This window comes from Gossypium hirsutum, chromosome A10, assembly GCF_007990345.1.
Source record: "Gossypium hirsutum isolate 1008001.06 chromosome A10, Gossypium_hirsutum_v2.1, whole genome shotgun sequence".
Lineage (NCBI taxonomy): Eukaryota > Viridiplantae > Streptophyta > Magnoliopsida > Malvales > Malvaceae > Gossypium > Gossypium hirsutum.
The window spans coordinates 72469502-72541590 of NC_053433.1; the positions used below are offsets into that span (position 1 = coordinate 72469502).

Consider the following 72089-nt stretch of genomic DNA (forward strand, 5'->3'; position numbering starts at 1 on the left):
CAAATCTAAGGATAATTCATCCAAAAATATGCTAAGCATGAGGTAAAAATATGTATAAATTATGGTTTATCAAATACCCCCACACTTAGGCGTTTGCTTGTCCTCAAGCAAGATCCTCAACTCACAATCAAAATAAGTTCTTCTCAAATTATAATCCCTATCAATAATATCTAAAAATAAACCATAAGTAATCATACATTGAGAATTCAACTAGAAGAACATCAAAGTTTCAAACATTCCAAGTTAAGCATTTTATCACGAAAACATAGGTGTCTCCCCTCATCTAAGTGATTACTTTTGATTCAAAATATCACAAAGTTTTAACATCCTCACTAAAGATCCACTCAAATCACTTGAGGTGTTTAAGGAAAATAAATGAAGCACTCATTAGTCAATATGAAAAGTTATTACCATAGGCTTGCATGAAAATCAAATCTCCACCACTATATATTGAGATGATACATCAATCAAAAGGTCTTTAGAGGGTTGTAACGTGGCTTTGGTTAGGGGGTGTGGTCGTAAGCTGAAAGAAAAGATTAGAATCGAGATTGAATTGAAAAATTACCTAACTAGAAAAATAACTAATTATCAATCGAATACAAGTGAGCTTTTTCTTAGAATATGGAATTGAACACTTAAGCTCAAAAATAACTAATTATTACTAATATATATATATGTATGTATTCTATTTTTTTTGAACAAGAATTAACACATAACATAGACTAACTATCAAAGATAAAACATAGCTAAGCAATTTATTCAAATCAAATCTCGACAAAAATAGGGATCAAATTGAGAGGATTTCAACAAAAATGGATTATAGGTTAATATTAAGGGTAAATCAATAAATGGCTTGTTAGGATCAAAGGGGGTTCACTAATGGTTAATTGTGAAGGTAGGCTTTTATGGAGTGAGTGGGTTAAACCTAAGTGCCTTTATCATCTCGACATATTAAATCAAAGGTGTGGTCTTGGCATGTATAATCAGGCAAGTTATAGAATAACAAATCAATATTGACGTACCCAAAGCAATAATAAAAGTGAGCATGAAAGAAATAATAGATGTTCTTAAAGGTTCAAGATCTCACAAAAATTATGGCTTTTTGATGTTAAACCTGTGAATTTCAACTCAAGATAATACCTGAACTTGGGGAAACAACCTAAAAATTTTTAAAACTCAAAAATCAACTTATCATGCTTGATTCTCTAATTCCTTAAAGTTTAAACCATCAATGCATGAATGCCTAAGTTTTTATTCAAGAAATATCAATAAAGATCATAAATTAATCAAAATTCATTCTAATACTGATATGAGAAGATCACATGAGAATAAGACAAAATTTAGGGATTTTTCTGATAAAGATATAAACAACCCCCTCACACTTAAGATGTACATTGTCCTTAATGTACAAAGTTAGATTTACGACGATATAGATATAAGATCATAAGATAGGGAGAGAAGTGAAACTTTTTGAATGATGAATGAACTCCTTGAATTGGAGTTATGGAGAATAATCGGCCAAAGCAATGATAAGATTGGAGGAGGAGACTCCGGTGGTGGTGGAGGTTGGGTTCCACAACCACAGTGTCTAGCGAAGAGGTTATCATGGTGGTCGGGCATGACATGGCAATCGTGGAGAACCTTTTTCCAGTAGATTTTCAAGTTCCTAAGTGATGGTGAGCTTTGGAGCTCTTAATAACTGTGATAAAATCAAGAACTCTTTAGGAAATATAAAGAGGCATAATTACTCGTAATGAAATAGCCGAAACTATAAATTGTTCAATAAAAAATATAAAGCCTAAAAATGAAATAGTATTGAAGGAAAATAAAATAAAAAGTACTTTAAGAAGATAAATAAAGATAAAAGTGAAAATAAAAATAATAAATAAAAAGTTTTTAAACATCGTCATTGTCGGATGGTTCGCGAGGTGGTGGTGGGGATGATATGTGAAGGTGCTGACAAATTTGATGAAGAGTAGCACCAATATAATCAAAGTGCTGAAAACACTGCTGCTCAAATCGAGTAAGGCGCTCAGAGATGTCAGAGTATGAAGTCGCTGCATGAACTAGACAATGGATGGGTGGTAGCTGAGACGGTGGGTCCTCGTTTCGTGGAGGGACATCATCAAGAATGTTCTCTGGTCCTCCTACTCAGCTGACTGGACGAGGCGGTACTGAGGAGGGTCAGTTCCACGTCGTCGCTCGATCATCCTCATATGAAGCATGCTCGAGATGCCCTGTGGGGACATTTGGCTGATGAGGGTGAGGGAAGATGATTGTGCTGCTGTGTTGAGGAGCCCGAAGTACCGTGTCAGTCTAGTTACATAGGGGCCAATGGAGATGACTCATCTTCTATGCCGCTTCGTCTGATGGCGAATGGCGAGGGTAATGAAATAGGCAAGGTCGAAAGACGTGCCCGTTCACCATGTTCTACAAGAAATAGGCGTCGTGAGTGTTGACGACGGTGCTTTCTCGCCGTCCTGTCAAAGTGTGGGCCAAGATGGCGTGTAGCTACCGCAGGGATGGAGCGAGGGCTGATGCCTTAGAGCGGCTAGGATCATAGGTGGCCGAGTCAAGGACTAAAGCACTCCAACACTTCGAAGGAGAATAATGGATATGGAGATGGACGGTGTCAAGTTCGTTGTCATCCATAAACTCCTCCGTGTACAGTCCCAGTACGATTCCAAACTCAGGTACGCTCAACTAGAAAACCAAACCACCAAGGCGGAACTGGACCATTCCTGGATCATCAAACTCTATCATAACGGTTTGGAAGTGAAAGGTCGAATAGGGTTCCAGTGTGAGCTCGAGGCACATCGGCTCGATGATCCCAAAGAAGAGCTCCCATGGATTAGTCAATAGAAGGGCTCGGACCGCGTTAGCCAGTTAGATTTGTTCAAGTGTAGCCCAGTCAATGCAGCGGCCCGCACCTAAGGGTCGGGCCCGAAGTATCTGAAAGAGTTCTTCCTAGGGTCCTAAGGGGAACTGAATAAAGGGTGCTTGATCTCCGCGGTAGGACCCGAGGATGACACTACTCTTTTCTTCTTCTTTGAAGGGGGGACAGCGGTTTTCTTACCACGATTTGACATGATATCTGCAATGGCAAGACGAAATAAACAATAATAAAAAAATAAAATTACTCCCTAAGGATAGCATGGAAAAATATGCAATACATGTTAGAACTAAATAGAGATACTTTATAGGAGTCATGTACTAAAAACAATTATGCTGAAAGATAACCTGATCAGATATTTTAAGTCATTACTACAAATAGGAATACGAGAATAATGCCTAGTGAATGAATGTATATGGGAATGATAATATGGGAAATAGATTGAAGTCCATGGCAACACAAGAATGAATGTACCATAATCCATCAACTAGAATAGTAAGAAACAAAGAGCATAAGCATGGCTATTATTATAACTATGAAGATTAACAGTCAAGAAAAATCAAACTAGTAAACGAAATTAAGAGGAAAGAATGAACAAACGTAATAGCTTGGTAGAGGAAGGGGCTTGGGTCGTCAATGATGATGTTGTGGTCGGCACACAGGCGTGGTAAGGAGGACGTGGACAGGAGTTGCAACAGCTAGGGTTAGGGATTTTGGGGAAAGGGAAAATGAATAGTGAGGGATTTATATAGATTTTGGGGCACACAGCTGTGGGGCACGCCTGTGTACCCTTATTTCAGCCCGTGTTTATCATGATTTTCAAATTTGGGTGCATCTGCAATTCGCCCCACGCCCGTGTCCTTTGGACGTGTTAGTGCACACGGTCGTGTCACACGACCATGTCCCACGACCGTGTCCTACTTCGTTCGCTTCTCCCATGCTAGTGTATATAGGCGCACGCCCATGTTGTTTTATCAGTCTTGAGCACGGATGTTGGGCACGGGCGTGTCGCACGCCCATATTGTTTTCTCAGTTTCAACCACGGCTTCTAGACACGGGCGTGTCGCACGCTCGTGTTGTTTTAACAGATTCACCCACGGCCAAGTCGCACGGTCGTGGCAGCTTATCGTATCCCGTGTTAGTGAAAAATTTTACCCTATTTTCACATGGCCGTGTCTCCACCCGTGGTGTGAGCACAGCCTAAGGCACACCCGTGTACCTGGTCGTATGGATTAGAAAACCTGTGTTTCAAAGACTCAGTTAGTGATTAGATGTTAAAAACTAAAATTTTAAAGAAATCAATACTGTTAGTGCTCGGGTTGCCTCCCGATAAGCTCTTATTTAGAGTCTAAGCTCGACTTACCTCTCTTTTGCGTGATCACGGTGGTGCAAGAAGTTTACACTCCTCATTTTTCTATCAATTTCATCAAAATAAGGTTTTAAACGAGTACTATTTACCTTGAAAGTGCTAAATTTGGGATGAATTACCTCGACTGTACCGTATAGAAAAATGCTGAGTACCGTAAGAGGGATTGCTCTGTTAGGTTCAGAAGTGGCAATACGAGAGTCTGTTGCATCTAGTAGTACTTTGTCTCCAACCTTAAGTTTATTTAGTGAAATATTGAGCTCGTCATGGCTTGGTTTTGGTTTATCGTGTGTCCTTGGTTTATGTGTTCGCCATTCATCTAGTTCTTCGATTTGTAGCCTTCGTTCTTCATAGATGGGTTCTTTGTTGTTACTTAAACAAGGCTCATGAGCGCTTTTCGAACGTGTTTCCTGTAAAGAAGGTTGCACCACATGGTCAGTATTAGTAGTACAATTTGTATAATCACCCTCGATATTTGATGTGTTAGTTGAATTACGAGCTTGAAGGGTGATTGCTTCCTCACCCACACGAAGTGTGAGTTCACCTGTACCAACATCAATTATAGTTCTAGCAGTTGCTAAAAAAGGCCTTTCTAAAATTAAAGGCACATTACTATCCTCTTCTATTTCTAGAACAATGAAATCAACTGGGAATATGAATTTGTCAATTTTAACGAGTACATCTTCAATAATACATCTAGGAAATCTGATAGTTTTATCGGCTAACTAAATGCTCATCCTAGTTTGTTTGGGTTTCCTAAGATCTAGTTGTTTAAACATTTTATAAGGCATGACATTGATACTAGCCCCTAAATCAACCAAAGTATTATTAACATCTAAGCTACCAATTAAACAAGGAATCGTAAAACTCCCTTGATCTTTCAATTTGTTGCCCAGCTTATTCTGTAGTATGGCTGAGCAAACTGCATTTAACTCCACATGCGATGCCTCATCCAATTTCCGCTTATTTGTTAAAAGATTCTTTAAGAATTTGACTGCGTTTGGAATTTGCGAAAGAGCTTCAATAAATGGTAATTTAATATGTAATTTCTTTAAAAGTTTAAGGAATTTACCAAATTGTTCGTCTGTTCCGTCTTTCTTCGTCGCATTGGGGTATGGCACACGAGGTTTGTACTCTTTACTTATCAATTTTTGTTTACTGTGGTCCACCTCACCTTTACTTTTACTTCCCACAATTCCTTGCCTCGGTTCTGGTTCAGGTTCGACTAACCCTTCCTCATCTTGAATGGTGATTGCATTGATCTGTTCCCTTGGGTTAGATTCAGTGTTACTCCGTAAGCTACCTTGTGGTCATTCAGAAATCAATTTGGCGAGCTGTCCTTTCTGAGTTTCGAGCCCTTGGATCGACGCTTATTGATTCTTAAGTGTTGTTTCGGTATTCTAAAAGTAAGTTTCTGACACTGAGATGAACTTCGTTAGCATCTCCTCAAGGTTCGGCTTCTTTTCCTGTTGGTAAAGTGGTTGTTGAAAACCCGGAGGATGTTGTGGCCTTTGATTCCCTTGACCACTACACGAAAAGTTGGGATGGTTCCTCCAACCTGTATTATATGTGTTACTATATGGGTTATTTTGAGATCTAGAATTATTACTCATATATTGAACTTGTTCCTCCTTGGTGCTAAGGTTGAAGGGTTGATATTCTATATATGCTCCTCCTCCATTTGAATCGTACCTCATCACTGGATGTAACTGAGTAGAACCATACAAACCGTCAATCTTTTTATTTAAGAGTTCTACCTGGTTAGATAGCATAGTAACCGCATCGAGGTTGAAAACACCAGCTGCTTTCGTCGGCTTTGTTCTCATGACTTGCCACTAATAGTTATTCAGTGACATCTCTTCAATAAATTTGTAAGCCACTTCAGGTGTTTTGTTATTGATAGTCCCACCAATAGCTGCGTCAATTATCTGTCTAGTCGAAAGATTTAGGCCATTGTGAAATGTTTGAACTTGCAACCATAAGGGCAGCCCATGGGAGGGCATCTTCTCAAGAGGTCCTTGTATCTCTCCCATGCATCATAGAGTGTCTCTAGATCCATCCGCATAAAAGAAGAGATATCATTCCTCAATTTATCCATTTTAGCCGACGGAAAATATTTAAATAAAATTTTTTTGGTCATTTGTTCCCAATAGTGATTGACCTCGTGGTAACGAGATCAACCACTGTTTTGCTTTGTTCCTCAACGAAAAGGGAAACAACCGAAGGAGAATGGCATCATCAGAAACGCCATTGATTTTAAAAGTGTCGCAAAACTCTAGGAAATTCGCCAAATGAGCGTTTGGGTCCTCATCCTGCAAACCATCAAACTGAACAAATTGTTGGATCATTTGTATTGTGTTAGGTTTCAGTTCAAAATTATTTGCAGCAACAACAAGCCCAACTATACTTGACTCAGTTCCTGTTAAAGTAGGTTTAGCATAATCATACTTAGTGCGTGGAGTAGGATTCTGATTTACTAGATCAGCAGCAATCGCAGGAGGTAGCGAATTTTCTTGATTTTCATCCATCTTCTCGGTTGTGGTGTGAATGTCGTCCTCTTTCTCTTCCTCTGTGTATCTTAGGCCTCGTCTTATTTCTCTTCGGTTTCTGCGAGCTGTGTGATCGATCTCACTATCAAAAAGTAATGGTCCCGACGGGTTTCTTCTAGTCATGCACTATAAAAACCTGCCAGAAGTGAATAAACGAAAAATTAGAAAAGAAAATAAAAAATTTAAATTGCAATAAAAATAAAATGGCTAAAGTAATAAAAATTGAGTGTTCCTAATATATTAGTTCCCTAGAAACGGTGCCAAAAAATTGATATGCTCATCGCGATAAGTTTTAAAAATTTATAATTGACTATTCTCGAAACTAACTAATACCACGACAAAGGAAAGCGCACCTGTCAAACAGTAGTATAGTTTTAACAAGACCGGATTGTCGAATCCCAAAGAAACTAAAAGTACTAGTATTAACTTTCTTTTTATTATCTAGCCTAAACAATTAAGGGTTTTGTTTATCTAAACTAATTACTAAACTAAGGATGCACAGAAAGAAATTTGGGGAAATAACTTTTGGGAAAACTGAATGATTTGGACAATACCTAAGGGAAAAATCCACCTAGACTTCACTTATTATTGACTTTGAATCAGACGATTTATTCACTTGACTTGATTCGCGGAAATCCCTAATTTATATTATTATCTCTCTTAAGACTAACAACGTCTAACCCTAGGTTGATTGATTGAAATCTCTTTCTAATTAACTCTCTAGTGTTGAATTAACTCGATCTATGGATTCCCTTATTAGGTTTCACCCTAATCTGGCAAAATCTTGTCACCCTATCTCTAGGCGTGCAATCAACTCCGCTTAATTATGTTAGATCTACTCTTAGACAAGGACATTTGCTCCTCTGAATCAGCACATCAATACTTGAATCAATATCCTCGAATATTAAAGCAAGAATTAAGAATTCATAATTAAGAACAAGTCAAATATTTATCATACAATTCAGATAATAATAACAAGATCCGTCTTAGGTTTCATTACCCTTAGGTATTTAGGGGATTTAGTTCATATTTATGAAAGAAAACATCTCAAAATAATAAAGATAACAAAACATAAAGAAAACCCAAAACTCCTGAAGGAAATTGAAGGGAAATCTTCAGTCTTAACGATGAATCCAACTTTTGAGATGGATCAATCAGCTTTCCTTGAGTAATTCCTTTCCTCCTACTTCATGTCCCCCTTCTAAGTGCTTGCTCAGGTATTTAAATAGGCTTTAGAATGCCCAAAAGCCCTCAAGAGTGGCCTTTTCCGAATAGAACTAAACTTGGGCTCGACAGGGGCACGCCCGTGTGCGATTTCTCCAATCCGTGTTCAAGGCTGTTACATAGGCACAGGTGTGTGGTCTACCCGTGTAAGTCGTGCTTTGATTCTGCCAAATGGACACGACCGTGTGGCTTACCCGTGTGAGGAAGTCCAGGCTGTGTTGATTTCCCATGTTGGTCTGTTTTTTCCGTTTTCGGCCCGTTTCTCGCTCTTTTTACTCTCCTATGCTCACCTGAGTATAAAAAATGAAATTAAAGAATTAGGAGCATCAAATTCACCAAATCTAAGGATAATTCATCTAAAAATATACTAAGCATGAGGTAAAAATATGTATAAATTATGGTTTATCATTAATTAAAAAGATGAGATATTTTAGTGGAATGATATAGAAAAGTGGAGAAAAAAAAAGATGAAAGATATAATCTTTTTCAACCCCCAAACCGTCACTTCTTCCCCCCCAAGTTTCATCCAACTTTTCTTTTAATTCCATTGTCCTTCCTCCATTGTTGAACCATTCAAGCTTCAAACCTTCCTTTTTTTCTTTGAAATTTCTTTAGTAAAAACCAAAGAGAAGGCTAGTGAACAACTTTATTTCATGAGAAAATTTCCATAAATGGGTTTAAAGAGAGAAAAGCATGAGTTAGAGTTTTGGGTGTTCAAAGAACTAAGGTAACAGATGATGAAATTATCATACCATATATGTTTATTTTTATTAAATAGTATAGGAAAGTCACCTAATTGGGGTTTTCAACTTATAAATGTTATATGTTTTATATGAAATTGAAGAGAAAGAAAAGAAAGGAAGGGACCTAATTGAAGAAAAAAGGAAAGAGAATGCTAAAGAGTGAAAGAATAAGAAAATACATCATCTCAATCTTTTTGTTGTAAGTACTACAAGATTTTTTTAAATTATTTTTATTTAAATACTTATATTGTAGTATGGAATTACTTAGAATAGAAATGTAAAATATATGTTTAAATTTGTAAATAGATAATAAAAAAAAGAGATTAGATTATGAAATTATGAAATTTATAAAGAAAATTATAGGTGGAGAATATGAAATGGTATATTGTTTGAACACTAAGTAATAATGTTGTGGTAAAAGTATATGTGTGAAAAAGGTGTGATATTTGGGATTTGTAAAATGGAGAATAAATTGTAGATGATGGAGAAATGTGAAATATTTTCTGAAATACTTATGTAAAGTATTTAAATGTTTGAAATTCAACTTTTATTCCCAAGTAGACAAAATTAAAACTACTAAGATATTAGTGGCATGCCATTAAAGGACCTTAGTGCGCTCTCCGATTATTAGCACATTAGTGCTCTCCGTTTAGCACATTCGTGCTCTCTGTTTAGTACATTAGTGCTATCTATTCATTAGTGCATGATAATGTACCTCTGTATTTGTTCCGTATAACTGGTATGTTCTAAAAGTCTACTATAGACTAAAGATATGAAATGTAAACAAAGGAGAATCATTAAAGTGTTAAGTTAAGTTTAGTAACTTTCAAAGGTAAGTTAAATTTTGTTAAAGAAATGTAGAATTGTATGAATTTAGTATGGGTGTAAACATGTATTAAATTGAATAATTTTAAGATAATAAGTTACGATTCAATTACCAATTTATTCTTGTAGTGCTTACTAAGCCTTCACCAGCTTAACGCGTTTATTTTAACACGTAGGTACAATTAGACTCGAAGAGATAAAGTCCGGCTAGGAGATCTCTCATCTCATCACATCCCAAATAGCTCCAATAATAGGTATTATATTTTGAGTTACAATGGCATGTACATAGGTAGACTAAATGTGTTCCCAAGTGTTAAGGACTAAAATGTAAACTCTTGAAACTTTATCTATTTTGGTTTTTATTTGAAGTATTTTGGTTCTATATAAAATGAATTATTGAAGTTATAAGTATGTTTGTAAATGTGGTATGTTTATGTGATAATTGTGATCGATTTGGAGTTGTTTTAAGTAGTTTAAATACATCTTGAATTGGTCTTAAGTGTTAAGTTGAATCCAATATATTGTAGGGGGTTTTAGTGAAATTTTAAACTGATTTTTGCTAAAATTTACCCAAGATATCGGTACCTAGGCTTTGAAATACAAAATTTCCAAAATAGAATGTGATTTTGGTATTGTTTTCAACACCAGTATCGATATTGAAGGCTAGGTACCGATACCTAAGTCTAAGGTATCGATACCTTCATCAAAATTTGAATTTCAGGAGTTCCAGAATGTCATTTTGGTATTGATTTCGCGTAGTGGTATAGATATTTTTCCTAAGTCTAAGGTATCGATACCTTTTGTTTTGGTATAGATATTTTTCCCTTGTTTTCAATAGAAACAGTGTTAAAATAATTTCCAAACATAATCTAATATCCAATAATGACCCCACATGTTTATATTAATAATTTTTGGGTTAAATAAGTTAAAATACTATGTATAAATGTTTAAATTAAATAGTGTCTAGCCAAAACCATTTTGGCACCAAATGTAATAGTCTTATACTGGGTCCATACGATCGGGCCGGGTATAGGGGTGTTACAGTTATCTAATAGCTCGCTGACATAAGTTCACAGTTGATATTTTTACGGTCCACTGATTTAAGATCACGACTATCGATTTTCTAGCAGCTCGCTGACCTACATTCGCAACTGATATTTTTGCGGCTCATTGATTTAAGATCGCGGCCATCGGCTTTCTAATAGCTTGATGACCTACGTTCGTAGCTGATTTTTTTACAGTCTCCTAATTTAAGATTGCGACCATCGGTTTTTTAACAGCTCGCTGACCTACGTTCCCAATTGATATTTTTACGGTCCGCTGATTTAAGATCGCGACCCTCGGTTTTCTAATAGCTCGCTAACCTACGTTCACAGCTGATATTTTTAGGGTCTGCTGATTTAAGATCGCGACCCTCGATTTTCTAACAACTTTCTAACCTACGTTCACAGTTGATACTTTTATGGTCCATTGATTTAAGATCACGACCCTTGGTTTTCTAACAGCTCGTTGACCTACGTTCACAGCTGATATTTTTATGGTTCGCTGATTTAAGATCGTGACCTATTTTTCTCTAATAGCTCGCTGACCTATGTTCACAGTTGATATTTTTATGATTTGTTGATTTAAGATCACGACCCTCGATTTTCTAACAGCTCGTTGACTTACATTCACAGTTGATATTTTTACGGTCCGCTGATTTAAGATCATGACCCTCAATTTTCTAATAGCTCCATGACCTACATTTACGGCTGATATTTTTATGGTCATTGATTTAATATCGCGACCTTTGGTTTTCTAACAGCTCGTTGACCTACGTTCACAGGTGAGATTTTTATGGTCCGCTTATTTAATATCGCGACCCTTGATTTTCTAGCAATTTGCTTATTCATGATCATGATTGTTGTTTTTAAAGCTCGTTAATTTCTTAAACAAGGTGGGGAACAAATCTTTATTTACGGAAAATACAGTTCGCATTATTCTGCAATACAATTTGGACTCCTGTACCACACTATTGGACAACAAAATTTGTTTAGTAAAGTTTCAAATTAGAACTTATATAGTACGTCACAAATCAACGTTTCACACGTGTGAACTTATCTCAGAATGGTCACTTTACAACTTTTCCTCGACAAAGTAAGGGATAAATTGTTATATATAATTATAAAAAAAATAATCTGACCCAATTAACCCCTTATATAATAAAATTTCAAAGACTCTCTACGGGAGACATTCCAAACTATCGACCACTTCTTTCTCCACTTCTGTTGATATAATATATCAACATTATATTAATAATATAAATTTATAATTTAAATTAAATAGAATTATACTACTAACTAATAAATTAAGTAAAAATTAGGCTCAGCTGAATATAGGTAAAAGCTAGAAAACTATCGAATAGGATGGATCCGAAGATTCGGCCGGCCATTAAAAGGAAGCAGCCACGAAAACAATATTTTAACCACAGAAGCCTAATTTTATTGTAGAATATTTTGAAAATATTATGATACCAATACTTTTTTTTTTAATTTTAAATATTCTATATCCTGTTATCATTATAGATTTTAATTACATATAAAACAAATACTATTTTTAGGATAACGTTTGTAGAACAGTCACTTTCTCAATTTTCTTTTTAATTTTTTTCATTTGTTTGTTTCTACAATATGTTATCTCAATGATGATAAATAAATTTCCATTTTTTTAATTTTTGGTTTTGATAGAAAAATTTAGGATACGTTTGTTTAGCAGAAAATAATTTATGAAAGACATTTTTTTATATAAAATAGTTTAGCACAGAAAATATATAGAAAATATGTTTTTTTATAAATTAACTTATCCTTTTGAAAAAAATATTTTTTAAAAAATAATTTTTATAAATAATTTTATTTTTATATAAAAATTAATTTCAACCAACCATAATATTATTATCTAAACAATAGTTTTATTTTAGTTTTTAAAAATATAAAAATAAAATTCAATATCACCAAACATACATAACTAATTTTTTTTATATTTGATAATATAATAAATCATTAATATATCTAGTATAATTTATTATTTAATAAATTTAAATAATATTCTTAAAATATTATTAAAAATATTTATAAAAATATTTAATAAAAATATTTTACAATTTATAAATATTTAATAATAAATTTTTATAGTATAAAATATAAATATTTTAATTATATAATCCAATTTTAATATATTACTGTCCACTCTTATATCTATAATTTAAATTAAGTTTTAATTTACTATTGAGTTTATATATGATATTTACTATAAAATAAATTTTGCTGATAAAAAAGTAAATATTACTATAATATTTTATAATAAATATATTTATATTTATTTTATTAAAAGTAAAATTTTTAAAAATAGTTTTATGAAAATTTATGAAATAATAAAAAATATTTTACATATAATTGTTTAAACAAAATCATTTTCCAGGAAAATAAAGAAAAGCTTAGCATTGGGCGTCTACGGGATCCCATCTTTCAATCCTGACAGCAACCCCATTACTTTTTTGCCTTTTCTTGGTCTCTGTCTCTCTATGTACGTTTAGTTTTTAAATGTCAAAAAATGTTGGGAACTTCGATAAATCCCATAAAACCACCTTCTTCTTCTGCCTCCTGGAATTGCTATTATTGTTCTTGTGAAACGAGAATGGCAACGTTGTTGTCCTCCACCTCTTCATTTGATTATTATAATCACTCTCTTCACTTTCTTTTCTCTCCTTCCAAGTTACACAGCCCCAGAATTTTGGCCTCCAAGCTTCCTGAACTCAGGTTCCCGGTCTTCTCACCATCTAAATCTCGAGTTTTTTGTGAATCCAAGGTACGCTATAACTCTTTTAATTTTTACTGAATTATTGTTGGGATCATAGCAGATGATATAGAATTGTGTCAACATATGGTTTTGGATGTATTCAGTTCAGCTCGGCTCTTTGTTTTTTTGGTTTGAATCACTTCTGTTCTTGGATCCTGTTTGAATGGACTTCATGCTTCTGAGTTTGGATTTAACTTAAGTTTAGCTAAAGTCACCAATCCTAGACATCACCCCTTGAGAGAGTGTCAGCCTGTCAAATGGTCCTTACTGGCTTTTATTTGTTATTAAGTCTTCCTTTTATTGGTTTCCCGTTAACTATTTATTAGCCTTTTAAGGTAAATGAAAAACTAGCATTAGAAATCAAAGTTCTAATCCATTAAAATGAATAAAATCCAACTCTAAATCTACTATAACTGTTCTGCATATGAGATATTCATATAAACCACCTCTGCAGTCCAAAAACTCTACTGCCAATATATGGAATAATAATATAGAATTAAAATCATGGATTTTGTTTCCCACAATTCTCATTTTTGTTTCTCAAATTCTTAGTTCGCTTTTTTCTTCAAGTTCTTTTACCAAAAGTAACTACCAAAAAGTATCTTAAGATTTTCTTGCCTTGCTCTGTTGAAAAACAAGTATTTTCTTCTCCTTGTAGGTATTACAATATTGATGCTGCAGTGTTCCTAGTTAGTAGGGGCATTGCTTGCATTCCATTATAGATGGTTTAGTATTTCATTTTTACTGGAACACCATGTAGATCATGCCATTGCATTCACTTGTAATTTGGATTGGCTATTTTTATGCATCATTGCTGTCAATAGGTCTGCACCTTGTCGGCTTTACCTGATTTAAAATTTGCTCCTTGAAACTTTAATATTTTCAATTTCATGTAGATCCTATACCATACTCTTATACTTAACCGAGCTTGCTGATGTTATTGCAATTTAATTTTGTTTATTTATTTTTTTAAATGGATGTCAAAATACCTTTTTCTAAAGCTTTTAAAATATATGCTGTGAACTTTTTAGTCTTTCATACTTGTTCCTACGGAGTTAGATGGTGTTCTTACCATCTATCTATGTTATTTTTATCTGTTAGACACAGGAGGGCCAAATTAGAAGATGTTCACCTTTACTAGAAAAAGCATCACTGCCAAGTAATGGTGCACTTGCCTCTGATGAATGGAAAGCAGTCCCCGACATTTGGAGGTCTTCAGCAGAAAAGCATGGCGATCGAGTAGCAGTGGTGGATCCATATCATGATCCACCTTCTACCATGACTTATAAACAGGTAGTTTACTTCTTTTCTTCTATATCAAGTTATTAAAGAACTAATTAGTGTATATATTGAAATAGATAAAGAGAATCCCGTTGCATAATTTGTTAAAATAATATATGAATACTAATTTCTTTCATAATTTGTTTTCGTTTTATTATCTCAAAATTTATTTTTAGTTAATAGAAAATGTTGCTTTTCCAGTTTCCAGTTTCCAATTTCCATTCTATTGTTTCCTGTTTTGCAGTCATTATATCTTTTCGATTGCCTTATTTTCAACTCCTTCCATACTGCAGTTGGAGCAGGAAATATTGGACTTCACTGAAGGTTTAAGGGTTATTGGAGTAAACCCAGAAGAAAAGGTTGCACTTTTTGCTGATAATTCATGCCGATGGCTTGCTGCAGATCAAGGTGTGTATAATTTGTGATTTTCCATTAACTGCTTAAGTCCAAGGCTAAAAAAATAGGGCTCCTTGGTTGTGTACTTTTGTTAGCATATATAATCTAATAATTTCATCGCTAGGTTAAAATACTTGTATTATTATGTTAAAAGGATTCAATATTTTATGTTTTTGATAGCAGGACTCTGCTTTAGATAGATTCCTTTATTTGCTTTGAATCAAAGGCACATAAATCTGTTGCTGTAGAGATGATATAGGATGAAGAGATTATATGCTATATCACAAGTGAGAGCAGATTGGCACACAGATTGAATAATGTTGGTTCGTGTGCAATTGAATCAAGGGGATAAACTGGGCATTTGTATTCAAGCAATAATTATGCATATCTGTTAAAGCTTATGCAGCTATGCTCTCGTACCTTCTTTTTTCACGAAGACCTGGCCATACATCTTCTATTTCATTTGTAGATATTCCACTTCCAATCAATTCAAAACCCAAACAACCTATTGGCCCCAATGCGCTATCTATTTTTAGAACTAGGTGACTTATGCTTGAGCCTTGTAGCATCACCAAATTCAGTTCTGTGTTGTTTTATACTAAAATACCAGGTTCACTTAAGTGTTTTTTTTACTGAATAAAATTGGAACTTTCTTGTGTGTTTTGCATGCTTTAAGTTATAACCTTCAAGGCGTGTGTCTGGTTTTATGATCTGATTTTATCTTGTGGGAGGTAAAAGATTTTCCTATAGACATCAATTTGAATCTTTTTTATTTTTGTTAAGGAAGTAGTGAGGCTATTCATTATTATATTGTTAAACTGCTATGAGTACAGTATGCAGGAACTCTTTTATCTTTCACTATTTACCTTATTGCTAGTTAAATTTCTGAAATTTGAATAATTTGGGTGCTTTAATTGACCAAGGTATAATGGCAATGGGAGCAATTAATGTTGTCAGGGGGTCAAGATCAGCTGTGGAAGAGCTTTTACATATATATAATCATTCGGAAAGGTTTGACTACATAAGTGCTTTTATAAAATACTTCAGTTTTTCTTTAAGAAAAGTAAACTTGAATTGTCATGTTTCAAGTGAACTTCTCTAATTTTCATGTTATCTTATCAAAAGATGTCCTGAAATTTTGTGTTTTGCTTAAATTGGATATAATTATCAGTAGGCTTCATTTCAATGTCATCCTACACATACTTCCTATCTCGTGTTTATCGGGCACTCATGTATCAATTTGCATTGAGTTTACATCTACATGGACGTCTCTTGGAGCCTTCCTCCAGTGGGATTTATCCCTTAAATGGCGATGATTAGGATTTTCTACTGTTAATTTGATAATTTAATATAATCTGCATATCATCGTGAGAAAAGATGTTTCAATGAAGTAATAATTATTCTCATTAGCAGTTAATAATCATTTCTCATGTATGCATAACACACACTGGCACATAAGCAAAATCACACAAATCTATTATCTTCTGATCATCTTTTGTTCTTATTTTTTGAAGTTATAAGTGGTTCGTTGTGTTTCATTTTCTGAACTTTTCTGCTTTCATTGTGATTAATATTACATGTTTTGGCAGTGTTGGGCTTGTTGTTGACAATCCTGAATTTTTCAATCGTCTTGCCGGAACATTTTCTTCCAAGGCAACCATGAGATTTATTGTTCTACTTTGGGGGGAGAAAGTATGCCTTTCCAGTGGTGAAACACACAGTGTGCCTATATTCAGTTATAAGGAGATCATAGAGTTAGGAAGAGAGAGCCGTGTTGCTCATATTGATTCTCATGATGCTAGTAAGTTGATTAACCATGTTCAAGTTTCGGATAATGTATTTTACTTCTTCATATTTGATAATGTTTTTTCATATTCTTTTCCATGTTGTTCTACTATTTGTTGCCTAACGTGTAAATTGTATTCATTACTTTTTCTATCTACGTCCACCATGTTCTTCATCCTTATTACCTAAAATTTCATCCAGTTGTAAGTATCCACTTCGTACATGATGACACTTGATAACTATGATGTTTAATAATTAAAATGAATATAACAGTTATAGATATGAAACTAGGAGCATGTTACAGGGGGAAAAGGACACTATCAATGATATGAATCGCATATCTTATAAGCTTATCTGCCAATTTCCTTGATAGAATTATAGCAATTGGCTAAATGTGATCCCAGGACAAGGTTGCAAATATGAAATCATTGGCTCAGATGATATTGCTACTATTGTATATACAAGTGGAACCACTGGTAACCCGAAAGGCGTTATGCTTACACATAAGAATTTATTACACCAGGTAACTGATTACTACTGAATACATAGCTTTTTGGTATTTACTTTGGAAAGTACCATAAGAACAAAGTTTCAATCAAGTACTGCACCATTTTGTATCATCTGATTTAGTATGCTAGTACATATTAAGGAAGAATTAGTTAATACAGAAAAATGGCTGATGTATCTATGAAATTGTTCTGTTGTTAACCATTGATTTATGAAATTTCACTTTTTGTAACTTGTTTCATACTTATTTTTATCCTCCAAGCTTAGGTTGACCTGTTGATCCAGGGGTCTTCAAGGTCCAGGTTGTTTGAAAACTAGATTGGCCCATGATGCCAAATGCCAAAATCTGAGAATTTGTGGCTTATCTTTCAGTAGAGAGCATTCGACTATTTCATTTCTTTTCACTGAAAGTAACATCTTGTTTAATTTAAGTTGCTATATAATATTATTTCCTGTCTGAATTATTTTTCCAGATAGAAAATTTGTGGGATGTTGTACCCACTGAAGCTGGGGATAGGTTTCTAAGCATGCTTCCTACTTGGCACGTGTATGAGCGAGCTTGCGAGTATTTCACATTTACACATGGAATTGAGCAAGTATACACAACCGTGAGAAATTTGAAGGTATTGTTAATTAGTTGTATATGATTTTAGGTTTGCGTTAAAAACATGAAAGTTCTTTAAATTCACTCTAAATAATGGGGGAATGACAAAACAGTTATATTAGTGTCTACCCTTTTCTGCTTGGACTATATAATGGTTCCCAGCATTGTATGTTTATTAGTTCATTACCTATTTATATGTCGGTTACATATTTTGGTTTTGCTTTGTAGGATGATTTGAGACATTATCAACCACAATACCTGATTTCTGTACCTTTAGTGTATGAGACACTCTATCGGTATGTAATTCGGATTTCTTCAATGTTTATTAATCACCTCTGGCTAAGTTAATTGGGATGCTTTTCTGTGAAATCATTGATTCATATTTGTCACTGCAAATATCATGTGTTGCATTAGTTTCAATCTTCTAGTATATACCATGAATATGATAAACTCTATCGTGGTATCATTATCTTGTGGAAAAAAAATTGCATGCTTTTTTTTTAATGTTATAAAATCAAATTTAATTTTTCTTATTTTACAATCTTGTGAAGAGAACTCTTTCAAAGAAGTAATCTTTTGATTAGAGCTTAGATTGTACTCGTAAAGTTTCCTTGATGCTTTTTATCTCATATTTTTATGACATTGAGAAGCAATCGCTCATTAGCTTTTAAAACTTCTGATGATGTACAATGTATAAGGTGCCAGTTTTATAGCACTCAGTTACACAACTAAATAATTCTTCTTTAACTAGCTTGGTTGACCGGTATACGTTGTCTTCTAAAGATTGTTGAAAACACATCTCTAGTTTATGAAAAATTTGTTCTAATTCAGCAAGAAGCTGAATAGAACTGCATAGGATTGATTCATTTTCTTCTACAGTTACGAAAAATTTGTTCTAATCTTTTGATCAGAACTTTTTCTTTCTATTTTTCTATCTTTCTTGCTATGTACACCTATGAAAAGAAAATTTATGTTTCTATCTTTCTACTTTAAATTTCTATCTATTGAGGATCTTTGATTATTTGATAGCATTGAATAGTATCTTTAAAGATTACAGCTGATTTTTTTTAGAGATTCTAATTAAGAGATATTCTTTCGTTAGTTGATTCAATGTTGCATGTATATATAGTTGTACATATTTGTAAGAAATACATACATTGAGAGAACTTTTTCCTCAATACATTAGAGTATTCATCTCTAATTTCATCATGTTATCAGATTTTTTATCCTTAATTGATTCGATGCTACATGTATATATAGTTGTATATATTTATTAGAAATATATACTTTGAGAGTTTTTTCTTCAATACATTAGAGTATTCATCTCTAATTTTATCATGGTATCAGATTTTTATCTAATTTTTGAGATTTTTTTTTCTGATTTTTTTTTCCGAAAACCCTAAAAACACAAAATTCGTACTTTTCACCCTAGCCTTATTTTTTTTCTCTCACCGCCCCTACCATTGGAGTCGGCATCCACTTGTTGGCGAAACCTCAGACTCCGGTGATTAGAAGACCCGTGCGTGGGCCCTACGTGCCATCGCAAGCTTCTGCAGCTCTGTTTCACGTGCTGCGCGTGGACTTCACCTGCTGCCGTCGTGTTTTTTCCGATGCTGTCGCTGTGCTCTTTGCTCTCTTTTGGTTATTCTCCTTTAAGTGGTGGTGTGTTTTGGCTAAGTTTTTTTTTTTTTGTGTGGGATCTATTTGGTGTTTTTTTTGTTCTAATTGTGCAAGTAGATTTTTTTGGGATTTAGTTGTTTTCTCCCATCATTATGTCTATAGACGAGAAGTTTGTGATTCCAACCGATAATCCCTCGTTGCAAATTAGCCCTGTGAAGCTTGATGGACATAATTACCTTCCTTGGTCAAGGTCTTACTTATTTATCAAGGCTCGTGGCTTGCAGGGATATATCACCGGTAAACCGTTGAAACTTGAACTAACTAATTCAACCTTTAGTCATTGGGATTCAACAAACTTTCTTATTATGGCATAGCTTATCAACTCCATGCAACCATATATTTCCAAAACCTATTTGCTGCTTGATATTACGTAAAAGATTTAGAATGCGCTGCTCTCACCTACTCTCGTGCTAGGAATGATGCGCAAATTTTTGGGATTCATAATAAGGTCCATGGTACAAAACAGGAGGAGCTAATGATTTCTCAATATTTTGTTGAATTAAGTAGATTGTGGCAGGAACTTGATTATTATTAAGATTTTCAAGCGAATTGTGCCAAGGATGCCGAAAAATTTTAGAAGATGGTGGAAAATGAACGTGTTTTTGATTTCTTGTCTAGGTTGAATACTGAGTGTGATCAGATTCGGGTTCAAGTTTTTGGCAAGACTCTGTTCCCTTCTCTCCATGTGGCATACTTCTATGTACAACAGGAGGAGAGTCGTCATGTCGTCGTACTCTATAATCCACCTTTAGAGAAAGCTGACCTCATTATTAACCAGGATGGTCCATCGGCTGATAAGTCTTCCAAGGATCATTTGATGTGTGACTAATGTGGTAAGTCTCGGCACACTAAAGATTAATGCTGGAAATTGAATGGTCGCCCCACTTGAGGTCGTGGTGGAAAACGAAAGGGTAATTCTCGGCCTCAGGCAAATTTGTCAGACTTTGTAACAACAGAGGATAAATCTACTTTTCCTGGAAGTTTTACCTTGAACGAGATTCAACATATTCGACACCTCTTGTCTCAATTGGACTCTACCTCGATTGCCAAGTCTAATCAAGCGAAATTAGGTACTGTTTTAAGTGCTCCATCTACTTTTGACTCTTGGATTATTGATTCCCGTGCAAATAGACATATGATAGGGTCAAAGAAAAGCTTATTTAACTATACTACTTGTCCATATAAAGATAGTGTGCAACTAGCTGATGACTCATTTACCTCCATCTCTAGAATAGGTTCTGTTGTTTGTACTCCCTATATCACATTATCCTCTATCCTCTCTGTCTCTAAATTCCCGGTTAACCTTTTATTTGTTAGTACTATCACTAAAGCCTTAAATTGTAAACTTAAATTCTTTCCCGATCACTGTGTCTTTCAGGACCTCCAGACAGGGAAGACGATTGGCAGTGATAGATTGTGTGATGACTTATATCTTCTGGATCGATTGTCCAGTATGTCTTAAGCATTATTTGGAGACATTAAAGATGTCAACCGGGAGATAATTAAATGGCATAAACGGTTAGGACATCCATAATTTATTGTTCTTGTCAAGATGTTTCATAATTTATTTTCGAGAACTTAGTTAGACTCTTTAGTTTGTGATGCCTATGAGTTTGCTAAGCATACAAGAAACAATTATCCTTTGCAAAATAATAGAAGTACTGTTCGTTTTGAGATTATTCATTTGGATGTTTGGGGCCTTACTCGCCTTACTTCTTTATTTGGTAATCGTTGGTTTGTTACTTTTATTGACTGTTGCACCTAGATGACATGGGTATTTTTATTACAGTCCAAAAGTGATGTTTTCTCGTGTTTTCGTTCTTTTCATAAATTTATTACTACTCAGTTTGATGCTAAGGTTAAGATTTTGCGAACTGATAATGGAACAGAGTATAAATTTAATGATTATTTGGAATTATATAGGATTTTGCATTAGACTAGTTGTCCAGGTACAAGTGCCTAGAATGGTGTTTCCGAAAGAAAAAATTGGCATTTTTTTGGAGGTTGCTAGATCATTTATATTCACTATGACTCTCCCAAAACCTTATTGGGGGGATGCAATTTTGGTTACGGCTTATCTTATTAATCGGATGCCTCTTCAGGTCCTTGATTTTAAAAGTCTCATTGAAACCTTAAAGGGCAAGACGGATTATCCAGTTTCGCCGAAGGTGTTTGGTTGTGTTTGCTTCATTCATCTTTGACATGGGAGCAAACTAGATCCTCAAGTAATCAAATGTGTTTTCATTGGATACTTTCCTACATAGAAGGGTTACAAATGTTATCATCCGCCATCTAGAAAGTATTATGTAAGTATGGATGTAATATTTCGTGAGTATGAACCTTATTTTTCTTCATCACAACCATCTCTTCAGGGCGAGGTTATTGACATTGAAGAGATGACATCTTCTTCTATTACTCTTCCGAGGGAGAATTTAGTTCCAGTAGAGACTTTGGTTCAAGAGAAAACTAGTAGACGGTTGTTGGATAGGCCTGATTTAACGACATACACTAGAAAAACCAAGAAAGAATATGCCATCATACAATCTGCTTTATTCCTTCACTCTTCACTGTAAGTTTTCTTTACTTCCATTTTCTACTTATTTGGAATTACCAATAGCCCGACAAAAAGGTGTTAGAACTTGCACTTTACATCTTATCTCTGACTTTGTCTATTATGATTTCTTATCCCCATCCTATAGAGCTTTTGGTTTGTCTTTTTCTCTTATGTCTGTTCCATAGGATTGGAAAAAAGCTATCATTGATCCAAGATGGAAGAAGGCCATGATTGAAGAAATGAGGGCTTTAGCAAAAAATGAGACGCAGGAACTGGTTAATCTTCTTGAGGGGCAGAAAATGGTTGGCTACAAATGGGTGTTCGTAAGGTTGATGGTTCAATTGAAAGACTCAAAGCCAGATTCGTAGCGCAAGGATTCACTCAGACATATGGAGTGGGTTATCAAGAAACATTTGCTCTAATTGCTAAATTGAACACAATTAGGATCCTTTTATCATGTGCAACGAATTTCGACTGGGACTTACAACAATTTAATGTAAAGAATTTCTTCTTACATGGAAACCTGGAAGAAGAAGGGTATATGAAAGTTCCTCTAGGTAGGAGTGTTCAAACGGTTAACTGATTGGTTAACTGGACTAAACTAGTATTAATCGAATTAACCGAATCAATTTTTTTCAAAAAAAATTAACCAAATCGAAATATTTCAGTTAATTCAGCTGGTTAACCGAATTACCTGAAATTTATATGTTTTTTTTTGGTTAAAACAAGTATAAAACATATAAAATAAATAAATTTATCATGTTCATTTGACTAGATTAACCGAATTAACCGAATTAGTAATAGCCTAATACATATAATATATAATATTATTTATGAAGTTCGGTTAATTACCCAATTCCGAACCGAATTAACCATTAACCGATATTCTAAAAAACTTTTAACCGACCTACGAACGAACTAGATCGGTTAATCGACCGATTAACCTAATTAGTTTGGTTCGGTTGTTTAATTCGATTTTAACCGAAGTTTGAACACCTTTACCTCTAGGATTCGAGGATAAAAATACCAAAGGGAAGGTATGTAGATTGGAAAAAGGCACTATATGGATTAAAGCAATCTTCCAAAGCCTGGTTTGACAGATTTAGTAAGACCATGATGTCGTTTGGCTATCAACAAAGTAATGCTGATTATACCCTCTTTATAAAACATCACAAGGGTAAGATTACTCTCCTTATAATTTATGTTGATGATATAATTATGACAAGAGATGACAAGGAAGAAATGACCCGACTTAAGAAACAATTGGCTTAGGAATTCGAAATCAAAGACTTGAGAGAGTTACAATATTTCTTCAGAATAGAAGTGACTAGATTGAAAGAGAATTTTTATTTCCCAAAGAAAGTATGTCTTAGATCTTCTGATAAAGACTGGCATGTTATTTTGCAAACTAGCAGAATCACTTATTGAGAGTAATCACTAATTACAAGTAGGGATTGTGAAATAGTGGATAAAGGGAGATATCAAAGACTCGTTGGACGCTTGATTTATCTCGCTCATACTCGACCTGATATAGCCTATGCGGTTAATTTGGTAAGCCAATTTATGCATGGTCCTTGCGAAGCTCATATGTAGGCACTATTGCGAATTTCGTGCTATTTGAAGTTTACACCGGGTAAATGTATTCTCTTATCAAAAAGTAGTCATCTCAAGGTAGAAGTATTTATAGATGCAAATTGGGCTGGCTCTCTTGATGACAGAAGGTCTACAACGGTTATTGTATTCTTGTGGGAGGAAACTTATATTGTATTCTTGTGGGAGGAAACTTAGTCATTTGGAGGAACAAGAAACGAAGTGTTTTGGCTCGATCAAGTGCAGAGGCTGAATATAGGGCCATGGCTCGAGGTGTTTTTGAGTTTTTATGGCTGCAAAAGGTATTGGAAAAGCTAAATTTGTTGAATGAAAAAGGATCAACCTTGTACTGTGACAACAAGGCGGCTATCAGCATAGCTCAAAATCCAGTACAACATGATAGAACCAAGCACATCAAAATAGATCGTCATTTTATCAAGGAAAAAATAGCCAGTGGTGCCTTAAGTCTATCTTATCTAGCATTCGAAGTCATAATCTTCTTTTAAAGTTAGGCATACAAGACATCTATGCACCAACTTGAGGGGGAGTGTTGAGAATCTTTGAGTATTTGATAGCATTGAATAGTATCTTTAGAGATTACAACTGATTTTGTGTAGAGATTCTAATTAAGAGATATTATTTCCTTAGTTGATTCAATGCTACATGTATATATAGTTGTACTTGTTTGTAAGAAATACATATTTTGAGAGAGTTTTTTCCTCAATACACTAGAGTATGCATCTCTAATTTCATCACTATCTTTCTAATTTTCTTTCCACTTTATTAAACAAAGCGTAAATGATAATTATACAACTGTACAGAGTCTTCAATTCAACTTATTTGGTAGGGAAAGCATTTGATTCTAAATGCAGCCTTAATTATTTTATTTTTGGATCACCTTGCAGTGGGATTCAAAAGCAGATTTCAACAAGCTCCACTATTCGTAAATTAATTGCAGTTTCATTCATAAGGGTCAGCTTGGCATATATGGAATTCAAGAGAATTTACGAGGTGATAATACTGAGCAAGTCTTACTCATGTTTTCTAGCTTCTTACAACTTTATGAAAACTAAAGTTAAATTCTGCAGATTCCTTTTTTATGCTTTATCTTCTTCTAATGCAGAGTCACTTTTTAATAGCTTTCGTTGTGTTTTATGAAGCGCTAAAACTTGAGATAAGTGGGATTTAGATGCTCATTTAATTTGATACCGATAATTCTTTCAGTTCTCTGATGCGATATATTCAGCCAAGGCTTCAGACACCCTAAAACTTGAGATAAGTGGGAACTAGGTGCTCATTTAATCTGATATGCATAATTCTTTCAATGGTCTAATGCCATATATTCAAGTAAGACCAAAGAGACCCTTAAATACCACTCCCTTTTTAATAAAATTATTATTTACGCATTATCGTCTTTCAATAAAGATATTTTGTAGTAAAACATGGATGGTAAGGAAGATTGTACATTCTTATTTCTCTTAGACCAAGCCTGTTTATGCATGTTACAGTGGTTACAAGAGGTAATAAATTAAAAATAATAATCTATCAAATCCCTAAGAATCAGCTAAGAGCCAATCCCGAAGGTTATGTGCTATTGATTCCTAGTGTCACGATATATCTACGTAACACTCCCCCTAAAGCAGGAGCATAAATGTTATAGAGATATTCAAGTAGAGTCCCATTTAGAGTCTTTGTGATGATGTCACCCAGTTGGTCTCTTGTCTTCGCATATCCAATCGAGATCAACTTGTATTATATCAGCATATGGTGACTAGTCTAACAGCCTATGGAACAACCAAACTGACTAAAGAAAGTCAGAACTATCATCTATTTGTATCATGTACTGGATGTGACATTTACTGAGGTTCAGTGCACGGATGTAGTTCTTCTGAATGCCTTTTCTGCTCTAACTATAAAACCCATTGGATTTTAATGTTCTTCAGTTACTTGTCTATGGTCAATTTTGGGTTTTGATTTTGCTTCATTAACAGGGGCTATACCTAACAAGGAATACGGAGCAACCTTCATATCTTGCATCCATGTTAGATTGTTTATGGGCAAGAATTATTGCTGCAATATTGTGGCCATTGCATGTGTTAGCAAAGAAGCTTGTCTATCAAAAAATTCACTCTTCTATTGGAATATCAAAGGTTTGATCTATTCTCTATATAAACTTGTTATCAAAGTTTCTTCTCAATTATTTATCAACCAGTTAGAATCTGTATATGCTATTAAAAAAAGAATAAGAAAAAGGAAAGATGGAGAAAAAAAATTGACGAATCTATATTGTTGTTTGTTCAGTTCCAGTATATCTGTTCAGGTTTTTGTTGATTCTATTTTCAATCATTCTCCAGGCTGGCGTAAATGGGGGTGGAAATTTGCCTATGCATCTGGACAAGTTTTTTGAGGTTAGATGCTAATACGTTTTAACTCTTCGAATCAAAAGATTAGTAGTCATTATCTCTTAATTTATGGAGTCAAATACATGCAGGCAATTGGTGTAACAGTGCAGAATGGATATGGTTTAACAGAATCATCCCCTGTCGTTGCTTGTCGACGACCTTACTGTAATGTAAGGCACCTCTACCTTTTCTTCTGGTATAATTTTTAATTGATACTACTCTCTTTATTCCATGCCACCTGTGATATTGCATGTGGTTTTTTATAAGCAATGTAAAGAAGTTCTCTAAGAGAATTAGTAGTTGCACACTAGCAACCGACTTTGCTAAACCCATAGCATTGTCTAAGAAATGTGTATGAGGTCATTTGAAATGTAAATCACTCAATTTTGATCAAAAGAAAAGGATCTATGGGGTGCTTTTGGATTAAAGTCTTAGTTTAGCGGTTTGGAACTTTTTCTTTTTAGCTGCACTGGAATTAATTGGATAATCTGAAGTTTTGTTTCTCTGACTCTTCATATTTTTGTTTTTTTGAAGCATTCATGTCTAAAACATATTTAGAATAATATTCTTGAAATAGAACGAAAACCTGGATTTTCCTGGTGCAACCTCGTAAGCATCTCTTTCTCAATTTTCTGAAGGGTTGCAAAACCTTGTTAAACACATAATTGTTGAATTGCCTAGTTGCATTAACTTACTAATCTATGTCGTTGTCTTATTGTTGTTACACGTTAAATATATCTTACTTAGTTCAACTGTGTAACTCTTTCAAAATTCTAAGTATCTAAACCTTCTGCACATCATTTACCGTTTTCCATACTGAGTTGAACAACCATTTTGACCATAAACTCTTCTCACTATTTTACATTTTACCATAATTTTAAGGTTGTCTTCATGTAATCTTTGTCTTATTCATGTACTGTTCTTTATGTCTAAATAGTGTACCTCTTGAGAGTATTCCATTATGTGACAATCTTCTAGATTTGACTTTTGAAGGTTATTGGTTCAATCGGGCATCCGATTCAACACACTGAATTCAAAGTTGTAGATTCCAAAACTGGTGAGGTTCTCCCGCCTGGCACCAGAGGCATTGTAAAGGTTAGGGGGCCACAGGTGATGAAAGGTTACTATAAGGTAAACAGTGACTCAAAATTTGTCAAGATTTAACCAATGAAAACATATTTCTTGTGCAGCTTTTACAGCATGCAGCCTGATTTAGTATTACTATCTGCTTTATTTATATTTCACGAAGAGAAGGAAAAAAAATCTAGAAATTTAGTCATTAGCCCATAGTGATTCAGAACGAGTGAGATATATATATGGGGTTAATTATATATTTAGTACCCAAACTATGATCAAATGTTCATGTCGCTTGGGTTTAAACAATTGAATTAGGTACTCAAATGTTGCTTCTCTTAAATAGCATGCATAAATCTTGTTATGCATAATGAAAACCAATATCGTTTTCAGAAAAAAAAAAATAGCAATATTGGACAGCATCCTAAGCAGGGCTGGCTGGAAAGTTGCATCTTGCTCAGGATGAGAGGGCTCCTTTTTGTCAGATTAAAAAGGAAAAATTCATAAGAATAGAATACTTATACTGTTCTAGGAATTCCAAATCAAACTGTCATTGTTTATCAGTGTCATATGACTTGCATATGAGTTATTGTCACATCTAGGATGACGTATTTTTGTTATGGTTTGGATTAGAATCCTTTGGCTACTAAGCAAGCTCTAGATGAAGATGGTTGGCTAGACACTGGTGATATAGGTTGGATTGCACCTCATCATTCGGTCGGGCGAAGTCGTCGTTGTGGAGGTGTGATAGTTCTTGAAGGACGTGCCAAGGACACCATTGTTCTTTCTTCCGGTATACTTATATCCTACTTAGCTTGTATAACAATGCATGCACGACCTTCCTACTAGAAATGTGAAACAATCATCTCCTTGTGGTTTTGATTTGGTCATTTAGGTCCTATATGCTTATCATTTTAGGTTAGTTCGGTTAAAGAGTATCAAATGGTTTTCTGTATGCACTCTTCTCTCACTTTTAGTGGAAGACCACATTTATCTCTTTGCTATAAGCCTATAGTTATAGAGTTATAATTTTGACAAAGATCTTTCCATGATTTAACTGCTTGGGCCTCGATCTCATACTCAAGTTCGACCTTCAATATGATTATAACGATATAAATCTTTTCTTAGCATATGGCATGATTTCAATATCCTTCATACCTGATTAAAGTCACCTAGGCTCAATTCATGTGGTCAGACATGGGTTTTTTAATGGAGATTATAGGTTGAGAGATTGTGCTGTGTCTTTTATCTTTATGTGATAAGCACATTGTGGAAGTTAACAAAGTCGAACTCCAATGCTGCAACTGTACTTTGAAGTCTTTTCTTTTTCTGAGTTCTGTTACACACATGTTCACTGTACTTTCCTTTATTAACTAAAAATATTTCTTTGGAGAAAATAGGTGAAAATGTTGAACCTTTAGAGATTGAAGAAGCTGCCATGAGGAGCAGTCTTATTCAACAGATTGTGGTCGTAGGGCAGGCAAGTTGGACACCTTTCTTTCTCTGAAGTTTGCTTGTGGCTTTTGCATTTCTTTTATTTAGGTATTTTGACTTGATTTAGAACTTGTCATTGCTGATTGACATCTTCCTTCCAGGACCAACGACGCCTTGCAGCTATCATTGTCCCAAACAAAGATGAGGTACTTCAGGCTGCAAAAGTATCCTCTATCGTAGATCCAGATGCTGTAGATCTTGGCAGGGACAAAATGACAAGCCTGCTATATGAAGAATTAAGCAAATGGTAACCTTTTCAAATTCAGTTTAAATCTTTTTGTCAGGATTTAAGAGCCTCTACTGGTGTCATTTTGTCGGATACAAGTATATGTCCAACATGATACGTTCAGTTTTTTTTTATTTTTTTCTTTTTATAAGTTTTTTTTATATATTTAGAGGATTGTATCATTGTAACTATGTCCAAATTTGTTGGACGCAAATACTTTAAAAAAATTGAAGAGTTGGATGACATGCTGCGTAGATATAGATTCCAATATTACCAATGCAACTTGCCCCTCTGATCAAATCACAAAACCGTTGGGGTTTGAGTGGAAGGCTGTTGTCTGACTTGATTCTTAACATGCAGGACCTCGGAGTGTTCATTTCAAGTCAGACCAATCCTTGTTGTGGATGAACCTTTTACGGTTAGACTTACATGTCAGAAATGAATGTGCTTGATCTGCAATTCTGCATATATTATGTTAGATTTTAAGTATAAATCCAAAACCTTGTTGCAGATTGATTGCGGCTTAATGACCCCAACCATGAAAATAAGAAGAGACCAAGTTGTAGCGAAATACAAGGAGGAAATAGCCAATCTGTACAAGTAAATTCCTTTTACAACATATGATATACATGAAGACTACAATGACCATTCTTATGTAAGTTCCCCCCAACAATTCTGCATCTTTAGGGAACTCTAGTATTCTTCATTTTTCTCAAAGTACCTGTGTCTACATCTATATTTGATATATATATATATATGGGTGTGAGGAAATTACCTTTCAAATAAATTGAAATACTTAACATAGATTAAACATACATGTGCCGATACTTGTTCTTATTCGACACTTGCACCCACGATTGAGCAACATAGATTTGATTACTTGACTTTTGTGGGTCTAATCGATTTCATTTTGTGTTCTGTTTAGGCGGGATTCTCAAAATTGATGCAAATAGCAAGGGGATTATAAAGGTGAAATGAGAAATGGGTGTTTGGTTTCAAAATAGTACACACTTTGTGATCTGTGGTGGAGACAAATTGATGGTGAACTACTGAAATGTTAAATTTGTAATTAGTTGACTGATTAAGCTGAGATTTTACAGAAAGAAAGATGTATTAAATGTATCTTTCTAAAAAATAATGAAAATAATAAATTAATTGTCATCCTATAATTAGTATTGTCATCTTATAATTATTAAATAATCTGACTGGTGTTTATGCGAAATGTACTTAATATATGGTATGATTATTTGTTGATTTCGTAATATCCAAATCGAATTTTTATTAGAGACATTGCTATTTTTGTAATAAATAAATTGTGGATTTGAACGTACGTAAACGTATTTCTTCTTTTATTTAAAAGGTTTGGGGTATTTTTTTATTTTCAAGACTTGGAGGTTATATGTAGAAGTAAATTTTGTATAACAATAGATAAATAAATAAATTTTTCTCTAGTAGTAAAATCAATGAAGATAGTCTTTTCTAATTTTACAAGTATATATATATCCTCCATTTAATTGAGCTATACATATTTCTTTATGGTGTATAAGATAGTCTAAATCTTTCCCTCTACAACTAAATTATATCTCATTTTCGATTGACCTTCATGTAGTCTTAATAAATATTCAATATCTACATAATCAACTAGTTAAGATTTCAAACCATTGGAAGAAAGTAATCTCATTCCAATTGTTCATTTGAGATATATGGATATATGTTTCATTATGAGGTGCATTACATAATTTAAATGGCATTACTCTCCATTGATAATGACCATTAGGTGCACTAAAGGCTGTTAATGGTTTAGATTCATCAGTTAGCATTATTTGTCAAAATCCTGATTTACAATCAAATTTACTGAAATATTTTGCTTGTTTAGCTTGATTTATTAAAACATCTTTCCGTGGAATAAAGTATCCATCAAAAATAGTATTTTGGTTTAGTCTTTTATAATTAATAACCATTCTAGCTTTTCCTCTTTTTATTTCAGCATGGTTTCTTACCATAAAAGCTGGACTTGAGTGTGGACTATTACTTTTCTATTAATCCTTTTTCCAATAATTCTTTGATTTGTATATCAAATTCATCTATATCTTGTTTAGTATAGATCATAGGTTTGATTCTAATTATTTTATTAGGATTCTTTAATTTTATTTCACAATATCTTGGACTATTTTCCCATAATTTTAATGGTTCTTCACTAAAATTATTTTCTAGAATTTTAAACAACCAATGATTTGTTTCTAGTTGTTTAATTTGTTCTTTTCTTATTGGTCTAAATCCTTTATCACAAACAAATTTATGGTTTTCTATTAAAGGTATTTCTACAGAAGTTTTTTCTGTTGATAATATTACTAAATTTCTATCTATAGAAAACGGTAGATGATGATATATAAAATTATTTCCTAATAATATGTCTCCATGCATTTCAGGAAAACACAATATTTTAGGAATTACAAATCTTACATTATTTATGTAAATTGGTATATTTCTAGCCTTAAATTGAATTATGGTTTCTTTACCATCAATTCCTATAGCTCTAATTGGATTTTTCATTAATTCCCATTTTTTTACAGGAATGGCATTTTCTCTACAACTACTTGTGGTAGCTCCAGTATCTAATAAAGCATGGAAAGAATATGTTTTATAGTCTCTAAATTGAAGTGTAATTTCTATATATGTATAATATTTCCTATGTTGGAAATTTGAAAATGTAATAATATCATTTTTTCCTATTTTCATTTGTTGAATAATAGTAGTAGATTGTATTTCTTCCATTCTAGTATTTCTAGAATTTCTGCTAGGTTCAGTAGGGAAAATAGGTATTTGAACTGTTTTCATACCTATCGGTGTTGTTGAATTTGTACAATATTATCTTCTTCTTCTTCTATTTGAGAATTAGAAGGTAAAACTAAATTATCATTTGTATTTGTTATAGCATTATTTTTAAAATATAGTCTATCTCCTTATGACATATATTCTATAGTACTTACGAGTTTTGAAGTACTAGCACCACTTATTCTATCAATCATCCAATCTTTTGGAATTGACAGATCTTTTAAATGTAATAATTTTGGTTGTTGATTAGAAGATTCGCCTGTATATTCAGTTTTAACTTCATTAGTAGCTATATTTTCAGTTTGATTACCAAAAATTCTTGTTGTATTTTCAACTGTTTCAAAGTCTTTATTTAAAGCTCTCAGATAATCATCTTTTTGAATATCTGATTCTAATTTTCTTTTACCATAAGGATCTGTTTGATCAGTATCCATAGGTTCGGGGACTTCTATATTTTCATCCTCATCTGTTGAAGTGTTTTCTTCATCAGATTTATAACTAGTTACATTTAAATCTTCTTGATTATCAGAATTACTAGAACTACTACTTTCTGTAGTATCATAACTTAACATATAGTGATAATTAAACTGAGTAAATAGATCTTTATGTTTTTCATAAAGTTCTTCTATTAATTTTAAGTATTCTATTCTTTCGTTTTTATCAGTACTTTTAGTAAATTTGACTTTCCAATGTTCTATTAATTCTTTATAAGATTGGAAATCATATTTTTGTTGAGTAATATTTTTTCTTCTCTGTTTTTCAGATTTTTTATTTCTATTAATAGTAGAAGATGACTCTTCTGAAAAAGTTTCTTCTTCTTCATCTGATAAAGTTAAAATTATATTACTATTACCATAATATAGGGGACCTAAATCTATATCTGATTCCGTATTATTATTATTATTAATAACCTGATCTAATTTATTATTAACTTCTGATAAAATTTCTTTAGATTTGTTGTTCAAATCTAATTCTTTAATATTTCCCATGTAATTTACTTTTTCTTCTATATTATTGACTTTATTATATATTTTATTATAATATATAGATGTTATATCTATTAAACTATTAAATCCTTTACTAAGGGCCGAAATATTATTTTCTTGTTTAGAATCTATATGCATAATATGATTGCAGGTTTTATCTTTATATAGACAATCTGTCTCTTCCATGTTACTTATCTTTGGTACCTAAAACCGTCTGTTATATTATTTTGTCTTAACACACAAAGGCCTATTGTCTCTTACCTAGACTGAAAAAGGCAAAAGTTAGACAAAATAACAGATATATGGGTTTCAAGATAAACAACCACGAAATTAACTGGATTGTAAATTAAAGATAAGAACTTACAAATGAGTATTATGATATGAATTCCTCCAAGAACCGTAACTCCGGGGCCTCTGATACCAATTACAGACTATTTAAAGTGCGGAAGATCTATTTTTTTCAATTACAGACTATTTAAAGTACGGAAGATCTATTTTTTATTAAAGGAAAGATTTTTACAAGGAAAGGTTGTTTACAGAGAGGATATTGAAAGTAAAAGGAAAGATTTCTAAACTATTTTTCGATGCCCTGTTTAGGCTCTTTACATTGCTATTTATAATAAAATTTCTAAACTCTATTTGATTTTTCTTCAATCCCGCACAGTGTTTCTGATAAGGATGAATTTATTGTTGCCTCCACGTATGTTGTCAGTTTTCTTTGTCATATCTTGTTTGTACATGGATGCCTTGAATTTTTGTTTACCGCCAATCTTGAAAATCAGCTTGAAAGTCTTCTTGACTTTCCACGTGGTCTTTGTCTTTATCCTTCTTGGATGTTGTCCAGGTTCCATGTTTCTATTTCATCCAGTTGTACTAATATTATCTTCTTCTTCTTCTATTTGAGAATTAGAAGGTAAAACTAAATTATCATTTGTATTTGTTATAGCATTATTTTTAAAATATAGTCTATCTCCTGATGACATATATTCTATAGCACTTACGGGTTTTGAAGTACTAGCACCACTTATTCTATCAATCATCCAATCTTTTGGAATTGACAGATCTTTTAAATGTAATAATTTTGGTTGTATTTCTGTAGTAAATTTATTGGGTTCAAATAACTCAATTATTTTATTATTGATTTCTTTAATTTCTACTTCTGCCGTGTTGGTATATTCATTAATAGAAGTCCAACTTATTGCTAAATCTTCTGCTAAATCGCTAATTTCAGAATTTTTTGTCTGAATTCTTAAACATAAGCATTCTTCTATTAGGGGATCTGTAATAGATATAAAATAGTTTGGTTTAACTTTAAATCCTATTACTCCAGTGTGTAAATTAGACTGAATACCACCAATAAGTGCTTTTATCGGGTTTTCAAATCTTTTATCTAATAAAACCGCTATTATGGGTATATCATGTCCTTTTCTAAATAAAGCTCTAATTGTTATCATAATTATACCTAAATGTATATATCTAACTTGAGGGTATTTCTTTTTAATCCTCTTAATTTTTTCTTTAGTAAATAATGGAATTTCTGTTAATCATCCTCTAGTATCCTTAGCGACTGTGTTGCCACTAATTTTTTCTATATGTCTGAAATATATCAATAAGATTATTTATCTCATTGATATTTGTATACTCTATTTCGAGTTCTTGCCAATCTCTGTATAAAACAGCTTTTAATAATAATTCATGTGCTTCATTTTCTTTAGTTGTTTTTTCAACTAGAAATTGAGAAAACTTTGTAAGAGCTCGTCTAAAATTTGCTCTTTGTTCTAAAATATGGGTTTTCCATATTTCATTAATATATTTATAAATTTCATTTGGTAATCCTGGATTATAAAAATCTTTTATTTCTGGAATTTGTTGTTGTTTCAACAAATTTTCTGCTCCTTTTATAACTTCAGAATAACTGGCTTGATATGCTGAATTCGGATCTTGAGACCAAGGAGATTGAATTATTCTTTTTGAAGGGTATTCGTTTACCATTCTTGATGCATATGATGAAGGAGATCCAGTTGGTTGTCTTACCATTGGATAAGGAACATAATATCCTTGATTAGGATAGAATCCTGTTAATATAGGAGTAAATCCCTGATTGGGAGTAAATCCTTGATTAGGACATATCTGCTTTCCTTTGTTGGGTTTTTTATGGACAGTAGTCCATTCCCCGACTTGTTCTAGAGGTTTTTTACCTCTATCCATAAGGCCTGCTAAGATAATCAACAATAATATTATTAGTACCTTTGACATATAAAACTTCAAAATTGAAACTACATAAATCATTATACCATCTAATTCTTCTTGGTACACTTTCTAGACTATTATTAGTCAGAAATTGTTTGACTGCCTGGTTGTCAGTTTTTATAATAAAATTTTCAGATGCTAAATATATGAGAAAGGTTTTTATTGCCTTTTTAATAGCTAATAATTCTTTTTCATATATAGCATAATTAACTTCATTTGATTTAAAATTTCCAGAACTATATCCACATATTAGTTCTTCGTTTTTTGCTGTTTTAGCTTTTAAAATACATCCCCAATATTTTTCTGATGCATCGGTTTCTAAAATTAATCTATCACCTTGTTTTGGTAAATAGACTTTTGGGGTATAATTTATTTCTGATTTTATATTTTTAATAATTTCTGAGTCTTCTTTAGACCAGCTAAAAGTTTTATCCTTTTTTTTAATTTTTCATATAAGTCTCCTATTTTTTCAGATAAGTTAGGAAAGAAGTTTCTTCCATAATTAATTATACCTAAAAATTGTTGAAGTTGTTTTGGGTTTTTAATTTCTTCTGGAAATTCTTTTATTTTTACTATAATATGATCTTGTAGTTTAAGACCATGAGCCGATAAATTTAAACCAAATACAAATGATAATTTAGTTTTACCTTCTAATTCTCAAATAGAAGAAGAAGAAGATAATATTAGTACAAATTCAACAACACCGATAGGTATGAAAACAGTTCAAATACCTATTTTCCCTACTGAACCTAGCAGAAATTCTAGAAATACTAGAATGGAAGAAATACAATCTACTACTATTATTCAACAAATGAAAATAGGAAAAAATGATATTATTACATTTTCAAATTTCCAACCTAGGAAATATTATACATATATAGAAATTACACTTCAATTTAGAGACTATAAAACATATTCTTTGCATGCTTTATTAGATACTGGAGCTACCACAAGTAGTTGTAGAGAAAATGCCATTCCTGTAGAAAAATAGGAATTAATGAAAAATCCAATATAGGAATTGATGGTAAAGAAACCATAATTCAATTTAAGGCTAGAAATATACCAATTTACATAAATAATGTAAGATTTGTAATTCCTAAAATATTGTGTTTTCCTGAAATGCATGGAGACATATTATTAGGAAATAGTTTTATATATCATCATCTACCGTTTTCTATAGATAGAAATTTAGTAATATTATCAACAGAAAAAACTTCTGTAGAAATACCTTTAATAGAAAACCATAAATTTGTTTGTGATAAAGGATTTAGACCAATAAGAAAAGAACAAATTAAACAACTAGAAACAAATCATTGGTTGTTTAAAATTCTAGAAAATAATTTTAGTGAAGAACCATTAAAATTATGGGAAAATAGTCCAAGATATTGTGAAATAAAATTAAAGAATCCTAATAAAATAATTAGAATCAAACCTATGATCTATACTAAAAAAGGCTTTCATTCACATGTAGTGTGATCTTACAACCACTAGAAACTTAATGGATGTTCTTTGTCCATGAAAAAAAATTTTAAGATCTTTTTTGTAGAAGATGACTAATGGACGTGAATCCCATCTTTTAAATGTTCGACCTACAAGGTAAAGTAAAACGTATTTTTTTCAAGATATTTCATCTCAAATTCTTTTTCAACAATTTACTACATTTTGAAGCTCTACGGGAGTTCTAATAATATTTAAATCGTCAACATAAATAAAAATCATCATGAATTTTAATCTAGATCCTTTCATAAAACCATGAGCAAATCAAATCATTTGTAGGTAAAAGTATCATACAGACCCCTATACTTGGAGTTGGTTTGCCTTTTGTCTTTTTACTCAAAAAATGAGTAAATTAGTCCTTATATTAGATCAAAGAGTAAATTGATCTTTTTTGTTAAAATTTTCTTCAATTTCTATTGTTAAAAACTAGTCCTTGTATGTTAACATGAGATACACATAGCACACCACATGTCACTGTTTGGTTATCCCGTCAACTACACAAATTTTTAATAGTATAAATGGATGAAATTTTTAACAAAAGAATCAATTTGCTCTTTGATCTAATGTATAGAGGCTAATTTGTCATATTTTGAGTAAATGGGGCAAAATACAATTTGACTCTTAGTACAGGGGCCTCCATGATACTTTTACCATCATTTGTATAACCTTTTGTCAACAAATATCCAATAAGATGATTGCACCACATATAACTAGATTGTTTTAATCTATAAACATTTCTTTAATCTAATTGAGTAATTTTCCTAGGGAACTTTGTGTTCTATTAGTATTTTAAATCCTTCAAGGATTTTCATATAAATTTCACTACCCAGTGAGCCATATAAATATTTTGTAACAACATCCATTAAACGCATATTGAGTTATTTACATACTATCAAAATGTTAAGATATTTAAACATGACTGTGACCACCACATGAAAGTGCGTCACTTCATAATTAATGTCAAGATTTTGTAAAAACCCTTGTGCTACAAGTTGTGTTTTATATCATATGACTTCATTTCAATCAGTTCATTTTGCACAAACACCCATTTGTATTCTAAAGGTTTAGCACATTTAGGTGTTTAAACTAGATGTCCAAAAAACCTCACTTTTGCAAGCGATTCAATTATGCTTGAATTGTGGCTTTTCAGCTGATCTATATTCTCTATTTCTACATTTCTCAACATAAGTTCAAGATCCTCATTTTCTATTGTTATTTCGACAGTAGTATTATAAGCAAAAATGTTGTTAACAACTATAGTTTTCTAGTTTCATTTTTTTCTTGTAGTGAAATAACATTTTGAGTTCTCTTCATTATCACTATTTTTAAATACTTTTAATTTCTTCTGGGATTTATGATTAGTTATATCCTTAGTCTCTTATTGGGTGCTTGTCTTGTAATGGCCTAAATTCAAAGTTATCGGAATAGTGGTTTCGTAACCACAAATTTGATTTAAAGAGAAATTTATTTCAATATTTTTGCATGAAAATTGATATGATAGAAAAATCGTATGAAAATATTGATAGAAAAATTTTACCGATTTAGTGGTTAGTAAAAAAAGAAATTATTGAAGAAATTGGGTAAAATAAGGTATTGGGACCTCTATCTCGTAAAACAGAGTTGAAAATAATTTTATAAATATTTATGAAATATTAGTAATGTGGTATTAAAATTTCGTTAGGAAATTTTAATGTTTGGATAGTTTATTAAATGAAAAGGACTAAATTGTAAAAGGTGTAAAAGTAGATGGGATGATTAAATAGCTTAAGTGTCTAATGAGAGAGGATTTAAAAGGAAATTAGACCCAAAATTTATTTGGGCTGGACGGCAAGGGCATGAAATCAGCAGGAAAATTGATAAATTAAGGGCAAAATTGGAATATTGTAAAATTAACTAAATAAAACTAGGACTAAATAGGAAATATCTAGATTTCTCTTCAATTCCAGCAGCTAAAAACGCCATAGGAGGGTTCTCTAAGCTGGTATTCCATAATTTTTGCACCAAGTGAGTTAATCCTTGCCTTTTTCTTGTAATTTTTGTGTTTCTAAGACTTTTACAACTAGGTCCTACTATTAAATTCATTAGTTTTTGATTTCATGGATGAAATTGAAAGTCACCATGGTTGAGTGTTGTAAGTTTATGATGAAATAGAATGAGATTAAAGCTTTAATTTGTGTATGAGATGATTTTATTAGGTAAGTTCAATAGAAATTGATTTTCAGGACCTAATTGTGAAAATGTTTGGAATTAAAGTCTATTGCTGAATTTTTGATTCCTAAAGGTTGTAAACTAGTTTAACGTGATAGAATAAAGTGTTAATTGAGAAAAATCAGCTCAATTGAGAGGCTAATTGAGTAGGGATGAAATTGTTATTTATTAAAAGCTTAAGGGAAAAATGGTAATAAACAGCTTGCACTAAAACAATATTGGACAGCAGCAGTAGACTAACTTTGAAAAATCACCATAAATTTTAGAAATTGAATTATAAGATGAAAAAAATATGCAATTAAATCTTATTGAGTCTAGTTTCTCATAAAAGAAACGGTGTAAGCAATGGATCTGTAAATCATGAGATATAAGAAATTTTGTGAGACAAGGTCAGAATGAATTCGAGTTCCCCTATTCTGACTTTGAAAAATCATAAAAAATCTAATAAAAATAATTAGGGACTTAAATTTATATGCCTATAATTCTGATTGAGTCTATTTTCAATAGAAACATACAGGAACATCATCCAAATTCTGTATGAAGAGATAATTAATTTTTAGTGAAGAAGAGTCAGAACTATCAGACAGCAGAATAGGGGTGACTTTAAAGAATAAACTGTACTTATTGGCTAAACCAAAAATTCTTAAAATTTTATCGTAAGAATATGTATGAGTATAGTTTCAGGGAAAATTAACAGATCTAAATTTGGAGTTCCGTAGCTCAAGTTATAAATAATTTAGTGACTATGATTCAAATAGACAGCTTTGAATAAACTATAAATAATAATGAAATTATAGAAATTGTTGCATATGAACATGAAATGTATTAAATTGATAATTAAATTTATTTATTTAGATCCAGAAGATTCAAATAAGAAGCTAGATCAAGGAAAGGAAAAAGTTCAGGATTAGTAGATTTTTGTACACGAACAAGTATCAAGGTAAGTTCATGTAACTTGAATTATATTCTTAAATGCTTGAAATGTATGTTATTGATGTGAATATGATTTGAAAGTTCATTGTATGAAAATTTATGAAACATTGATATATTTGATAAAAAGGGGAAGAAATCCCAGTTGAATGAAAGGAAATTTAAATGGATCTCTGAAAAGGAATTGACGGTAAAAAGGATCTAGCCCGGACGGGTGATCCTATCCTGATATAGCCCTCCCGGAGAATATGTGGAAAATGGATTTAGCCCGGACGGGTAATTTGAATTAGGGTCTGAATTTAGCTTGGACTGGTAATTCAGATCCAAGCTCATTAGAGTAATTGTCGTTGCAGGGGATTTAGCCTAGACTGGTAATCCCGACAATACTCTATGAGTTTATATTACAGGAGATTTAGCTTGGACTTGTAATCCTGCTATAAGGATGAGGTTCGCAGGAGTGTGCTCTCTGAAATGGAAATGTGCGCACATGAATATGAATTGACGGGCTCGGAAATGTACACTAAAAGTGTACCTCTGAAAATCCATCAAAAATTCCAAGAAATTCAACGAGATAAATATGAAAAAAAATGTAAGGAAATGAAAATCATGTATTGATGAGCTCATCAATCATAGTATATATTATTAGTACATGGAAATTATTGTACTAACTTGAATGCTGTGTTTGTGCATGTTAGGGTAATAATGCATTGAATAGATATATGAATGTTTATTTTGTTGTATTGAAAATATTAGGTAAGTATAATTCTTTTTACATGAGCTTACTAAGCACAAAGTGCTTACCCTGTTTCCTTTTCCCCTGTTTTGTAGTGTTAAGAACTCGGAGGTCGGATTTGGTCGGAGACACATCACACTATCAACCTCAGGATTTCGGTATTTAAAGAAACTTTATTTTGGAAATCAATGGCATGTATAAGCTAATAAAGTAAATGTTAACGTGAAATGAATGTAAAGTTAGCCATTAGTATGGTTAACAAACCTGGTTTTGGGTATGTGATGATGTTATCTTATAAATATGCATGAATTTATCTTGAAAATATGTTGAATTGGTTTGGTTGATGTGGATTGGTCTCGATTTAATATTACAGGGAAGGTTAGATATTTATAAAGGGGCTATATTGAATATAAAAATAAAAATTATAAACTCCGGTAATACCTTTTACCCTATTCCGGCAATGAATACGGGTAGGGGTATTACATGCCTACATAATATGACCATCAATATGTTTGTTGTTTCCTTTTACAAGGATTTTTATCTTTGGAATAGATTGGTCCACTATGGTTTCTTTCATTTTTCACTTGCAGATTGTCCTAAAAGGACGTCAATATGAATTGGAGTATTTTTAGCTTGTATATAGTATTTAGTAACTCTTTTAAGGTTAGTAAAAACATTTAACAATTGATTTACAATATTTTACAAATAAATTAATTTTTGAACTTCTAGTTCGCATTGATTTGTTCAAGGATGTAAATGAGATAATAATGATGCATCTCATCTAATTTCTTTCACCAACTATATATTTTCTCCACCTAGTGTTGGAAACGTTATTTCATCAAAATGACAATTGAAAAACCGTACCATAAATATATTTCATGTCATTGGTTCAAGATACTTAATCATAGAAGATGACTCCTAACTAACACATATTTTCAACGTTCTTTGAAAAGCCATCTTTGTGCATTGTGGTGAATAAATATATTAGAACATATATTGAAACACCCTATACCCGATCCAATCGTCAGACTCGAGCTATAGGATGTTACAATAGTAAACCGGAACATTCACAAGCAATTTATTCAACATTACTCAATAATCAATAAATACAAGTTAATTCCATGTTAAAAATATATTACAATCAAATTCGAGTTTTAGTCAGCTTACAAAAACCTTTGAACAAGTTTGAAACTAAATCGGGACCAATAAAAAACATTTATAAGATAACTGGTAAAATGCAAAATAGAGGACACCAACCACTCAAACAAAGCCAAAAAAAAGATCAATTCATAATAAATGACGATCGTTAATACGTTATTCAATCATATCGGCACCTAAATTGAACTTGTAACACCCCAAACTTGGCCTAGACGTTATGGTCAAATATGGAGTGGTTATGTAAAATGGTTGAAAATTTAGCTTTCCGAAAAATGTTGAAAAACAACGCAATTTCTGTTACTTAAAAACTTTGGTATAATAGAAGTTATTTTTTATTAGATTTTTAGTTGAAACAATGTACATTTACGTCTTCTAAAATCAGTTACTTTGCAGCAGAAACACTTAGGTTGATGTTCTTTTGGAAAAACTGATTTGTTGTTTTGGAAAACTCGATTTGTTGTTTCCAAAATCGATTGATTTATAGAAAAAACTATTATTTTTAGAAAGTACGTTTAAACAACTATCATGCATAAACTGAAAATATGTTCAAAAACCCCCAAAAAGAAGAAGTCCAAAAGAGTCCAGAGAGTCCAAAACTTACAAAACTCAAATACCAAAAATTAAAAAAAAACTAAATTTAGGAAAAATATGATATTAATCGATCTTCCAATTGCACCAATCTGTCTAAGTTTGAGGAATACCTGAAAATATCTGTCAAACAAAAAGTGAGTTTTTGAAACTCAGTGTATAACGAATAACTTAAAACAATTGATGCATATCAAATAGATTTATCAGAAACAAATTTATAACGGAGCAGAACATATACAATGTATAATCATACCCCCAACCGCTACACACCATCACCGACCATCCCAACACACCATATAGGTGTAAAACACCCATCTAACCCTACACACCACTTAGTGTCGGTAAGACACTTTACAGAATAGTAACAGCTAAGCTGCCAGATCAATAAGCAATTTTTCGCCTTTTTACAGATATACTTCCTCCACATGTTATTTCCAACCCAACCCAGATGCAGATACATAATATAACAAATATCAGAAATATTCAAGGTAGAAATCAAACATGCTACAGTTTTATATGTGCAACATAACATATACAAATCGTATACTTAACATTAATTTTCAGGTTTGCTTATCATTTGGCATCTCAACTACTCCTACAAATAGTAGAAAATTATAAGAAAATTATATTAACTGATGTCCTAAATTCATTCTTTACATTTAATCACATACCGGCTCTACGGAAGGCCCACGGTTGATTGAAACTACGTGTACGGCCCTAGGGAAAATTTCATAATTTTGGGCCCACATGACCCACATGGCTAGCCCATGTAGTCTATACGGCCCAATATAGCCCAGGCCGTATGTCACACATGGTCTGACGCACGGATTGTCACACGACCATGTGTCACACACAGCTTACCACATGTCCATGTGGCATTAACAGTGAACTTTTTTGGCTTTTATTGATTACTGTTTTTTTGCGTTTTCGATACACACCTGATTTCTCAACCATGATACTCCCCAAACCTAAATACGACATATAGCAGGATTAATTACAGTAATGTGAAATGAAATAACCAAGAATCCCACTATTCTAATATGCTAAAACACCTCCAAACTATTAACGTTAAACGAGCAACAACTTCACAAAATCACGATGCTGGAGGAAGAGTGAGCGCCTCAAAATTCCCACCTAAGAATGAAACTCTACAAAGTTAAATTAACTCCTAATAAAACACTGAATGGAAAGTAACTCTTCAAAACCGAACTTACTATAGAAGGTACAACAATTACCTGACGAGATTCAAAAACAACAACAATAGAAAGTAAGGATCGCTGATAAAGAACAGAATAGAGCCACAGATGAAATAGTGGTAGCCCAAAAGATCAAAGGAAATTCAAGAACAAGAAACAAAAAGGAAAAAAAGAATAAAACCAAATAGCAACAAAATTGAAACTGATGGCTTGGGATTTTGGGAAAAACAGAAACGTGAAACATGGGTTTAGGAAAAAAATAAAATTAAAATAAAATTAAAATCCAATTTTTTTATAATGTAATTTATTTATTTAAAACAAAAACTAACTTAAAACTAACCCAAACTTCTTTTAATTAATCAAAATTTCCCACAGGTAGAGTTCAAACTAAACTCATCAACCAACTTGGTAAAAAGAATAAAAATAATCCTTATGCATGCAAAGACTTGAACACAGAACCTTGAGCAAATATACCTAATGCATAACCACCCCATTAGACAAATCATATGTCAAAAACCAACAAATCAAGACTAAAATTTTAGGGCATTACAACTCTCCCCTCCTAAAAGAAATTTTGGCCTCGAAATTTATCTGACTCAAACAGATGGGGATATTTCTGTCGAACCAAGTCCTCAGGTTCCCACATGTCTTCCTCAGTGCCATGATTCTGCCACAAAACCTTCACTAATAGAATAGACTTCCTCCTCAAGACCTTAATGTCTCGTTCCAGAATCTGAGCTGACTCCTTCTCGAATATAAGATTCGGTCTAACCTCAATCTCCTCAACAAAAATAATATAAAATGGGTTCAACCGATACTGCCTCAACATAGAAACCTGAAACACATCGTGAATATGGTCTAACTCTGGAGGTAGCTCTAACTGATAAGCAACCAGTCCTACACATTTCAAAATTCGGTACAACCTAATGAATCTAGGGCCCAACTTGCCCTTACGTCCAAATCGAAGGATCTTCACCTTAAGAAACACATAATCACCCAAAGAATACTCAATATCCCTATTTTTTAAATCTAAATAAAACTTTTGTCTATCCGAAGATGATCTCGAATCAGTCTAACTTTATCCTCAGTCTCAAAAACCAACTCAGGACCCAAAACCTGTCACTCACCTAATTTAGTCCAACACAATGAAGTACAACACTTATGACCGTACAGAGCCTCATAAGGTGCCATCTGAATACTAGACTGGAAATTGTTATTGTAGGCAAACTCGGCTAATGATAGAAACTCCTCCCAACTACCTCGCAAATTGATCACACAACTCCGAAGCATATCCTCTAGTATCTGAATCACCTTCTTAGATTGACCATTGGTCTGAGGATGGAACGCAGTGCTGAAGTATAATCTCAAACCCAAAGCATTGTGAAGTTTTCTCCAAAATCGAGAAGTGAAGTGAGGATCTCTACCAGAAATAATCGAGACTGGAACCCCATGAAGTCTCACAATCTCAAAAACATATAACTTGGCCAACTTCTGAAGGGAGTAATTTTTCCTAATAGAAGAAAGTGGGCAGACTTGGTTAACTGATCCATGATGACCAACACAGAATCCTTCCTAGTGGGTTTTAAGGTCAACCCACTAACGAAGTCCATAGTCATTCGTTCCCATCTCTATAGGGGAATCTTAACGGGTTGAAGCAAACCCAAAGGTAACTGGTGCTTAGCCTTAATTTTATGGCACGTTAGACACCGAGAAACAAAATTTGTTACCTCTCATTTCAACCCCAACCACCAATATAACTCATGTAAATCACAATACATCTTGTTTCCACTAGGATACATAACATAGAGCTACTATCACTTCCCACAGAATGGACTACCTCAAACCGGAGTCTTTAGGAACACAGACCCATCCTCGGAAGCATAAAACCCCATCACCATTTAGCCCAAAATTAGACATATTACCATCCTCCACCTGATAGAATTGTAAAACCAAAGAATCATCCCCCAACTATTTAACCTAAATCTAATCAATCTAAGTTAGCTTAACTTGCAACTCGACTAAGAAACTCCCATCATCAAACAGACTTAGGCGAGCAAACATCGCCCTCAAATTAGGCATTTCTTTATGACTAAGAGCAACGACCTTCACGTTGCCCTTACCGGGATGATACTCGATAGTACTGTCGTAATCCTTAAGCAAATCAATCCATCTACATTGTCTATGGTTTAACTCTTTTTGAGTAAGGAGATACTTGAGGCTCTTGTGATCGGTGTAAATGATATACTTCCCACTATACAGATAATGCCTCTAGATTTTTAACGCGAAGACAACCGCAGCGAATTCCAAATCATGCATGGGATAGTTGTCTTCATGTGTCTTAAGTTGTCGAGACACATAAGTCACTTCCTTACCATATTGTATTAGAACGCAACCTAAACCAACATGTGACACATCACTTTAAACCATGAATTCCTTACTGGATTCAGGCTGTATCAAAATAGAAGCCTGAGTCAAAAAGATTTGAGCTTCTCAAAGCTCAATTGCTACTCATTAGTCTAGATAAATGAGGCATGCTTTCACAACAACTTAGTCAGAGGAGCTGCGATAAGTGAGAACCCCTTGACAAATCTTCGATAGTAACCTGCTAGCCCAGGGAAGCTACAGATCTCAGAAACATTTCTAAGTTGTTTCCACTCAAGCACAGCCTCGATTTTCTTAGGGTCAACTCGGATCCCCTCAATAGAAACCACATGACCCAGAAAAGTTACCTCCTTTAACCATAATTCACACTTGCTTAACTTAGCGTAGAGCTATTTCTCACGGAGTATCTGAAGAATTACCCTAAGATGTTCATCATGATCATCTTCAATCTTAGAGTATACCAGAATGTCGTCGATGAAGACCACAAAGAACTAATCCAAAAACAACTGAAAAATCCTGTTCATAAGATCTATAAATGCAGCCGGAGCATTCGTCAAACCCAAAGGCATGACTAGGAACTCGTAGTGCCAATAACGAATCCTAAAACCAATATTATGTATATCGACCTCTTTAACCTTAAGCTGATAATTTCTAGAATGAAGATCTATCAAGGAAAACACAAAATCCCCATGAAATTGGTCGAATAAGTCATTGATTAGTTTGAGAATTGGCTAAACCTAAAGCTTTGATAACACTAAATGTAGCACTCTTAACCCATATCCATTGCTAAATTAGGGTTACAAAAGATTACCAATCAAATTGTAACAAATATCAACTTTAGAATCATTTACAATCAATTCAATACACAATAGTCAAACCAATATTTAATCATGGTGAAAACATAGTTACGGATCCTAATTTAAACATACAAGGTCACAAAAATATATTTGGAACATTCAAGGACCAGACTGAAACAAGTTAGAAAGTTTTAAAGTAAACTAAAAATTTTTTAAACAAGGGTCACACGGCCGTGTAACATAGGCCAGCCTGTGTGGCCTAACACATTGCCGTGTGATCGACACACATGCCCGTGTGGCTATTCCACATGCTCGTGTTCCCAAATCGTGTAACTTATTAACTTGATCCATACGCCTGTGTCACAAACAGTGTGTTAGGTCGTGTAACTCACTGACTTGGACCACACGGTCATGTCCCAACTGTGTGTCTACCCTTGTGGAACTTGCGTCTATATTTTTAAATGGCACACAGTCAAGTGATAGCCCATGTCACAAGCTGTGTGCAGCAAATTAACCCCTTAAACATGCAATTCAAGACCTTATTTCTTCAACAACAAGATATATCATAACTATATCAAATCCTATATTTCAATACACATTCAAAACATCAATTTCATGCCAAAATAACATCTATCCTAAGCCTAACCAATATGCCTTTTAAAGGCACCTCAAACAAGTTTAAAACAATCAAATAAGTAAGATAAGTACATACATAACTCAAACCTTTCATTCACACTCAAGTATCCACCAAATGACCAAATATAGATAAACATTCATTTATAATACCATTTCAATAATGATAGTTAAGCCTAGATTAAAGATTATACTTAAACCACCTCAATTGCATACATATCAAACCAACCAATTTAATAGTATAACTATAATATAATAACATTTACATTAATATCCCAAAACAACTATATAAAAAATTTTATCTAAGGTAACACATCACTCACAAGCTTACAAGACTACATTCCACACAAGTAACTTTCACTAGAATTTAATTAAAATCAAAAGATCATCACTCAAAACATTGACATCCTAGATACATACCAAGACTCAAAAATAAAAATCACCAACTTGAGTTTGGGATTGATGCCGGATGCTAAGTCGTTAGTCAAAAATAGGTGTCTAACCTACACATAGAATAATGATCAAATAATGAATTCATTTATTAATTTTAGAACTATTATTGTACTCTATAATCGTAACTATATAAAAAACACATCATGCAATATTCATTCCATTTTTTCTATCATTGAGTTCAACATGAGCATACATATTCGTTTCATAATAACCTTCATTTACTAGCATGGATTAATTTGGTAATGGATTAATTTGTTATTGTACTCTATAATCGTAACTATATAAAAAACACATCATGCAATATTCATTCCATTTTTTCTATCATTGAGTTCAACATGAGCATACATATTCGTTTCATAATAACCTTCATTTACTAGCATGGATTAATTTGGTAATGGCACCCAGTGCCTAGCGGATAGACCGTAACAAGGTTTTGCGCCTAGCCCTAGTTAGATAAACCAACGGTATCAAATGTGTGCCCAACACTAGTCAGATAAAGCAACAATGAGTTGGGCCCAGTGCTAGTCGGATAAACCAACGATATTAAATGTGTGCTCAACACTAGTCGGATAAATAAACAATCATTTCTGCCCAGCACTAGTCAGGTAAACTGATGATATCAGATGTGTGCCTAGCACTAGTTGGATATACCAACAAACATTTACGTCCAGCGCTAGTCGAATAAACCAACGATATCAAGCATCATTTGTGAATTTCACATTACCACCTTTCGTATTTCAACCATTTATCTCAAATAGCAAATAATAACTCATTGATCCATTTCATAATCATACACATATATATAATCTCATAAAATATCCATTCAATAGAAATTATTCAATTACATATATATATTGAAACATAATTTAATAACAAATACAATTAGGCTAATTAAAATAGGTAACCAAAGTTCGAGTTCAAGGACTACGAACTTACCTTCGTAGCAGCTACTGGTACTCGATGATGATTATTCAAAAACTTTTCTCTTCCCCGATTATCGACCGATCTACTTGTTTCTTGATCTAATTATAACAATTCAACTCAGTTAATCTCAACCAACATCATTAACATTGAATGTAATGCCTCAAAATCTTAAAGTATTTGTTTTTTAATGGTTGTGACACACACATGCATGTCTGCTTCAGTGGTTAAGTTTCCTGGGAAGAGTCTGAGAAGTCTTGGGTTCAAGCCTTGGCTTGTGCACAATTTTGTTATAATATGAATTAACCCTGTCTTTAGTTAGTAGGCCTTTTAAATAAATGTGAGTATTTTATGTCAGAAAGGCCTGCTGGTCTAAGGGATAGGTGGCGTGTTACTGTTACTGAGGTTCTTGAGTTTGAGTCCTGCTTTGCACAAGAAGTGTTTTATTTTGCTGCTGTGCCATGTAAGTGGTTGAATGTCATTGGAACTTTGATGCTAGTGGGCGGTTGGAGTGTTTGAGGGGTGTGGGGGATTGTGTAGCTAAATTCTAGGAGGATATTATGGAGAAAATTGTGGGAAGTGAAGGGAGAGGGAGTAGTGTGCTGAATTTGGACTGTGGCACTCTAGACTTTCGACTTTGGTGAGTTTGAGTACTCTATTTCGGGTTTGTGAACATTTTGGGTTCTTTTTCTTTTGTACTCTAGTTGCCAAATTTTGCTTCTAATGTCACTCTTTTTGCATCGATTTCTTTCGTTTTTCTTGTTGGGACCTACTGTAGCAAAGACTATTTTGGGTTTTCTTGTTTTGGCTTGGTTCGAGTTTATTCTCCCCTAATTCTCTTGCTAGCCAATTGCCTTTTCTTTTCTCCTCTCTCTCAATCAATTCTCTCTTTGGCCGAATACCTTTTGCTTCATCCCTCTCAAACTTTTTTGGTTTTTAGCCTTGGTTATTAGTTGATTCTCCCCTTCTTCTCCCTTTCCCAAGCGATTCCCTATGGATCGACTACATCTTCTTCCCTTTTTAATTCTTTTTGTGGTAACGGTTTCCTCCTCTTCTCATTTGGTTACTTGGGTCGAATTCTTTATCTCCCTCTATTTTTGTTTGCGAATAGGGGTGTTAGTGTTCTATATTTTGCCTCCGTCATATCGAGGGTTTATGGCTTTCATGTTGGGCGTAAGGCGATTGCTTCACTCTCCTAATCTTGGTTTACATTTTCGATAAGCGGTTTGCATTTGTTTCAAACTATGTGTATGAACAATATTAGTTAATAGAATTTCGTTATAATACAGATTTGCGCCAAGGAGCTTGAAATCAGTCTTTGTCAGCGATTTAAGTGGGCTAAGCCACATTCAATTAATCAAGGCAAGTATTAGTAATTGTTTTGGAATAAGTATTAATAGGGGTTGTTAACCCTATTGTCAAATGAGTAATCTAATGACTTGATTGAATGTAGGTTTTGGTGCTCGTGGGCTATTCGCACGTTTTCGAGAACAAGGTGTGTAAAAACATTGCCTCTATTCGTAAATCGACAAAAGTTGAGATAGGTGCCGACAATACCACACGGGTGTGCGCTCACTCGTGTGTAGTCCGAATGCCTAAAAAAGGGCATATGAACGTTAAGGCCATCCATGAGCAATTTCATGGGCCGAGGCCGTTTTGGGCCGAATTGGGCCGTGTGAGCCCCACTCGGGTGAACCACACGGGTGTGTGGAAGAATATTGGGCCAGGTTGTGTATCCACACGGCTAAGCCCATTTCTGGGCTTCGTGGGCCAAACGGGCGTGGGCCCATTTTCACTGTTTGATTGCTAAAGGTTGCACGGGTCGCCCGAGACGACTGTGGACCTACTGTTGGGTCAGTAAGTGCACCTAGACCCCTAATTGGTAAAATGACTGAAATACCCCTACCTGCTAAAATGACTGATATGCCCTTATGATATGTATGACTATGTTTGAGCATGCCATTTTATATATATTGATCACGAATGATATTATGACATGATGCATGACATGTTGCATGGGGATGGGTTAATTACGGTTGGAGGAAGTGTACTGTACTGGTAGCTCTGTTGCAAAGATTGTTTGGTGCCGCAACCAGTACTACCTGAAGTATAGGGATGGTTGGGTTGATTATATCCCCACATGAAGTGTAGGGTTGGACGGAGATAGAGTGTAGAGGCTGGTTGGGTAGGATCTATTGATTGCATAACTGTACTGTACTGTCATTGAGATGGGCTCAAGCCCATACTGGTACTGATACTGTAATGGGCTAAGGCTTTAACTAAAATTGAACTGTTCTAAATTGGGCTTAGGCCCAGACTATTTATGCTCACTCTTTGGTGTTGATATGGGATTAAACACTGAGTTTTCGTAACTCACCCATCTGTTTATCTGTACAGGTAATCCCTAGGCTTAGGCGGGTCGGTGTTGTGAGGGTCTCAAAGGTGGCCACACAACTACACGAACTTTCTTATGGGGTTTAAATCATAAGTAGTTTTATTTTGGGTAACTTGTTTTTGTAATAAGGCCTATTTAATTTTTAGCCTTTAATATTGGGGTTTTAATTATTTTGATTTATTTCTGCTAGTAATAGGATGCGTGTTTTCAAAAATGCAAACGTTTTTCAAAACACCACGTTCACGCAACATGTTTTTAAAGCTTCTGCAAGAAATAATGTTTTAAAATTAATAACAATTTAATATGATTCACTTTTAAAAAAATGACTTAGATTTTGAAAATGAATAAATGTATCTTAAGATCACATAAAGAGATTAAATAAAGAATGGGTTTTACAACGAGATTATACTTTGCGAAAAACAATTTAATATGACATCGCTAGATTCGGCCATAACATCCAGGCTGGGTTTGGGGTGTTACATTGAAATTCTTATAATCACTCATTAATATTATTTTACATATTAACAATAAACTTATACTTTTATACACATTAGTCACCAAAACCAATGCTTCCACATTAACATAAATTTACTCCATCCAAGCTTAACTGAATCTTCCTAAAGCCCTCATAAAAACTTCCTATTTCTCAATTAAACCCTAAATTTCAAATTTCAAACTAATTAGTCCTTTTTACATAATATTAACAATTAACCTTACAAAATAATCTCATTTCACTTCCAACCTTAAAATCTATTAAGACAACAGCAACAACTTAAATTCCTCTACAATGGCAACTTCCATAAATCTCAAAATTTCTAAAAATTTGAACATGAGCTTGAGACTTAAAAAACATAAATTTCATGTAAAAGTATCCAAAATCTACTAACCAAATTAACCATGCAACTTTTAGCCCTTGGCCATGCGTGACTTCTCCTCTTTTTCTTTTGTTTCGAAAGGAAGAAAATTTAAAAGAGAATTTCTTTGGCTTCTTTCTATCCACTACCTATTATTCCACCTCCTTTTTTTTAATAATAGTTTAATACAATATATACATATATATATATATATTATATTTAACATAGTTTATATATTAGTTATATAAAATATGGTACAACCATCCACTTAATTGAACAACAAAGATATAATTGCTTTTCAAGTCCTTTTGTTATAAATTAGTATATAATTTAGTAATAATCACACTTTTATCTCTTAAATGATTAAGTCCCTATACCCTAATTAAAATTTAATTCCACAAAATTTTCTATCCAGAATTTAATTAGCTTAAAAAATGACTCTGTAAATATTAATTAAAAATATTTACGTGTTCGGTTTTACGAAAATAGGGTTTTGAACTACACCTTCTGACACTACTAACTTTCGAGTCGTTTCCCAACAAGATGGGTATCTCCTAATCCTCTTAAAAACCTAAAACTACAAAATCTATCAGGATAATAAAACTACGTTCCTTAACTAACACATCCTCTAGCACTCCCTTAGGTTGGACTGTAGATTTGTCAACTAACTGTAGTGTAATTTGAGTGTTTTTTAGGTCCCCTACCCCAAGTTTTTCATAAATAGATAAGTGCATTAGGTTTATACTAGCTCCTAAATCGCATAGAGCTTTCTTAAAATGAATACTCCCTATCTCTATTGGAATTGTAAAACTTCCCGAGTCTTTTAGTTTCGGGGTACCTGTCTGGAAATAATAACACTACAAGATGCATTTATGTTGACTTGCTCTCTTACCTTAACTTTAATATGCCTAGACATGATTTCTTTTAAAAATTTGGCTTATTTTGGTACTTTCTCTATTAGTTCCATTAATGGTATGTTGAAATTCAATGTTTTGAACAAGTTTAGAAAACTTACAAACTCGTCCTCATCCCATTTATGTTTCTCTTCTAATCTAGAAGGGAACGGTACCTATGTGTTAGTGGCCTTGTCTTTTACCCTCACTTCTGGTTTGGCTACCTGTTCGATGACCTCTTCTAGTTCTGGTTCCTGATCAGTTTCTTGAAGTTTTTATGGAGGGCTTTCTGCATTCTCTTTTTCATCCTTTTGTGTCAAGGTTGTCAGGATACTCAAGATTTTGCTCAATCAGAGTGCGATTGCTTTTACTTACTCATTCCCTTCTTTCTGAGGATTATTCTCAGTGTTGCTGGGTATGCCAATACCAATTTGCCTTTTAATATCTCCCATCATACTCATTAATTGGCTCATTTGATCCTCCAATTTAGTCAATGTTCTTGCTGAATTGGTGCATTCAGATTGCACCTACTTTACTTCTGTTATCATTGACTACATTTCCCCTTTAATTCGATCTAGACGTTGACCATATATAATATGGTCATTTGGGTTGGCCCTATCTTGAGGTTTTTGCAAATAAGGAAGTTGGTAATTAGTATTTTTAACTTGATTTGAATTATTATCTCCTCATTGATTTCCTCCCCATCTCAAGTTTGGGTGATCTCTCTAACTGGGATTGTATGCATTTGAATAAGGGTTTCCACCCCTATTCTTGATGCAATTTACATCCTTGATAAGATTATTGATATAATAGAAGAGCGGATTGTCTCCCCCATACACAGACGGTGTACTATTTGCGAATTCAATACGGTTAAGTCTGTCGACTAACTGCTGGTATTTATCATCTTCCTGGACAGACTTTATTGTAGATGGTTTCTGGCCATACATGAGTCGCTCAATAGGCCACTGAGAGGACTTCATCGATATGTTTTCTTCTAATTCATACACATCCTTGTACGTCCTATTCATAAGAGCTCCTCTTGTCACTCCATCTAATCCGAACCTTGGATGTGCATCCAACTCATTGTAAAACAGCTACAATCGCATGTACTCAAGAAATTCATGGCGTACGTATTTTTGGATCAGTGTTTTAAAGCGTTCCAAAGCCTCGTGAAAACTTTCCCCTTCCAATTGTCTGAATACAAAAATTTCTCTTCTCAGTTGAACTGTTTTACTAAGAGGGAAAAACTTCTGTAAGAACTTTCCAATAAGCTCATCCCATGTTGTGCTAGATCCTGGTGCTTGCGAATCTAACCAAGAAATGATGTTATCAATCAAAGAAAAGGGAAACAACCAAAGACAAATATCATCATCAGTGACCTCGTTGTATTTGAAAGTATCACAAAGTTGGAGAAACTATTTTAAATGTTGATTCAAATCCTCTGTCATTGTGCCCCTAAATTACAGAGTATTCTGGATCATTTGAATCATGATCTCAAAATTATCAATTGTAATAGGCGGCCTCGTTATGCTCTCCTGAACCATGTCCAAGTTTGGTAATGCAGAGTCTCTTAAGGTTCTTTGGTTACGTGCTATAGGTAAATTTGTGAGGTAATTGTGGTGGTGATGGTGGATTTTCTAAATCATTAACCTCACCAAACAATGGTTTTCACGTTGTACGTTGCCTACAGTCGGTGGTGTTAGATCTTGCATCTGTTGTTACTGTTGTTGTTGTTGTTGTTGCTGCTGCTGTCGATGATTTCTACGAATTATTCTCTCTAGATCTGTGACTGATTCTATTGGTTTTCCCCTACTACAAGTCATACACTATGTAACACCCCCTAACCCCAAACTGTCGCCGGAATAGGGTTACGAGGCATTACCGAACATATTGGTTAATTTACAAAAAATTCATGAATAAACAACAAACATATTAAAATTAAATCATTAAGTCTCTTTTATGAACCCTCGAGGCCTAAATCATGTGTTATAAATGAATAGGGACTTATTCAAGTACTCCAGAATTTTTTTGTAATGTAATTACTTTTTATTATTATTATTTAAAAAAAAACTTAATATAACCCCTTTAGAAACATCTAACCTTCTCTGCAATTTCAAATTTGCAACCAATTTAACACAAACAACAACTTAATAAATACAATCTTTATCCAAATCACATTCGTTTCATAACAATATCACTAGTCCTTATTTTATCTAACATTATATCCATTCATACTTTCAAGTAGTATTTAAACATCTTAGTTAATTTCTATTCATATCATATACCAACTTATATTAACTTAACTAATATATTCATGAGTTAATACAAACCATAGTCATATAAGCTCCTATACATGCCATATAAACCATTTAAAGTATTTATAACAAAATCTACCGAAAAATCAAGATAGTGTGACTTGAGCGTGATGATCCGATCCTTTGACCCTCCCGTTAATCTACAAAGAGCAATAAACATTACAAGTAAGCTGACTATAGCTTAGTAAGTTCACCGACTTTAACTATAAATTTTACCAAATATTAGTTTTTCCAAAATTCAAATCATATGGACATTTCAAGTAAGTTACTTTCATCCTGTAAGTCATAATCTCATTTAAAAAAAAATTACTTAATTGAGCTCAATAATAATAATGATAACATTACTTACATTTCTTTTTCCACACGTTACATTTACGACTTAACAACTTGTCCATTCAAGGAATGGCTTACGGATTTGAGTACATCGTGATCTGAAGCCCGAAGTCTAGCTAAAGCACATAAGTGCAAACGGAAGCCCGAAGGCTAATTGAAGCACACAAGTCCTAAACGAAAGCCAGAAGGCTAACTAAATCTCATCAGAGCTGAACTGAAACCCCAAAAGGGTTAACTGAAACTCATATCAGTTAATGGAAGCTCGTAAGAGCTGAATGGAAAGCAAACACGAGAATTCGCAACAAATGCTGAATCTCGATTTACTTGGGTAAATTAATGTCAATTCATCTTTTTCAGTGAACGATCGTACTCATTTCTTGCGTTCCCTTCTTCCGAAATACTCAATTCAATTTCGTAACTTTTGTACATAATTTACTTATTTTCAACAATTAACATACATAAATATTAATCACCATTCATAAAATAATATTGAAATTTCATAATTTAATCGTACGAACTTACCCGGAACAATTTGCAGTAGTTGTAGAGATTTCTGGAACTATTCCAGAATTTTCTCTTTTCCTTGTTTATCCTTGATTTCTTGATATGATGCAAAAATATGAAAAACCAGCTTATTCCAGGCGTCCTATGGCATTTTTAGCTGATGAGAAAGAAGAAAAATGAAGAAAAACCTAGATAATTCCAATTTAGTCATAACTTTATTTAGTTAATCTTGGCAGTATTTCAGTTTTTCCCTTATTTCACTAATTTCCTAACATTTTCTCAGCTATTGTCATCCAAAATATCTCCATTGGGAAAATTTGCTGTGACACCCCTAATTTGACCCTAGTCGGGAAATGGTTTCGGGACTGCTAAACCGAGTTGCAGAAATAATTGAATATAATATTTTATGTCTAAAATATGTGATCATGCATGTGTGAAATTTGAATGCTTTGATTTTTGTCAATTTGAATGTGTTTCTAAATAAAAAGGACTTATGTGAGAAGCTTTGAATATATGTGTGGCTTATTTTAAGTGATTAGTTATTGAATGATGCAAATAAGTGGGTTTGCATGCCAATTTGCCACTTTTAATGCTAGTGGCCGGCCAAGCTCATAAGTATGGGCTTTATATGCATGGTTTAGTATTATTATATTTATTAGTGGTGAGAAATATGTAATAAAAAATGTATTAAATGAATTAAAGATGAATAAAAGAGTATGGGTAATAAAAATAATGTGTTAGTGGGAGGAGAAACCAAAGTTGGTTTATTCCTCCATTGCCGTAGCTAAGAAAGGGTGGAGAAGAAACTTCTTTTTGTTGTTAAAATTTTCGGCTAAGGAGATTGCTAGATCAAGGTATGCACAATGCTACTCTTGGAAATTCATGCATAAATTGAATGGTTAGTTTGAATTCTACCTATTTCATGGCTCAAATTTTTGTTATTTTGGAAGATTGAAATTCGGCCAAGGAGCTTGAAATTCTTAGTAGTTGTTTTGATGTCATTAGCATGGAAATTTATGTTGGATGTGTTGAATTTGCTAGTTGTTTCGGCTTGGAAGTTAAGGTTTAGTGTTTGATTATGTGATTGTCGAATGTGTGGATAGTTGAAGGAAAATTTGTTAAAATGCTTAGTAAATGGATATTTGGTTAATATTGTGTGTATTAATTACTTAAAATATAAACCTTAAATGAGTACTAAAGGTTGTATATAAATTCGGCCTTGGGAGAAATGTTAGTATAAAAATGCTTGAAAGTTAAATAGGTGATTGCTTTAATGACCAAATGTGCCAAAGAATAATGCATGATCTAGTTGACCAATATGTGTTAAGGGAACATGAATAAATATATTTCGATGAGCTATACATTCGGTTATAGTATGAAATGCAATGTTAATACATAGTTGCTAGTATGTATATGTGTGCTGGCCGAATTTGAACTTGAATAATGATTTGAGCACGATGTATTGTATTGAGATTATGCTTAAGTGAAATTGTGATGAAATTGATTGGTGATATACATGGTTAAATAATATGTAATGCATTAGTTAGTAAAATGTATGCCATTTATGTGTGGTATTAAGTATATAATCGGCCTCAACATAGACATGCATATTCGGCCATAGGAAGAAGATTGGTGTTGCATGTATTCGGTTAGAGGCAAGCATATTGATGCTTTTGTCTTGGCTTAGAAAATTCGGCCAAGGGGGAATATTAGCTAAAATGTTGAGTTTGATTCATGATTCCATATATATATGTGACTCTAATGCCTAAAGTATATATGGGCTAAGTACCTTGAGGTTTTCTTTTGATGTTCGAATGAATTGTATTAAATTGCTTGATGTGATTAAAAATGCATATGACCATTGTGTAGTTGAGCTAGAAGGTGGCCATATGACCAATCAAACTCCTTGTCATATTCGGCCATAAGCTAGCATAATGAGACTTTAATAAGTTAAATTTGTTTGAATTAGCTCAAGAGCTTAGAGGACCACAGTTGGATAAGGGAAAGGAAAAAGTGATCGAATAGCCGCCGAAATTGTTCGACCACATCTGAGGTAAGTTTTAAGTGTTTAAACGTTGAGTAAATTCAATTATAATAGGACATGATGAGTTGATTTAATAAGATATGATGTGGCCATGATATGTTCTAAGCTCAAATGGTAAGTTCTTAAGTGTTTGAGCTTGGGAATTTAAGGGTAATTTGAAATAGTCTGCTTCGGACAGCAGCAGTAACGTGACTTTAGAAAATGACCATAAATTTATGGACTTGAATTAGAGGCTGAATGAGACATGAAATTAAAGCTTAATGAGTCTAGTTTCTTATAAAAGAAACCGTGTAAGCAAAGGAATTTCCGATAATGAGATATTTAAAGTTGTGTGAGACGGTGTCAGAATGACTCCGAAATCCCCTGTTCTGTTTTTAGAAAATCATTATAAATTGTACAAAAATGGTTATAAGATAAAATTTATATGCTTAGACTCCTTAATGAGTCTAGTTTCAAATGAAATCAAATACAACACATTTTTAATTCTGTAAAATGAGAAAATTGATTCGTAGTGAAGAGTGGTCAGATTAGTCAAACAGTGAAACAGGGGAAACTTTAAGAAAAATCTGGTATTGATTGGCCAAACCTAAAATTTTTTAAATTTTATGGATGGAATATATACGAGTCTATATTCAGGAAAAATTAACGGAAAGTGATTTGGAGTTTTGTAGCTCCAGTTATAAATAATTTAGTGACTATTGCTCAGGAAAAACAGCTTGTGCTGAATTTGAGATTATGTTGTGAACCTTGATAAACTTGTTTTAGTTGCTCACAAGCTATTGATTAAACCCATACTTGAATCCTAAATCGTGATATTGTAAGTTTATGAGTATTCGAATATGAAATGATAGTATGGCGTAATGCCGATGTGATGAATGTGAAAGTGTATATATGTGATAAGGCCTAATGGCCGATGTGATGAATGTGAAAGTGTATATATATGTGATAAGGTGATAAGGCCTAATGGCCAATGTGATGAATGTGAAAGTGTATATATATGTGATAAGGCCTAATGGCCGATGTGATGAATGTGAAAGTGTATATATATGTGATAAGGCCTAATGGCCGATGTGATGAATGTGAAAGTGTATATATATGTGATAAGGCCTAATGGCCGATGTGATGAATGTGAAAGTGTATATATATGTGATAAGGCCTAATGGCCGATGTGATGAATGTGAAAGTGTATATATATGTGATAAGGCCTAATGGCCGATGTGATGAATGTGAAAGTGTATATATGTGATAAGGCCTAATGGCCGATGTGATGAATGTGAAAGTGTATATATGTGATAAGGCCTAATAGCCGATGTGATGAATGTGAAAGTGTATATATGTGATAAGGCCTAATGGCCGATGTGATGAATGTGAAAGTGTATATATGTGACAGGGCCGAGTGGCCAACGTGATGGATGTGAAAGTGTATAAATGTGATAAGTCCCGAAGGGCATTTGTGTCAGTACTATATCCGGGTTAAAACCCCGCAGGCTTTATGCGAGAATATTATCACTGATTAATGTCCGTAAGCTTCGTGCTCGTACTATATCCGAGCTCTAAAGACCCGATGACTACGTGTGGGGATTTTGTCCGGGTAAGACCCGATAACTTCGTGTGGAGATTATGTCCGGGTAAGACTTCGTAATAAGAATTTCTTATAAATATATTCAATGCGAAAGGTTAAACAGGTATGTACTCCAAGTTTATATGTGAGCTTGATTTGCACTAAATCATAAGGTAGTTATGTGATGCATACGAGAGCAATCTATGAGACTATTCCTATGATTATGTGACATCGGATCAGTGCGAGAGGTTATGTGAAATCATACGATATATCTATGTCACATGAGCTCACTTTTATGTGAAAGTTTATCTGCCTATTGTATATGATGAGATGTGCATATTCGGTAAAGGGATGGTATGCCCGAAGGAAGAGTGAAATAAAAAAAAATACGAACAACTATGTTATAATTTGATTGTTATCTGTTGACACTGCTTAAAACTTACTAAGCATTAAATGCTTACTCCGTTCTTTGAATCTCTGTTTTATAGATTTTGGTTCGTCAGCTATCGGACTCGGGATTTTTGGAAGTCGAAGTCTTCCACACTATCAAAGCCCCCTTTTGGTACAATTTTGGTTGAACTTTGAAATGGCATGTATAGGACTACCCTTTTTGTTGTGGGTCATGGACCCTTTGGATTTGTATAATTTTGGATAGCCATGCGAAAATGGCTTATATATGTTTGAGCATAATGTTATAATCATTTGGTATGGATATGGTTATTGAGAGGTGTGGGTATGCTTAACAAGGATTGGCCATGGGAATGGTTAATCACTATCATAATTTGTGCTATTTATGCTAAAAGGGCTAGTTGAATCATGGAAACTATGAAATAGGTAAAGTCTACCTTAAAGGCAGATGCTGACAGCAGTAGTGATGTAGATTTGGAAAATCACTAAAAATAGTAGGAATGGAATTAAATAGTGAATAAATTATTTAAATGAACCTTGATGAATATATTTTCATAGGAAAGTAACGAAACGATCATATGGACAGTATGTTAAGAGATATTCAGGTTCTCGTGAGACAGGGCCAGAACGGTTTCTGGATTCCCTGTTCCGAATTTGGAAATTCATTATAAATTAACCAGAGATAATTAGGAGTCATTCCATATATGTATAGATTCCTCTCTGAGTCTAGTTTCTATAGAAACAAACGGCATCAGTATTGAAGCTCTGTGCAGGGAGATATCCAAGTCGTAATACGCAAAGGTCAGTGTAGTCGATCCCTTTAACATGGGAGACTTTGACTAATAAACTGTACTAATTGGCCCAACCAAAAATTCTAGAAAAAAATATGTAGATGGGCATATGAGTCTAGTTTCAGAGAAAAATTACGAAACTTATTTTTGAGTTGTGAAACTCAAGATATAATTTTTAAGGTGACAGTGACGCAGTTAGCCAACTGCCTGGAAATTTTTAAAATGGACTGCGATAGTAAGCGAATTTAGTCTGTGAACCCCTCGTGTCCGACTCCGGCAACGGTCTCGGGTATGGGGTGTTACATTTGCTCTTTATGTCCTTCCTCATTGGGCACTTGAGCTATTTAATCACTTTTACAAGTTTTACACCTTTACAATGTAGTCCTTTTTATTTAATTAACCACCCAAACGATAAAATTTTCTATAAAAATTTTAACATCATATTACTAATACTCCATAAATATTTATAAAAATATTTTCGGCTCAGATTTATGAGATCGAGGTCTCGATACCTCGTGATCAACTTAATTTATTTAATAATTTCTCTTTAAATTTTAATTTCACCTATTTAAAATATTTCTAACATCTCTCTCACTTCTAAATGTTATTTTATTTTAATTTCCTAATCCAGTTGTCGAATTTAGTGATCTCAAATCATTGATCCGACACCACTGAAATTTTTAGGCTGTTACACACTAAACCCTAAAAGAGAAAATTAGTAACAATAAAAATTAAAATTGTATATATAACGTAAAAATTTCCTAATTATTCTTACTAAAGTGAAAAATTAAAATCAAACTAGAGATGTTGCCTCCCGGCAACGATGCCAACAACTTGACTGCCTCTAGATGTACTAACGTCGAGAGTGTGAATTGTAACATCTCGAATTAGGGTCTAGTCAGAATAGTGGTTTTGAGACCATAAATTTGAAAGAGAAATAATTATTTTATGATTCTCATAGGGTCTATGATATGATTGCATGCTTGTGTGAAGGTTTCATGAAGAAATTCTATTAATAAAGTGTCCAATTTGATGTTTAGGACAAAATTGCAATAGTTGCAAAATGTGAGTTCTAGAAGCTTTAGGCATAAATTGTCATGGATTATTTATTAGAGGTCCTTAAATAGCAATTTTCCCAATTTCTATAATTATGGACAAAAATGGGCATGGATAAAAAAAATTTGAAAGAAAGGCCTTAAGGGAATTTTTGTAATTTGGTTAATAAAAGAATAAAAATAGAAAAATAAGTCAAAATTGTGTTCATCTTCTCCATGCCATAGCCGAAATTCTCAAGCTCTCCATAGCCAGGGTTTTTCAACTTTTCAAGCATGAAAGTAAGTCAATCCTAGCCCCGTTTTTTATGTTCTTTACATTTTTGAAGTCCTTGAAACATGATTTATCCATTTTTAGTCATATTTTGAGCTAGGGTTCATGCCTGAAATTTGAACCATGTGTGACATATTTGTATTTTGATGTTTAGTGGAGGAATATAAAAGTTTAATGCATGATAAACATCTTTTACTAAGTGGTTTTCATGAAAACACCTAAAAAGGACAAGGTCTAGTCACTAGAATTTTTAGTTATGCCTTTTGGTTTAATGAATGTGCCTGCTGTATTTATGGATTTAATGAACTGTATTTTCCACCGATACCTGGATAAATTTGTGGTTGTTTTCATTGATGATATCCTAATTTATTCTCATGATGAGATTGAGCATGTCGCGCACTTAAGAACTTTTACAAACTTTGAGAGACAAGTAATTGTATGTTAAGTTCAGTAAAAGAAAATTTTGACTTTGAGAAGTCAGGTTTTTGGGCCACATTGTTTTGGGTGATGGTATTAGAGTTGACCCGAGTAAAATTTTGGCTATTGTTGATTGAAAACCGCCGAGGAATGTAACTGAGGTCAGAAGCTTTCTAGGTTTGGCCGGTTATTACATACGGTTTGTGAAATGATTCTTCATGATTGCTACTCCGATGATGAGATTGTTACAGAAAGATGTTAAGTTCTAATGGATGGAAAAATTCCAAAAGATTTTTGAGAAAATAAAGGCATTATTGATTGAGGCTCCGGTTTTAGTACAACCTAAATCGGGAAAAGAATTTATGGTTTATAGTGATGCTTCTTTGAATAGATTGGGTTGTGTGCTTATGCAGGAAGGCAAGGTGATCACTTATGCCTCGAGGCAGCTGAAATCGCATGAGAAGAATTATCCAACACACGATTTGAATTGGCTGCCATAGTGTTTGCGTTGAAAGGTTTGGAGACATCATTTCTATGGTGATAAATGTCGTGTGTATACTGATCATAAAAGTCTGAAATACTTGATGACTCAAAAAGACTTGAATCTACGATAACGAAGGTAGCTAGAGTTGATAAAAGATTACGAGCTAGTGATTGACTACCACCCAGGAAAGGCGAAGTGGTCGCCGATGCCTTGAGTAGGAAGTCGTTATTTGCTTTGCGGGCTATGAACACTCAGTTGGCCTTAGTAGATGGTGGTTTGATTCTAACTGAGTTGAGAGCTAGACCGATGTTTCTTCAAGAGATTTATGAAGCTCAGCAAAGTGACGGTGATTCGCAAGCCAAAAGAGTTCAATGTGAATCAAGCATGGAATCAGATTTTTGGATTAGTTTCGATGGTTGCGTAATATTTAGAAATAGGATTTGTATTCTTAAGAATACCGAGTTGATGCAAAAGATTTTACTTGAGGCTCATAGTGGTCGTCTGTCTATGCATCCGGGTAGTACGAAATTGTACAATGACTTCAAGAAACTATATTGGTAGCCGAGTATGAAAAGAGATATTTCTGAGTTCGTTTCGAGATGCCTGATTTGTCAACAAGTGAAAGTGAAATACCAAGTACCTTCAGGCTTACTTCAGCCTGTAATGGTTCCCTAGTGGAAATGGGACCGGATTACTATGGATTTCATGACGGGTCTGCCTTTGACACCAAGAAAGAAAGATGTTGTATGGGTTGTGGTTGATTGATTAACAAAGTCGGCCTATTTTATATTGGTACGTATCAACTATTCACTTGACAAGCTAGCCGAGTTGTATATTTCTGAAATAGTGAGGTTACACGGAGTGCCTTTATCGATTATATCGATAGAGATTCGAGGTTCTTCGTGATTTCGGAAGAAGTTACAGAAGGCTTTAGGTACAAAATTGAATTTTAATACTGCTTTGCATCCACAGACCGACGGTCAGTCTGAGCGAGTAATTCAAATTCTGGAAGATATGTTGCGGTGTTATGTTCTTGAGTTCCAAGGTAATTGGGAAAAATATTTTCCATTGGTGGAATTTGCCTACAACAACAGTTTTTAGTCGAGTTTTAAAATGGCGACTTATGAGGTGTTGTATGGGCGTAAGTGTTTAATGCCTTTGTATTGATCGAACTCAGAGAGAATTAGATTCACAGAATTGATTTGGTTAAAGAAACCGAAGAAAAGGTAAAAGTGATTCAAGATTGTCTGAAAGCCGCTTCGGATAGATAGAAATTGTACGTGGATTTGAAACGGAAAGAGATTGTGTTTCAGGTCAGTGATAAAGTATTTTTGAAAGTGTTTCCATGGAAAAAGGTTTTGAGATTTGGTAAGAAAGGAAAATTAAGTCCAGGCTTTATTGGACCGTATGAGATTATTGAGAGAGTAGGGCCAGTTACCATCCGAATTGGAAAAGATTCATGATGTGTTCTATGTGTCTATGTTGTGCTGATACCGATCTGATCCTTCGCACGTGATTTCACCGACAGAGGTTGAGATCCGACCGGATATGACTTATGGCTAAGAGTCGATTAAGATTTTGGCCCGGGAAGTCAAGCAATTAAGAAAAAAAAGTACTGCCCTTGTGAAAGTTTTATGGAAAAGGCATGGGGCTGAAGAGGCTACATGGGAGACCGAGGAAAATATGAGAAGCCAATACCCAAACCTTTTCACCGGTAAGATTTTCTGGGAAAAGAATCCCTAAGGGGGAGAATTTTCATCCTGAATTAGGGTCTAGTCGGAACAATGGTTTTGAGACCACAAATCTAAAAGAGAAATAATTATTTTATCATTCTCATGGGGTCTATGATATGATTGCATGCTTGTGTGAAGGTTTCATGAAGAAATTCTATTAATAAAGTGTCCAATTTGATGTTTAGGTTTAAATTGCAAAAGTTGTAAAATGTGAGTTCTAGAAGCTTTAGGCATGAAATTGCCATGGATTATTGATTAGAGGTCCTTAAATAGTAATTTGCCCAATTTCTATAATTATGGAAAAAATGGGCGTGGATAGGAAAAATTTGAAAGAAAGGCCTTAAGGGCATTTTTGTCATTTGGTTAATAAAAGAATAAAAAGAAAAAAAAAGTCAAAATTGTGTTCATCTTCTCCATGCCATAGCCGAAATTCTCAAGCTCTCCATAGCTAGGATGTTTCAACTTTTCAAGCTTGAAAATAAGTTAATCCTAGCCCCGTTTTTGATGTTCTTTACATTTTTTAAGTCCTTGAAACATGATCTATCCATTTTTAGTCATATTTTGAGCTAGGGTTCATGCCTGAAATTTGACCCATGTGTGACATATTTGTATTTTGATGTTTAGTGGAGGAGTATGAAAGTTTGATGCATGATAAGCATCTTTTACTAAGTAGTTTTCATGAAAACACCTAAAAAGGGCCTTTTTGTAAAAGTTTTGAAATAAGTGGTTAAAAATCTGATTTCAAAGAAAATGTGGGCTGATATGAGTATGATATAAGTTTGACTAGGCTTGGGTATCAAAGAAAATAAACAGAATTCATTTTACGAGCCTAGGGGCTAAGTTGTAATAATGTGAAAGTTTAGGGGAAAAAGTGTAATTTTTCCAAAGTATGCTTTATGGACTATTTTGAACAATGTGATGATTAAATAAGCTAAATTTGCTATTATAGATCAAGAAAAACGGAGTTCAGATCTAGACCGGGGAAAGAATAAGATTTTGGACTAAATTGAATTAATTGTCCATATTTTGTACCGAGGTAAGTTCATTTGTAAATAATGCAATTACATATCATGTTTTAATATTTTAGTAATGTATGAGTCTCTATGATTAATTATTATGACAGGTGTATGAACGATGTTATAGTTTATGAGCATGATATTGTGAATGAGTTCGACGAATATGTGATATCAAGAAAAATCCTGTTTGAACCTTTGGAATAATTTAGGATACAATGTGACATGTCACTAGGAACTATGTGATTATGAGCTCATGGGATTATGTGCATATATGACTATGTGAATCCAGGTGCTAGTCTTGTATGTTCTACCGGTGGCTGGGTCGCCCAGCATGTGTTGCGAGTATCTATTAGCTTGTGTGAGCAGCCCGAGTAGAACGTCCTGACTGACAGCTTGTATGAGTAGGCCCGTGACTAGCTCAAGAGCGAGAAGTGTGTGATTATGATGTGAGGTAGCACGTGGCTACGTTTGAAGCACTATGTGCAAGTTTTCCGTGTATCCGATAGTATTCCGAGTGTTCAGCAGGTAAATCTGTGAGTTATTCGATAAGTAAGTCAATGACATGGATAAATGAAAATGTGTTACGAGTTGGTACAGGTATGTATGATAAACTCATACGGATGAGCTCGATATGTGATGATCTTTTGGTAAGATTGAAATTGTGTAAGTTATGTCTACAAATTAGGCTACACCTATGGAATTATGATAACACATAAGTAAACTATGTTAAGTCAATGGCATATATATACATATGATTATGTTGCTATTTATTTGCATGTGAACTTACTAAGCTTTATGCTTACTCCATTCTCTTTCTTATTTTCTTATAGTATTGCCAAGCTAGCTCGGGGATCGAAGAACGTCGGAGGCTCGATCACACTATCAACTGGACATTTGGGTATAGTTAGTCTCAATATTTTGAGTATGGCATGTATAGGGGCTTGGTCTTTTTTTTATATGTCATATTAGTTTAGCCAAATGTATTGGCTCATGGTAATATTTGATTCATTTTGTATATGGTCATGTGATATGGTTCATATTGATCAATTGGGTTGTAACCCTAATCATTTATGCATGCATGCAATGTTTTATGCTTGATGTAATTGCTTGTGGATGAGATGTGTGATGAATGACACATGTGCTAAGAGAATGAATCATGTCTAATAAGGATGATCAAAGCTATGGTATAATTGAATAAATTGAAAGTAGGTTTAGCACGGTGAATGAATATAAAAATTGGTGTGGAATGCCATGTGGAAATATGATGGTTTGGATGTGTGATATGTTGACATTATAGAGGCATGGATTAATTATGTCTATAAGTTTTTGAGTGACTAAATATATTATGTTACATATTATCTAGGATGAATGAGTAAATGAGCATTCAAGGGTGACAAATGGCTTGGAAAATAGCCTCAAATTTTTCTACATGGGAAGACACACGGGCATGTGTCTAGCCCGTCTGTGACACACGGTCAATCCCAAGGGTGTGTGGTCTGACCGTGTGTCCCCCGCACCCTAGCTTTTCAAGTCAGTATGCATGGTAGTAAACACACGGGCAGAGACACGGCCGTGTGTCTCAGCCGTGTGGAGGGCACGGCCTTGGGACATGGGCGTGTGCCCAGGCCGTGTAAAGTCTGCATCTTAAATGCGAAAATTAAATTCACCACACAGCCTAACACACGGGCATGTGACTTGGCCCTGTGATCTTAAATTGATGTTGACGTCATAAACAGAGAGTTACACAGCTTGGAGACACGAGCGTGTCAAGGGCACACGTGCATGTCCTTGTGCCCACACAGGTGTGTGACCCTGTTTCATGGAAAAATTTTCTAAGTTTTCCCAAAACCTTCTTAAGTTCTCAGTTTAGTCCCTAACTACTTTCAATACATGTTTAGGGCCTCGAAGGCCCGTGTAAGGAACATTATGCATGTGTATGAATAGTTTTGAATTGAAAGAAATTTTGTGGCCCGGTCTTGTATGTTTGTGAACATTTAAGTCCGGTAGTGCGTCATACCCTGTTCCGGTGTTGAACACGGGTAAGGGGTGTTACATGAATACTGTAGCAAAAGATATATAAATGAGACGATATCTACAAGTATACGGGTAAGGTTGTAATATAGTTACAATGGAGTAGGTGAGTACTCCAAGGATCGTACCCAAAGGAGTCTAATACTAGATCAATTTCAACCTAAGCAACAAAAGATCTAATTAGACTTGAATTAAGTTATATTACGAAAGTATAAAAATAGTGACTTTTGGGGTTTTTATAATAATAGTAATAGTAATAAGGAAAGCAAATAATATTGGGAATTTAAAAGGTATCAGATCTGATTACAGGTGATTAGCTTGCTTTGGTAATCTTGATCAACTATCACTTCGGCTCCTCATTAATCAACTGTCGATACCCTAGCAGGACCTTCTGATACATCCACTAGAATAACGAGTTAGCAAAAATAAACACAAATTAAAAAGAGAGATTCTAAGCTAAGAAATTGGTGTTCATAACATGTGCAAAATGAGTCTATTTATAGACTTAAGGTAGACGTCGTCCTTAACCTTAAGTTAGTTGACATTCCCAAGCTTTAAGTTGGATTGTGCACCCCCTGGCTTGTATTAATTCCTATCCAAAGTCGATATTACGACACACCAGGGCCTATGTCGCAACAAAGAAGACAATATACTCTTCTCTAGGATGTCTTCAGGGGTTATGTTTCGACACCCTTAGGATGTGTTGCGACATTAAAGGTAGTCTCAGGATTCTTCCATTCTGGTTCGTATGTTGCAACATTGAATCATCCGTATTGTGACGTAGTGATCAGTATTAGTTTAAAACACCTTTCAATGGTCTCCTGCACACTCACAAAGTATATTAGCTCTCCCTTAGGTCTTATTTGGACCCTAAGCTCAATAAAAGACTCAATTCACACACTTTATTGAATTTAATTAAACTTACTAAAACATAATTAAAACCTAATGGTAATAATTATTTTCAAGCTCCTAAAGTGCAAAAATTAGTTTAATCTACTACATCAAATTACGGTAGATCAATTAGCTAGATTAGGCTACAACGATCTCAAAAACATAAAATTTATGAAAAACGGGTTATGTTTAGATTTATAGGCAAGGGTAAAATTATTTTGAATGTTTAAAGATTTCTTCCTTTATTTAAAAATGGTAGAAACGGTGGGAAAGAAGAAATGGCAAGATGGTAACCTTCAATTTTATGTTTTATTACTTTTTATTATTACTTTAACATTTTAACTAATATATTTTCAATTAAGAATATCCACAATCTGTCCATCCCTTTTAAAAGTGATCTAATTTCCACTTAGATCCTTGTACATTCACTAATTAAACCATTTGAAACTTAAAAAATCAAATGTAATAAACTTTTACAATTTTTACGATTTAGTCTTTGGACCTTAATTAACCAACCAATCATTAAAATTGCCTAACCAAAATTTAATATAATTCTATTGAAAACTTGTAAATATTAAAAAATAATATTTACTAACTCAACCATCGAAAAATGGGGTTTCAAAACCATGATTTTCGGTACCATTAAAAATAGGCTGTTAAAATATACTTCCTTCCAAGGCTTCAAGTATGGATGGCTTCCTAGTAATTTTTAACAAGCATTCTCACATATCATTAGTGATAATATTGGCATCTAATATTTATCTGTGCTTAATAGAGAAATCTCTTTTGAAGATATTAATTGAATTCCTATTGTTTTTAGCCCTAAGATTCCCAATTCTAGAAACATGAGCCATTTCCTGACAATTAGCCTTTGCAATGTTACTTAGAAGATTATTTTAAAAATATTTGGAATTATTAGATAATCGCGTGGATGAGGCACCCAATTTTTTTTACCAGAATGACTCATTTTTTTATAACAATATCATTGAATATGAAATTCTTCATTCTTTCAAGAACAAAAGGACTAGTAACTGAGGTTTATTTGCTTTGAACCTCGACATGAGTAAAGTATATGACTTGGTAGAATGTCATTTTCTAGAGGATATGATGTTGATGATGGGGTTTGCTAATGTGTGGGTTTCTTTTGTTATGTTTTGTAGAGTTTGGTGTTTTATTTGGTGGTCATGAATTTTTTGATAGGTGAAACTTTGAAGCCTAGTAGGGAGTTAAGACAGCGTGACCCAGTTAACCTATATTTATTTCTAATTAGTGAAGGTTTTTCAAACCTTATAAGATTGACAAGTTTGAAGGGTAGGTTAAAGTGAACTTGTATTAGTTGAAGAAGGCCTAACATTATTCTTAAACTAAGCTTTATTTGATAATATGTTTTGTTATAACAAATTAAAGTGTTTTTGAATAAAAGTTAAAGTTGAATAAAATTGATAAATAATTTCTCAAATGAAGTCTAAGAGAGAAAACTTCGAATCTTTACTTACTCTTAGTAAATTCCTTGAACCAACTTTAAAATCAAGTTAAAATGATTTTAATCAAGTAAAAATTCTTTCACTAGTCAAACTATTTTTAAAACAAGTCAATATAACTCGAGGCCAAAGAGAATACTTTTTGCCCTCGTATTGATAGTTTTCAAAATATTGACACCCCTATTAAAAATGGTACCAAATTGACATTCTATTCTTCACAAATTCAGCTAATTATCGATCTGGTATCGATACTTTTCATATGTTATCGATAAAATCAGTCTGCTATTAATATCTTCAACCCCAACAGTAGTTGACTTATGCATTTAATAATATCAATACTCGCTGTCACATGTGAATTAAATGCATTGGTTTTCACATCCCCAGCTACTTTATTCATATCTCCAACAACCACAATGGTTGGAAATCAATTAGGGGTGTAAATACTAGCTTCCAAAGATCCTACAATAACAAGAGAGATAAATTCAAGCCTAAAAGATCAATCAATGAACATCTGTGTTAAACTTTCATACTTTTCTTGTACACACTTTTGAGCTTTCATTGTTATTCCTTTAGCTCAAGTGTTTTCTTTTTTATTAGTGCTTAATTGGAAAACAATTCAATCTTGAAAAGATTTCTTCTTAGTTTGGTATTTGTTTTTACTCTTTGAGATGGTTTGTATCTTAAGGTTTGGGTAGAAACATTAATGGAGTTTCTAAGGTTAAACATTATCCTCAAAGGTTATCAAATTAGTGAATTTGGAAAATCAATAATTGTGGAAGGTTAAGATAGTAGATATGCAATTGGGGCTGAACCACTAGAAATTGAAGTGTTTTTTGTCTCTATCTTTTTCTTAGTAACTACAAATCTTTAAGAGGTCAATTTACCCCCTCTTGGTGATTTTGAGTTGAATTATTGAGCTAGAAGTTGGTATCAGAGTTAGTCTCTTTTAGACAGTTTAATAACCAAAGTGGAGATTTCTGAGGAAGCTCAACAATCATCAACTCAATTCATATAATGACGTTTACTTTCGGCTCAATTTTTCTTGGTGAGTTTCAATCTATTTCTAATCCTCCTTATTTTAATGATGTTAACTGTTGATATTGGAAGACAAGGATGATGCTATTCATCCAAGCAAATGATCTTGCGGTTTAAGAAGATTATCATGGATGGTCCCTCAATTCCACTCAAGCAAGAAGAAGAGCTCTTAGTTCCAAAGAGTAAGAAAGAATGGAATGAATAAGATAGAAGGAGTATTCAATAGAATGCCAAGGCCATGCACACTCTCTTTTGTGTACTTGGTCTGGATGAGTATAGCTAGACTTGTACTCTCGCTAGGTTAGTCCTAGAACTGAAAAAACCATAACTCTGATACCACCAAATGTAATATCCCATACCCGTATCCTACACCGTGATGGAATACGAGGCATTACCTCACTTAAACTAGTGCTTACAACCATTTTCGGGTCTTCAAGACTTGGACAAATTTAAAACTTTCCCAAACTTATCAACATATCCATAATATGGGCCTTCGAGGCCTAAAACACACATCGTAAATCACTCGGAACCAACTCGGGTACTTTTTCCAACTATAGAAAAATGTCACTAGACATAGGGGCACACACCCGTGTGAAAAGGGCACACGCCTGTATAGCCAATTCAACATGGTCGTGTTGATGGCCAGTGTGTCTCACACGACCTAAGCAATATAAGGACACGCCCGTGTCCTCCACTCATGTTGAAATTATTTTAAATGCACACCTACAGGGGTTTTCACACGGCCATGACACTTCCGTGTACTAGCCCGTGTACAAAATCATGGACATTTTGTTTCTGACGTCAGCACCCCCAAAATGTCACACGGCCAAGGCACACGCCCGTGTGCTAGGCCGTGCCCTTTACACGGCTGTCACACATGGCCGTGTCTCTGCCTGTGTGTTTATTATCATGCATACTGACTTAAAATTTTTATGTGCAGGGGACACACAGCCAGACCACACGCCCATAGGGTAGATCGTGTG

At 33.7% G+C, this 72089-nt stretch overlaps 2 protein-coding genes, 1 long non-coding RNA gene and 1 other non-coding gene across 5 annotated transcripts; 3 read left to right on the forward strand and 1 right to left on the reverse strand.

Moving 5' to 3' along the window:
* Window positions 1-6245: 6245 nt before the first annotated feature.
* On the forward strand, window positions 6246-6351 carry LOC121209259 (small nucleolar RNA R71). The gene has a single exon (XR_005904375.1). It is a non-coding gene; the product is annotated as a small nucleolar RNA R71 (small nucleolar RNA).
* A 6703-nt stretch (window positions 6352-13054) lies between these two features.
* On the forward strand, window positions 13055-30188 carry LOC107915105 (probable acyl-activating enzyme 16, chloroplastic). Of its 2 annotated transcripts, none has more exons than XM_016844241.2 (19): window positions 13055-13443; window positions 14536-14727; window positions 15009-15123; window positions 16035-16122; window positions 16701-16912; window positions 17301-17419; window positions 17877-18026; window positions 18236-18303; window positions 24737-24842; window positions 25823-25981; window positions 26186-26239; window positions 26323-26403; window positions 27227-27364; window positions 27941-28100; window positions 28708-28787; window positions 28903-29048; window positions 29388-29445; window positions 29539-29682; window positions 29953-30188. In XM_016844241.2, the coding sequence occupies exons 1-18, from the start codon at window positions 13189-13191 to the stop codon at window positions 29629-29631; spliced, it is 2274 nt and encodes a 757-aa protein (XP_016699730.1). In that variant the 5' UTR covers window positions 13055-13188; the 3' UTR covers window positions 29632-29682; window positions 29953-30188. The 2 variants fall into 2 exon arrangements, with proteins under 2 accessions (XP_016699730.1, XP_016699731.1); XM_016844242.2 differs by having other exon boundaries at window positions 13093-13443; window positions 29388-29458.
* On the forward strand, window positions 21814-22634 carry LOC107915106 (uncharacterized). Its single transcript, XM_016844243.2, has 2 exons — window positions 21814-22256; window positions 22427-22634. The coding sequence occupies exons 1-2, from the start codon at window positions 22000-22002 to the stop codon at window positions 22470-22472; spliced, it is 303 nt and encodes a 100-aa protein (XP_016699732.1). The 5' UTR covers window positions 21814-21999; the 3' UTR covers window positions 22473-22634.
* Window positions 30189-35879: 5691 nt separating the features above from the next.
* On the reverse strand, window positions 35880-36533 carry LOC121208475 (uncharacterized). Its single transcript, XR_005903527.1, has 2 exons — window positions 36162-36533; window positions 35880-36075 (listed from the first exon to the last, which is right to left on the reverse strand). It is a non-coding gene; the product is annotated as an uncharacterized lncRNA (long non-coding RNA).
* Window positions 36534-72089: the final 35556 nt, after the last annotated feature.

What these genes read in the sequence shown, in the direction of transcription:
- LOC107915105 (XM_016844241.2), top strand. Translation starts at nt 13,189, where the DNA reads ATGTTGGGAACTTCGATAAATCCCATAAAACCACCTTCTTCTTCTGCC. An exon ending in GAGTTTTTTGTGAATCCAAG is followed by an intron (nt 13,444 to 14,535) that starts GTACGCTATAAC and finishes TTTATCTGTTAG; the next exon opens with ACACAGGAGGGCCAAATTAG. An exon ending in ATGGCTTGCTGCAGATCAAG is followed by an intron (nt 15,124 to 16,034) that starts GTGTGTATAATT and finishes TAATTGACCAAG; the next exon opens with GTATAATGGCAATGGGAGCA.
- LOC107915106 (XM_016844243.2), top strand. Translation starts at nt 22,000, where the DNA reads ATGGATGTAATATTTCGTGAGTATGAACCTTATTTTTCTTCATCACAA. An exon ending in TTATTCCTTCACTCTTCACT is followed by an intron (nt 22,257 to 22,426) that starts GTAAGTTTTCTT and finishes TCTGTTCCATAG; the next exon opens with GATTGGAAAAAAGCTATCAT.